We start from the raw sequence: 72,089 nt of genomic DNA, 5'->3' as shown, positions 1-72,089 counted from the left end.
TTCGGCTGGGGGTGCGGCGTGGGTGCCGGGCGCCGCGGCGCGACGTCGCCTGGCGCTGGGTGGTGGCCGCGTGGCCGGCGGCATGGCTGGTGGTAGGTCGCGCGGGCCCAGCCGTGGCGGCGGATCTGGCGCGATGGGGCTCGTGCGGAATAAATTGATCGACCGGAAAGGTGACATATATACTTGAAATTGTATATGAAGTCACATGCGATGCGAAATGTATGTGAAGTTCTCGTAGGTGCAATTAAAACATATCAGACGCAGTGTACGATAGAAAGACGATGAAAAAATGCTAGAGGATCACCGGAATGCTCCTTCGCAGATGAACTGCATGCAACTGAAATGAAACACACCTATCTCGCCCGAAGGTGGACTTGAACTAAGGGGAATGCTCTTGCACTCCCACTCTCACCGTAGGAGAATTTGCACATTTGAAATGCAACCATGCTAAGGCCGAGTTGATGGATTCTGTGAGAATTTGCACATTTGAAATGCAACCATCACTGGTCCTTTAGTCCCGGTTCGCAAAGGCCTTTAGTCCCGACTGTGCAACCAGGACTAAATATGCGCGACTAAACCCCCCCCCCCCTCCCCTTTAGTCGCGCCTCTTACGAACCGCGACTAAAGGCCCGTCCTTTAGTCCCGGTTCTTGTGGCTGACCGGGACTAAAGGCCCGTCCTTTAGTCCCGGTTCTTGTGGCTGACCGGGACTAAAGGCCCGTCCTTTAGTCCCGGTTCTCGTGGCTAACCGGGACTAAAGGCCTCCTCCGCAGGTTTAAACTTGGTTTTTTTGCGAATTTTTTTAATTTTTTTGATTTTTAAATTTCTGAATTATTTTAACCTCTAATCCCTAATCACCACCCCTCATCACTGCCACCCCTCATCACTGCTCAATTTATCCTCTAATCTCTAATCACCCCTCATCATTCCAAATCATCTAACTTCCCGGACGGTCACCCATCCTCTCACTACTCCAGCCTGAGCACGCTTAACTTCCGGGTTCTATTCTCCCTCGTTTCCAAGTCTGCACTTGTTGTTTTCCTGACAATAGTAGGATGTCAATTCTATTAACCCTCAGGAATTTAGCTTGAGCATGAAGTGACACATTTCACTGTTTGAGTTTGAAACTATTGTTTTAAAAAACAATAATTATTTAGTAACACTAATATTTCTGGAATAATTAGTTTGACCATTGTTTGACCACAGTTTGACCAGATTTGACCAAAATTTAAAAAAATGAAATAATTATTTAGTAACACTAATATTCTAGAATAATTAGTTTGACCACAGTTTGACCACAATTCGAAATTTTTTGAATTTTTTTGCCTCTCCAGATCTTAAAAGCCCCGTATCTTTTTTTCTGTTAGGTTTTTGAGGATTCTAAAAATGTTTAACGGGGTTCCCCGGTTAAATTCGGATGTAACTTTTCGAGTAGATGATTTTTCATATAAAAAACTTTTTCATCCGAGTTCGTATGCAAAAGTTATGCCCATTTTAAGAATTTTCAGAGAGATTTTACAAATAAAGTCGAAATTCATATTTGTTAATTTTCCCAACAACTAGACCACATATCACATGGGAAACTTATTTTATTTTATTTTTTTGACATTTCCATCATTTTCTTTTGTTTTTTCTAAAACTGAAAAGGCGATCGGGGGGTAGAGTTTGAAAATGAGGCCTCAAATCCCTTTAGTCGCGGTTGGCCAGACCAACCGGGACTAAAGGTTAGACCTTTAGTCCCGGTTGGTCTGGCCAACCGCGACTAAAGGTTCGGGCCATTAGTCGCGGTTGGCCAGACCAACCGGGACTAAAGGTTCGGGCCATTAGTCGCGGTTGGCCAGGCCAACCGGGACTAAAGGTCTAACCTTTAGTCCCGGTTAGCCTGGCCAACCGCGACTAAAGGCCTTCGGGCCAGCCTGAGGACCTTTAGTCCCGGTTGGCCAGGCCAACCGGGACTAAAGCCCCTCCCGTCCGCCAGCACGCGCTGGGCCCAGATAGTTGATCGCGGGTCTCCTCCCGAACCGCGACTAAAGACCCCTTTGATCGCGGTTCGATTATTTTGGGGACTAATGGGGGCGTATGGAAGCCTCTTTTTCTACTAGTGCATGCTAAGGCCGAGTTGATGGATTCTGTGGATGACGACATCGTTGTGTCCACTCATGTTTCTCTATTGGCGTCAATCTTTTCCGCGAACCATGCAGAAGGACTGCATGTGGTATATTAATAGGAGAAATGTGTGCCAAACAGGCTTAGTGCCCTGAACCGGGACACAAAACAGGACACTTTGTATTTTTTTGGAAACATGCCGGAGAGCGACATATGATATATTAATAGAGAATGAAAGGAATAAAGTACATAGCTTCACTATTTACAAACCTAGGCCAGCCAAATTACCCAAACTACATGCTAAAGCTCAAGCCAGTTGCGGTAAGAATCGTCGAGTTTGATTTGATCAATCACTCGAAGAGGTTAAACTGTTAATAGCGTTCCACCTGCTCCTGCTAACTAGTCATTATCTAAAGGCATCTCTAGATCGGTGTTAATCTTCTGTAGTTTAGATCTGGTGCCATCGTTGCAATTTGTTCGTCTCCAATATCTCACAGAAGAATAGTAACTAGAAAAACAGTAACTACTTTCAAGCTGTATATGTCTACCTTATCTCTACGATCTATCAGATGTGCATTGTCGGTCTCCATGTACAAAATATGTATAAATTCAAGCTGTCAAATAGGTATATGTGTCGGAAATTAGTAGAGTTTTTGCAGAGATACAAACGTATACACATGTGATGAGGTTGATATGTGTAGCTAGAGAGGGGCAATGAAGATGATAAGGTGCAGGAGGGTATTTATTTGCCTTATCTGCACAGGCAGAGTTTCCGTTAATCTGTTGTCGCCTCACACAACCTGGATGATCAGTTTTAGTCATTCCAAAGAGCTGAGATGGCAAAAAATCTCTAACTTCTACCTGATGCTCTTTGTCATATCTTATATCTTCTTACGCGGAAGGTTGGCTCGTAATGCACTTTGTTCTTTGTTTAGAGCCTTAGGTAAACAATGACCTAAAAAACAGGAAGAACTAGAGGTACATTCTCATTGTGGAAATCACTCCTTGGACTATTTTGTTGGGTCTACCTACGCCTTGGCCAGATCAAGATTTCTTGCCGATCATATTGCTGCGCCTAGATTCGTGCTTGTGCCTGGGGGATGGCCTTTGTCGGAGCAACGCCCGCCAATTCTTTTTTTTCGTCTGGTAGTTGTGTGTACCTGTTATGCCTTTTCGAGCAACTGTCTGGGCTCAAAGTCAACTTTAATAAGGGCGCATTGTTCTGCTTTGGAAGAGCTAAAGAAGAACAAGATGATTACAGAAACTTGTTCGGTTGTGAAATGGGATCTTTATCATTTAGTTATCTAGGGATCCCAATTCATCATCGTCGGCTAACGAACCAGGAATGGAAACGTATTGAAGATAGATTTGAAAAAAAAGCTAAGCTGCCGGAAGGGCAAGCTAATGTCTTATGGAGGTCGGCTGGTTTTAATAAATTCCGGTTTTGACAAGCCTGCCGGTGTTCCTCTTATCTTTCTTCGAAGTACCGGTAGGGGTACGGAAAAGACTCGACTTCTATAGATCCGATTCTTTTGGCAAAGTGATGAGGCCAAGAAGAAATACAGACTGGCTAGATGGGATATAGTGTGTAGACCAAAAGACCAGGGTGGGCTAGGGATCGAAATTTAGAGGTTAAGAATAGATGTCTGCTTAGCAAATGGTTATACAGACTATCTACCGAGACCGGGGGCATGTGGATACAGATCTTGCGAAATAAATACTTACACTCTAAGACCTTGGCCCAAGTTAGTGCAAGGCCAACGGACTCACCCTTTTGGAAGGGATTAATGAGGACAAATGTATCTTTTTTCCAACGGGTAAAGTTCTTAGTTGGTAATGGTACTACTACTAGATTTTGGGAGGACACTTGGCTAGGGGAGACGCCTTTGGCTCTACAATACCCTTACTTATATAATATTGTGCAACGTAAGGAGGATTATGTCGCCACAGTATTAAGCTCGGTACCACTTAATATCCAGTTTAGGAGATCCCTCGTAGGGGAACGCTGGAATGCTTGGCTTCACATGGTCCGTAGGTTGATGGATGTTCAACTTTCAGACCAGGTAGATACAATCAGGTGGAAGTTAACCTTGAATGGAATTTTCTCTGTGAAATCCATGTATTTGGACTTAATTGATTCCGGTCCATTGTCGAGGTCTTTACACATATGGAAGATTAAAGTTCCGCTCCGCATCAAAATCTTTATGTGCTTCGTGCACAAAGGAGTTATTTTGACCAAAGATAGTTTGCTAAAAAGAATTTGGGTTGGTAACTCCGGATGTTGTTTTTGTGACCAAAATGAATCGATTGAACACCTCTTTCTCCGATGTCCGCTTGCAAAATTGTTATGGCGATCAATTCATATAGCTTTTAACATTCATCCCCCAACGAGCATAAACACGTTATTTGGGACGTGGCTTAATGGAGTGGACAAATATATAGCTAAACGTATTCGGATAGGGATATGTGCACTCTTATGGGCTATATGGAACACGAGAAATGATATGATATTTAATGGGAGGACGTGGAGTTTCTATACCCAGGAGCAAATACTCCTGGTGTGAACAGTAACATCAAGTAAATTTAAAAATAATTCTAAAAATTCTAAAAAAATTGTGGCATACTTTCATAAATGTTTGTTGTGCATGCAAAAATTCCTCGCAAAATCACATTGGTGAAAGGTGTGGTTAAAAAAACAAAATCGATGCTCTGAAAATGTTACTTACAAAAGTATTTTGGAGCTTTGATTTTGGTTTTTTGGCACGCCTTCCACCAATGTGATTTCACGATGAAATTTTGCATGCATAACAAAACATTTGTGAAAGTATGTCTCAAAAAAATTTCAGAATTTTTTGAATATTTATTCTATTTGTTTTATTTTACTGTTCATACCAGGAGCAAATGCTCCTGGGTGTAGAAATGTACTTTCGAAACTTCACTAACTTTTTGCAGATCATCTACAGAGCTACAGCTTGGATCCGTATGTGGTTGTTACTCACTCATGCGGATTTCAGCGAGCCTTTGGATATTGGGTGCAACTGTTGGGAGACGGTAGCACGAGCTATCTTCAGCCGATTTGGATGGCGACTTAATAATAGGCTAAGTGTGTAGGCATCCTAGTCTATTCTTTGTTGCCGGATGTGCAGCGTTTTCGCCAAATGTGGCACGTTATAGATTTATTTGTTCTCTTTGCTCGGATTATGAGCAGCATTGGAACTTAAGACCTTCTTACGCTTTTTAATAATATGACCGTATGCATCGATCAGTGCAGAGGCCGGAGGTAAACCTCCTTTTCAAAAAAAAAAAAAAGTTGTGTGTACCTGTTGTGGCCATTTTCTTGGGCTTTCTTTTGCGAGTCGTTTTCTTGGGTTCATTTTGTGGGCCAAGATGTCCAGTTGACAAAAATTCTACACAATCTTTACTGAATTGCTAGTTGGTACTGCTATTAGTTATGCAAGTCCCCATTTCCAAAAAAAAAAAGTTATGCAAGTCCCATGCCATAGGTACTTGTTCTCTTCTATTTATTCTGCTGTCAAATAAATCTATTCTCTAAGCATGTGATTGGTTCTGATATATGTGGGATCGGTTCACACGAGAGGCTGTTAAGCAGCTCCAGGTATCTGTGAAGCAGACAATAAAATCAGTCAAAGCCGATTTTCATTACTCACCAGGGTACAGAGATTCAAAGCTTTAGATTCTCAGCTAGTTCCAAACGTAAGATCTGGCATCATAGCCACGAAGATTATTGGCTGCGTGCATCTCAAAATGCAGATGCTGGGGGAAACACTGCATTTATCAATAAAAGGAACAGTTACAGAGCCTGACCTTTTGTTGTTCACATACTCTTCAGTTTCTGACAGGTGACAACAGCTTGGCAAATTCCGCTACGAAGATGTCCGGGATAATTTGACTAGATACGAACATCAACAAGGGGAATCAAACTGATACCTGCATCTTCAGAGACAAACTTCCCAACTATGAAGATTCAGAAAAAAAAACAAGATCATAGTGATCTTCAGAAAAAAAAACAAGATCACATTGATCCTACCGAAGATCACTGTGATATGATATGAGGACATAGTTGTTCAAGTATATAGTTAAACATATGACTCAGTTGAGGATCTACGAACGTAAGAAAGGTCAAACTTTCAACAAAGAAATTGATAAGGAAGATTATTCATCTGTCCATTACTCAAAGCATGTTCTAATCTATTATCATGACCGAAAGGAAAAAACAGATCAAAAACTGTTATAATACCTTACTCAAAGTTTACCTGGAATTGTTGCACAAGGAAAGTGGATGGTGAACTGGTGACAGAACCAAGATCAAAGGGATAATGAACTTGCGCCATGTTAACAAAGGGATAATGAACTTGCGCCATGTTAGTTAGTCAAATGCACTAATGCAATATTCTTGACTCAACACATCTTGGGGGAAAACAATGATCGAAAGACAGAAGCCGATCTACATTAAGATAAGGAAAGAATTTTTTTACATCACGGCGAAGGCCGGAAAGAGTACAAGACCACAAAGCACCAGAAGCCAAATAGGCAAGGCGCCGGCCGAGCCAATGACAAGCCCAACACAAATAGGCGTCACCTGCAAGCAGGGGCGGAGCCAGGATTTAGACATAGGGGGGGCCAAGACGATGGTAAAGCCAAAAAAAATTGCTTCACAAACTAACTAATAGTTTTATATCCAAGTATCATTCACATTTTATTTTGCCTAGATAGACACAAATTTATTTATTTTCATCTCGAATCGTGTCTAGCTATAGCTAATATAGGTCAATAATTCCACATACGCACCAAGAAGTTGATATTCAAACTACTCCAAAATATGACATGACATGCCTTGCTACAAAACATTGTCATATAGAAATTTATGATATACAGAAAACAACAATTATTGTATACATGTCTGAATGAAAAACCATCACTAGTATTATAAAATTTGGTTGTTGTATTAGGAAAAATTGATCTGTGTTGTCAAAATACATACCCTAGAGAATAAAACCTAGACCCTCACCGTCCCCTCTGCCGCTAGGTCAAAGTAGATCGGCTGGTTGTCGTTGGCAGACGCGTAATAACCATCACTGCTTACCAATGCAGCCGTGCTCGAGGAAGCATTGATCGGTCCGAGCTTTCAAACGGTTTGTGGATGCCTATGACCTAGCGTGGCAACGCATCACAGATCACACAGCCAAAATAAATAAAATATGATTTATAACACTACAAGATGAGAACTGAGAGGGATTAGTAAAGGTATATTAACCTTGGTCAATTTGTTGGCTGCAGTCTTAAGATTTTTTTTTTTGAGGTAATGCAGTCTTAAGAATTGGCGAGAGGATCAGCCCGCGTTGCCATATGAACCGAATCGCGGGCAGGGATAGTAGAGGCGGCAGGCGGGTAGGCGGGACGAGCGGCAGCCGGGTAGGCGGGACGGCAGACGACGGCAGCGGCGTATCACTAATCCACCCACACACGCGCCAAGGCTAGTCATAGTGGGAGTAACTTAGGTAGTAATATAACACATCTCAAGATAAATTTGCTTATGTGGCATGGAATTAATGAGGAGAGAGATACTTGTGGTAACATAATATGTTACTGTAACATAATTCACCCCGAGATAAAATGAGTCTATATCTCAATTAATGAAGGTTTGCATGTTACCATCTATATGTTACTACCCATTATGAAGGTAGTAACATAGACTAATAACATATGCATGTTACTAGTCTAAGTTACTCCCCACTATGACCAACCTAATGACGGGAGGGAATTCCGAGCGCCCAGGGGACCTTAGCGGAGGCCAAACGCCAAATCAGGCCTTGCAATGGACTTGCACACACAACTTTTACGTGGGCTTTCACATAGGCCTGGTTTCCTTTTCTTTTCTCATAATTCACGTAAGATAGGGGGGGCAAGTACTTTTGTACGTGAAACATATCGCTAGTTAACTAGCGTATACTCGATGATTACTCGATCGATAGGGGGGCCAGGCCCCCCCCCCCCCCCCCCCCCCCCCCCCCCCCCCGTCCTCTCCGGCACTGCCTGCAAGCCAACTAAAAAGCCACACGGTGGTGGCGAAGCAGCCCACCTCCCGTCAGGCTCTCAGGTCCAATGACCATTTTAATTTATTTTTGCAATCAAGGAGCTTTGTATATTACTCAACCAACTGACAAGGGTGGTGTGCACAATATTGTTATTATATTATAATTGGACCAAGTGAAAGCGAGAGGAAAGCTCTACTGTCTCAAATCTTTTGATGTAGGCCTTTCTCCAAGATTGTGCACACCACCCTGGAAACAAACTAGTGCTACCGCCCTCCAAGATTGCCTAATTCATGCATACATTATAGAGTAGTTTGTTTCCAGTCAATTTGATTAACTTATGGGTCTACCGTGGCCGCCAGATTGTGCACACCACCTTCAGCACTGGAAACAAACTTGGTTAGGCAACATCTTGGAGGGCGATGTTGGAAACAAACTACTCTATAATGTATGCATGAATGGTTAGGCAACCCTTAAGCACAGCAATGGCATTACAGCAACCACACAGCAAACGATAATTGGATTTGTTACTCTTGCAATGTAAGAACCGGCTATTACCTGCGGCATAAAAACTTTTGTAGGGAATGTAGGTGGTGTTGATATCTTTTCTTTCTGGAGGTGTAGTGCCGTCGAGATTGGTCCGAAAACAGTTACCGGACTGTATTGAGTCAAGTTGGACCATTAAAGAACCATTAAGTGCGCAAAGAAATATCACATTGTCATCCTCATCGTACCCATGTATCCAACTCCATTTGAGCTCGACGGGCGAAAGGTGCTCAAGCAGATCAATGGTTTTCTGAAGGACCCATGTAGCAACATCATCATAATTGACCTTCCGCTCCCATAACTGCAGGCTCAGTCCTGTGTAACCGATGAGTCCAAGACCTCCCTCCTCCGTCCGCACGATTCGGAGGCGCGGACGGCCACGGTAGGCAATCTCGCAATCTAGTGGCTTCTCAATCACAACAAGCTTCTGCATTGCAAAATCAAACTCAAGGATGTCACCTTCAGTTTCCCCATAATAAAGCAACCAGCAAAGTGCATTCCCGAGAAGGACGCTCGCGGAAAAATCAACCCTTCCCGTGGTCCGTGTTGACATAACATTTCCCCACACACCAGACTTGGATTCGTTTTTTTTTTCGAAAAGGGGAATTGCCCCGGCCTCTGCATCAGAGTGATGCATACGGCCATCTTATCAACTAAATAAAAGGTTCCAACAAGGTTCCAAAATCTCCGACTGAAAAGTACTAAAAAGACAGCTCACACAGAGCTAAAGAGGCTAGAAACACAAACTAGCCAAGATAAGACGCCACAACCGGCTGGCTAAAGAAAGATAGATAGGTAAACTAATTGCCTATCCTATTACATGACCGCCATCCAAACCGGTTGAAGATATTTCGAGCTACCATCTTCCAGCGGATAGATCCAGTAACCAAATGCTCCCTGGCCTCCATCGGAGTGAGTAGCGACCATGAACGGATCACGGCCGTGGCTCGAAAAATAACGTGCAAAAAGTGAATACGTGATATTATGTTAAAAACCAAATCATTTCTGCAAATCCAGATAGTCCACAACAAAGCGCAAACTCCAACACGAATATGTCTCGCTAAGTCAGGCTCAATCCCAGTGAGCCATGTCCCAAATAACGTAGGGACAGAATTCGGTGGAGTAATATTAAAGGCAATGTGAACCGTCTGCCAAAGGACTCTGGCAAACGGGCAATCAAGAAAGAGATGTTTGATCGTCTCGTCCCGATCACAGAAGCTACACCCCGTAGGTCCTGTCCAATTACGCTTAATTAAGTTATCCTTGGTTAAAATAACTTGTTTATGGACAAACCACATAAACACTTTTATTTTCAAAGGAACTTTGACAGCCCAAACATGCTTGGAGGTAGGAATTGAGCTCGAATTAATTACATCAATATACATTGATTTAACCGTGAATACTCCAGACCTAGTCAGTTTCCAGCGTAATTCATCGGGTTGTTGAGAAAGCTGTACATCCATTAGTCTCCGAACTAGAAGGAGCCAATCTTCCCAACGATTGCCCACTAACGACCGTCTGAACTGAATATTAAGGGGGATAGATTGAAACACCGTAGCAACGAACACCTCACGTCGTTGAACAATGCGATATAAAGACGGATATTGAATGGCCAAGGGTGTCTCGCCGAGCCAAGTATCCTCCCAGAAGCGTGTACTAGCGCCGTTCCCAATAACAACCTTTGTCCTATTAAACAGAGATTGTTTGACTTTCATCAGTCCTTTCCAGAAAGGCGAGTCAGTTGGCCTGACTGTGACCTGGGACAAGGATTTTGTCTGTAGGTACTTGCTGCGAAGGATTTGGGCCCACATGGCATCAGTCTCAAAAGAAAGCTTCCACAGCCACTTGCTAAGAAGGCATCTGTTCTTAACTTCAAGATTTTCAATACCAAGACCCCCTTGGTCTTTCGGTCTACAGATGATATCCCATTTTGCAAGTCTGTATTTTCTTTTTAGATCATCACCCTGCCAAAAGAAACGCGATCGATAAAAGTCCAGTCTTTTCCTAACACCAACTGGGACTTGAAAGAACGATAAGAGAAACATAGGCATACTCGTGAGCACCGAATTAATCAGAATTAATCGGCCTCCGTATGACATGAGCTTGCCCTTGCAGCAACTCAGTTTCTTCTCAAACCGGTCTTCGATGCACTTCCATTCTCTGTTAGTCAGCTTTCGATGGTGGATTGGAATACCTAGGTAAGAGAAAGGTAAATCCCCCAAGTCGCACCCAAACAATTGCCTATAAGCCTCCTGTTCGTCTTTGGCTCTACCAAAGCAGAACAACTCGCTCTTATGAAAGTTAATCTTTAACCCGGTCAATTGTTCGAAAAGGCATAACACCAGCTTCATATTTCTCGCCTTGGCCAAGTCATGCTCCATAAAGATGATTGTATCATCAGCGTACTGAAGGATGGATACACCTCCATCAACCAGATGAGGTACCAAGCCACCTACCTGACCAATCTCCTTAGCCCTTCCTATCAAGATGGCTAACATATCAACCACAATGTTAAACAGGATAGGGGACATCGGATCTCCTTGTCTTAGGCCTTTATGTGTCTGGAAGTAATGACCAATATCGTCATTCACTTTAATTCCCACACTCCCTTTTTGCGTAAATGATTCAACCTGGCGGCGCCAGGCCTCATCAAAACCTTTCATACGCAATGCCTGTTGGAGAAATGGCCATTTGACCTTATCGTACGCTTTCTCGAAATCCACCTTAAAAATTACACCATCTAATTTCTTGGAATGGATTTCATGGAGCGTTTCTTGAAGGACGACCACCCCTTCAAGGATGTTTCTGTCCGGCATGAAGGCAGTTTGGGATTGATGCACCACAGAATGCGCAATCTGTGTGAGCCTATTAGTCCCAACCTTGGTGAAGATTTTAAAACTAACATTGAGAAGGCAGATCGGCCTGAACTGCTCAATTCTCACAGCATCCGTTTTCTTAGGAAGCAGTGTGATAGTTCCAAAATTCAAGTGAAATAATTGAAGCTGTCCAGAGAACAGATCATGAAACATAGGTAGCAAATCCCCCTTAATAATATGCCAGCACTTCTTGTAGAACTCAGCCGGGAATCCATCCGGTCCGGGAGCCTTATTATTTTTCAACTGTGCAATAGCATCAAACACCTCCTTCTCCGAGAACGGGGCAACCAGAATATCATTATCAGCAGCCGATAGTTGAGGCACATCCTCAGTCCTGGACTCATCGAGGGATACACAATTATCCTCCGGAGGTCCAAATAACTGCCTATAATACTCGGTTATATAGGTTTTTAGGTTATCCTGTCCTAAAATAGTGCCCTCATCTTGTTCAAGTTGGAATATTCTCTTCTTTCTGTGCTTACCATTAGCAATCAGATGAAAGAATTGAGTATTCGCGTCCCCTTGGACCACTTTGCGGACCTTAGCCCGCAAAGCCCACTTCAATTCTTCTTCGCGGAGAAGTTCTTTCAACCTCTTCTCTGCCTCAATTTTAACCTGGAGCTCAGCAGGCATCAAAATCGAGGATTCGGCCTTAATGTCCAGGGTCTGTATAAGAGAGAGGAGCCTGTCCTTCTCAATCTTATACACCCCACTAAGGTGCTTAGCCCAACCCCGTAGGAAGCTTCTCAAATTCCTAATCTTATTTTGCCAACGCTCGACCGCAGTCCTACCTCCTACACCCTTCGCCCATTCCCTAGCGATCAGGTCCAAGAACCCTTCGTGTTCGAACCAGGCCATCTCGAAAGAAAAGGTGTTTTTGTTTCCCACGTGGTTCGGCTCCCCTGAGTCGACGAACAAGGGTGTGTGATCGGAAAAGCCCCGCGAAAGGGCTTGAACCGTCACAAGCGGGAACTTCTGTTCCCACTCCACACTCGCGAGAACTCGATCAAGCTTTTCGTAAGTCGGGTTGGGCAAAGAATTAGCCCAGGTAAACTTTCTACCAGAAAGCTCTATCTCCCTCAGATCCAAGCTTTCAATAATCGTATTGAACATGAACGACCACCTGCCGTCAAAGTTATCATTATTCTTCTCCTCTCTCCTCCTAATGATATTGAAATCCCCCCCAACTAAGATTGGAAGCTGCTCGGACCCACAAATCCGAACAAGATCCGCCAGAAACTCCGGTTTAAGCTCGGGCTATTGGGGAACGTAGTAATTTCAAAAAAATTCCTATGCACACGCAAGATCATGGTGATGCATAGCAACGAGAGGGGAGAGTGTTGTCCACGTACCCTTGTAGACCGACAGCGGAAGCGTTATTACAACGCGGTTGATGTAGTCGTACGTCTTCACGATCCGACCGATCAAGTACCGAACGCACGGCACCTCCGAGTTCAGCACACGTTCAGCTCGATGACGTCCCTCGAACTCCGATCCAGCCGAGTGTTGAGGGAGAGTTTCGTCAGCACGACGGCGTGGTGACGATGATGATGTTCTACCGACGCAGGGCTTCGCCTAAGCTCCGCAACGGTATTATCGAGGTGTAATATGGTGGAGGGGGGCACCGCACACGGCTAAAATATCGTATATCAAGTTGTGTCTAGAGGTGCCCCCTGCCCCCGTATATAAAGGAGCAAGGGGGAGGCCGGCTGCCCTAGGCGCGCCAAGGAGAGGGGGGGAGTCCTCCTCCTAGTAGGAGTAGGACTCCCCTTTCCTAGTCCAACTAGGAAGAGAGGGAGGAAGGAAAGAGAGAGAGAGGGAGGGGGAAAAAGGGGGGCCGCGCCCCCCTCCCCTAGTCCAATTCGGACTCCTCATGGGAGGGGGTGCACCACCTCCTGGCTGCTGCCCTCTCTCTCTCCTCAAGGCCCACTAAGGGCCAATACTTCTTGGAAATATGCCCTAGAGGCAATAATAAATAGGTTATTATTATATTTCCTTGTTCATGATAATCGTTTATTATCCATGCTAGAATTGTATTGATAGGAAACTCAGATACATGTGTGGATACATAGACAACACCATGTCCCTAGTAAGCCTCTAGTTGACTAGCTCGTTGATCAATAGATGGTTACGGTTTCCTGACCATGGACATTGGATGTCGTTGATAACGGGATCACATCATTAGGAGAATGATGTGATGGACAAGACCCAATCCTAAGCCTAGCACAAGATCGTGTAGTTCGTTTGCTCAGAGCTTTTCTAATGTCAAGTATCATTTCCTTAGACCATGAGATTGTGCAACTCCCGGATACCGTAGGAATGCTTTGGGTGTACCAAACGTCACAACGTAACTGGGTGGCTATAAAGGTGCACTACAGGTATCTCCGAAAGTGTCTGTTGGGTTGGCACGAATCGAGACTGGGATTTGTCACTCCGTGTAAACGGAGAGGTATCTCTGGGCCCACTCGGTAGGACATCATCATAATGTGCACAATGTGACCAAGGAGTTGATCACGGGATGATGTGAGTTACGGAACGAGTAAAGAGACTTGCTGGTAACGAGATTGAACAAGGTATAGGGATACCGACGATCGAATCTCGGGCAAGTAACATATCGATTGACAAAGGGAATTGTATACGGGATTGATTGAATCCTCGACATCGTGGTTCATCCGATGTGATCATCGAGGAGCATGTGGGAGCCAACATGGGTATCCAGATCCCGCTGTTGGTTATTGACTGGAGAGTCGTCTCGGTCATGTCTGCGTGTCTCCCGAACCCGTAGGGTCTACACACTTAAGGTTCGGTGACGCTAGGGTTATAGAGATATTAGTATACGGTAACCCGAAAGTTGTTAGGAGTCCCGGATGAGATCCCGGACGTCACGAGGAGTTCCGAAATGGTCCGGAGGTAAAGATTTATATATGGGAAGTCTTATTTTGGTCGCCGGAAAAGTTTCGCGCATTATCGGTATTGTACCGGGAGTGCCGAAAGGGGTCCGGGGGTCCACCAGCCCCAGGGGGCCACATGGGCTGTAGGGGTGTGCGCCTTGGCCTATATGGGCCAAGGGCACCAGCCCCAAGAGGCCCATGCGCCAAGAGATAAGGGAAAGGAAGAGTCCTAAAAGGGGAAGGCACCTCCGAGGTGCCTTGGGGAGGATGGACTCCTCCCTGGCCGCACCCTTCCTTGGAGGAAGGGCCAAGGCTGCGCCCCCCCCTCTCCCTTGGCCCTATATATAGTGGGGGGAAGGGAGGGCAGCAACACCTAAGCCCTGGCGCCTCCCTCTCCCTCCCGTGACACATCTCCCTCCTCCCGCAGCGCTTGGCGAAGCCCTGTTGGAATCCCGCTACTTCCACCACCACGCCGTCGTGCTGCTGGATCTCCATCAACCTCTCCTCCCCCCTTGCTGGATCAAGAAGGAGGACATGTCGCTGCTCCGTACGTGTGTTGAACGCGGAGGTGCCGTCCGTTCGGCGCTAGGATCATCGGTGATTTGGATCACGACGAGTACGACTCCATCAACCCCGTTCTCTTGAACGCTTCCGCTCGCAATCTACAAGGGTATGTAGATGCACTCCTTCCCTCTCGTTGCTAGTAAACTCCATAGATTGATCTTGGTGATGCGTAGAAAATTTTGAATTTCTGCTACGTTCCCCAACAGTGGCATCATGAGCTAGGTCTACGCGTAGTTTCCATGCACGAGTAGAACACAAAGTAGTTGTGGGCGTCGATTTTGTCAATTTACTTGCCGTTACTAGTCTTATCTTCATTCGGCGGCATCGTGGGATGAAGCGGCCCAGACCGACCTTACACGTACTCTTACGTGAGACAGGTTCCACCGACTGACATGCACTAGTTGCATAAGGTGGCTAGCGGGTGTCTGTCTCTCCCACTTTAGTCGGATCGGATTCGATGAAAAGGGTCCTTATGAAGGGTAAATAGAAATTGGCATATCACGTTGTGGCTTTTGCGTAGGTAAGAAACGTTCTTGCTAGAATGCCATAGCACCCACGTAAAACATGCAACAACAATTAGAGGACGTCTAACTTGTTTTTGCAGGGTATGCTATGTGATGTGATATGGCCAAAAGGATGTGATGAATGATATATGTGATGTATGAGATTGATCATGTTCTTGTAATAGGGATCACGGCTTGCATGTCGATGAGTATGACAACCGGCAGGAGCCATAGGAGTTGTCTTAATTTATTGTATGACCTGCGTGTCAATGAAAACGTCATGTAATTACTTTACTTTATTGCTAACCGTTAGCCATAGTAGTAGAAGTAATAGTTGGCGAGACAACTTCATGAAGACACGATGATGGAGATCATGATGATGGAGATCATGGTGTCATGCCGGTGACGAAGGTGATCATGCCGCGCCTCGAAGATGGAGATCTAAGGCGCAAGATGATATTGGCCATATCACGTCACCTTATGATTTGCATGTGATGTTTGTCATGTTTACATCTTATTTGCTTAGAACGACGGTAGCATAAATAAGATGATCCCTCACTAAAATTTCAAGAGACGTGTTCCCCCTAACTGTGCACCGTTGCGAAGGTTCGTTGTTTTGAAGCACCACGTGATGATCGGGTGATAGATTCTAACGTTCGAACACAACGGGTGTTGACGAGCCTAGCATGTACAGACATGGCCTCGGAACACATGCAAAACACTTAGGTTGACTTGACGAGCCTAGCATGTACAGACATGGCCTCGGAACACAAGAGATCGAAAGGTCGAACATGAGTCGTATAGTAGATACGATCAACATGGAGATGTTCACCGATGATGACTAGTCCGTCTCACGTGATGATCGGACACGGCCTAGTTTGACTCGGATCATGTATCACTTAGATGACTAGAGGGATGTCTATCTGAGTGGGAGTTCATTAATCAGATGAACTTAATTATCATGAACATAGTCAAAAGGTCTTTGCAAATTATGTCATAGCTTACGCTGTAGTTCTACTGTTTAAGATATGTTCCTAGAGAAAATTTAGTTGAAAGTTCATAGTAGCAATTATGCGGACTGGGTCCGTGAACTGAGGATTGTCCTCATTGCTGCACAGAAGGCTTATGTCCTTAATGCACCGCTCGGTGTGCTGAACCTCAGCGTCGTCTGTAGATGTTGCGAAACATCTGACATACATGTTTTGATGACTACGTGATAGTTCAGTGTGTGATGCTAACGGTTTAAAATTGTGGCGTCAAGATGGTTTTGAAACGTCGCAGAACATATGAGATGTTCCGAAGACTGAAATTGGGATTTCAGACTAGTGCCCACGTTAAGAGGTATGAGACCTCTGACAAGTTTCTTAAGCCTGCAAACTGAGGGAGAAAAGCTCAATCGTTGAGCATGTGCTCAGATTGTCTGAGTACCACAATCGCTTGAATCGAGTGGGAGTTAATCTTCCAGATGAGATAGTGATGGTTCTCCATAGTCACTGCCACCAAGCTATTAGAGCTTCGTGATGAACTATAACATATCAGGGATAGATATGATGATCCTTGAGCAACTCACCATGTTTGACACCGCGAAAGTAGAGATCAAGTAGGAGCATCAATTGTTGATGGTTAGTAAAACCACTAGTTTCAAGAAGGGCAAGGGAAGAAGGGATACTTCATGAAACAGCAAGTCATTTGCTGCTCTAGTGAAGAATCCCAAGGTTGAACCCAAACCCGAGACTAAGTGCTTCTGTAATGACGGGAACGGTCACTGAAGCAGTACTGCCCTAGATACTTGGTAGATGAGAAGGCGGGCAAGGTCGACAGAAGTATATTGGATATACGTTATATGAATGTGTACTTTACTAGTACTCCTAGAAGCACCAGGGTATTAGATACCGGTTCGGTTGCTAAGTGTTAGTAACTCGAAATAAAAGCTGCGGAATAAACGGAGACTAGCTAAAGGTGAGATGACGATGTGTGTTGGAAGTGTTTCCAAGGTTGATGTGATCAAGCATCGCATGCTCCCTCTACCATCGAGATTGGTGTTTGCGTTGAGCATAAACATGATTGGATTATGTTTATCGCAATACGGTTATTCATTTAAGGAGAATAATGGTTACTCTATTTATTTGAATAATACCTTCAATGGTCTTGCACCTAAAATGAGTCTCGATCGCAGTGATACACATGCTCGTGCCAAAAGATATAAAATAGTAATGATAGTACCACATACTTGTGGCACTGCCATTTGAGTCATATTGGTATAGAACGCATGAAGAAGCTCCATGTAGATGGATCTTTGGACTCAGTCGTTTTTGAAAAGATTGAGACATGCGAACCATGTCTATTGGTATATATGCATGAAGAAACTCCATGCAGATGGATCGTTTGGACTCACTTGATTTTGAATCACCTGAGACATGCAAATCATACCACATGGGCAAGATGACTGAAAGGCCTCATTTTCAGTAAGATGGAACAAGAGAGCAACTTATTGGAAGTAATACATTTTGATGTATGCAGTCCAATGAGTGCTGAGGCATGCAGTGGATATCGTTATGTTCTTACTTCACAGATGATTTGAGTAGATGCTGAGTGTATTTACTTGATGAAACACAAGTCTGAATTATTGAAAGGTTCAAGTAATTTCAGAGTGAAGTTGAAGATCGTCGTGACAAGAGGATAAAATGTCTGTGATATGATCATAGAGATGAGTATCTGAGTTACGAGTTTGGCACACAATTAAGACATTGTGGAAGGTGTTTCACAAGTAATACCGCCTGGAACACCATAGTGTGATGGTGTGTCCGAACATCATAACTGCACCCTATTGGATATGGTGCATACCATGATGTCTCTTATCGAATTACCACTATCGTTTATGGGTTAGGCATTAGAGACAACCGCATTCACTTTAAATAGGGCACCACGCAATTCCGTTGAGACGACACCGTTTAGAGAAACCTAAGTTGTCGTTTCTTAAAAGTTTGGGGCTGCGATGCTTATGTGAAAAAGTTTCAGGCTGATAAGCTCGAACCTAAAGCGGATAAATGCATCTTCATAGAAAACCCAAAACAGTTGGGTATACCTCCTATTTCAGATATGGAAGCAAAAGTAATTGCTTCTAGAGACAGGTCCTTTCTCGAGGAAAAGTTTCTCTCGAAAGAATTGAGTGGGAGGATGGTGGAGACTTGATAAGGTTATTGAACCGTCACTTCGACTAGTGTATAGCAGGGCACAAGAAGTTGTTTCCTGTGGCACCTACACCAATTGAAGTGGAAGCTTATGATAGTGATCATGAAACTTCGGATCAAGTCACTACCAAACCTCGTAGGACGACGAGGATGCGTGCTACTTCAGAGTGGTACGTGATCCTGTCTTGAAAGTCATGTTGTTAGACAACAATGAACCTACGAGCTATGGAGAAGCGATGGTGGGCCCATATTCCGACAAATGGTTAGAAGCCATGAAATCCGAGATAAATGGATCTTTAAGAAGAAGACGGACGTGGACGGTAATGTTACCGTCTATGAAGCTCGACTTGTGGCAAAGAGTATTTCCACAAGTTCAAGGAGTTGACTACGATGAGATTTTCTCATCCGTAGCGATGCTTAAGTCCGTCGGAATCATGTTATCATTAGCTGCATTTATGAAATCTAGCAGATGGATGTCAAAACAAGTTTCCTTACCAGTTTTCGTAAGGAAAGGTTGTATGTGATACAATCAGAAAGGTTTTGTCGATCCTAAGGATGCTAAAAGGTATGCTAGCTCCAGCGATCCTTCCATGGACTAGAGCAAGCATCTCGGAGTCAGAATATACGCTTTGATGGAGTGATCAAAGTTTTTGGGTTTATACAAAGTTTGTTAGAAACTTGTATTTACAATAAAGTGAGTGGGAGCGCTACAACATTTCTGATAAGTATATGTGAATGACATATTGTTGATCCGAAATGATGTAAAATTTCTGGAAAGCATAAAGGGTTGTTTGAAAGGAGTTTTTCAAAGGAAGACCTGGATAAAGCTGCTTACATATTGGGCATCAAGATCTATAGAGATAGATCAAGACGCCTGATGATACTTTCAAAGAACGCACACCTTGACATGATTTTGAAAGAGTTCAAAATAGATCAGCAAAGAAGGAGTTCTTGGCTGTGTTACAAGGTGTGAGTATTGAGTAAGACTCAAGACCTGACCACAGCAGAAGAGAGAGAAAGGACGAAGGTCGTCCCCTATGCTTCAGACGTAGGCTCTACAGTATGCTATGCTGTGTAACGCACATGAAGGGTGCCTTGCCATGAGTTGGTCAAGGGGTACAATAGCGATCCGGGAAAGGATCACATGACAGCGGTCGAACTTATCCTTAGTATCTAGTGGACTAAGGAATTTTCTCGATTATGGAGGTGAAAAGGAGTTCGTCGTAAAGGGTTACATCGATGCGAACTTTGACACTAATCCGGATGACTCTGAGTAGTAAACCGGATTCGTATAGTACAGCAGTTATTTGAAATGGCTCCAAGTAGCGCGTGGTAGCATCCACAAGATGACATAGATATTCGTAAAGCACACACGGATCTGAAAGGTGCAGACCCGTTGATTAATAACCTCTCTCACAAGCATAACATGATCAAACCAGAACTCATTGAGTGTTAATCACATAGTGATGTGAACTAGATTGTTGACTCTAGTAAACTCTTTGGATGTTGGTCACATGGTGATGTGACCTGTGAGTGTTAATCACATGGTGATGTGAACTAGATTATTGACTCTAGTGCAAGTGGGAGACTGTTGGAAATATGCCCTAGAGGCAATAATAAATAGGTTATTATTATATTTCCTTGTTCATGATAATCGTTTATTATCCATGCTAGAATTGTATTGATAGGAAACTCAGATACATGTGTGGATACATAGACAACACCATGTCCCTAGTAAGCCTCTAGTTGACTAGCTCGTTGATCAATAGATGGTTACGGTTTCCTGACCATGGACATTGGATGTCGTTGATAACGGGATCACATCATTAGGAGAATGATGTGATGGACAAGACCCAATCCTAAGCCTAGCACAAGATCGTGTAGTTCGTTTGCTCAGAGCTTTTCTAATGTCAAGTATCATTTCCTTAGACCATGAGATTGTGCAACTCCCGGATACCGTAGGAATGCTTTGGGTGTACCAAACGTCACAACGTAACTGGGTGGCTATAAAGGTGCACTACAGGTATCTCCGAAAGTGTCTGTTGGGTTGGCACGAATCGAGACTGGGATTTGTCACTCCGTGTAAACGGAGAGGTATCTCTGGGCCCACTCGGTAGGACATCATCATAATGTGCACAATGTGACCAAGGAGTTGATCACGGGATGATGTGAGTTACGGAACGAGTAAAGAGACTTGCTGGTAACGAGATTGAACAAGGTATAGGGATACCGACGATCGAATCTCGGGCAAGTAACATATCGATTGACAAAGGGAATTGTATACGGGATTGATTGAATCCTCGACATCGTGGTTCATCCGATGTGATCATCGAGGAGCATGTGGGAGCCAACATGGGTATCCAGATCCCGCTGTTGGTTATTGACCGGAGAGTCGTCTCGGTCATGTCTGCGTGTCTCCCGAACCCGTAGGGTCTACACACTTAAGGTTCGGTGACGCTAGGGTTATAGAGATATTAGTATACGGTAACCCGAAAGTTGTTAGGAGTCCCGGATGAGATCCCGGACGTCACGAGGAGTTCCGAAATGGTCCGGAGGTAAAGATTTATATATGGGAAGTCTTATTTTGGTCGCCGGAAAAGTTTCGCGCATTATCGGTATTGTACCGGGAGTGCCGAAAGGGGTCCGGGGGTCCACCAGCCCCAGGGGGCCACATGGGCTGTAGGGGTGTGCGCCTTGGCCTATATGGGCCAAGGGCACCAGCCCCAAGAGGCCCATGCATCAAGAGATAAGGGAAAGGAAGAGTCCTAAAACGGGAAGGCACCTCCGAGGTGCCTTGGGGAGGATGGACTCCTCCCTGGCCGCACCCTTCCTTGGAGGAAGGGCCAAGGCTGCGCCCCCCCCTCTCCCTTGGCCCTATATATAGTGGGGGGAAGGGAGGGCAGCAACACCTAAGCCCTGGCGCCTCCCTCTCCCTCCCGTGACACATCTCCCTCCTCCCGCAGCGCTTGGCGAAGCCCTATTGGAATCCCGCTACTTCCACCACCACGCCGTCGTGCTGCTGGATCCCCATCAACCTCTCCTCCCCCCTTGCTGGATCAAGAAGGAGGATACGTCGCTGCTCCGTACGTGTGTTGAACGCGGAGGTGCCGTCCGTTCGGCGCTAGGATCATCGGTGATTTGGATCACGACGAGTACGACTCCATCAACCCCGTTCTCTTGAACGCTTCCGCTCGCGATCTACAAGGGTATGTAGATGCACTCCTTCCCTCTAGTTGCTAGTAAACTCCATAGATTGATCTTGGTGATGCGTAGAAAATTTTGAATTTCTGCTACGTTCCCCAACCATACTTCCCCGGGGGGTTCCGGTAACCCTCCGGCACTCCGGTTTAATCCGAAACTTCTCCGGAACACTTCCGGTGTCCGAATATAGTCGTCCAATATATCAATCTTTATGTCTCGACCATTTCGAGACTCCTCGTCATGTCCGTGATCACATCCGGGACTCCGAACAACCTTCGGTACATCAAAACATATAAACTCATAATATAACTGTCATCGTAACGTTAAGCGTGCGGACCCTACGGGTTCGAGAACTATGTAGACATGACGGAGACACGTCTCTGGTCAATAACCAATAGCGGGACCTGGATGCCCATATTGGCTCCCACATATTCTACGAAGATCTTTATCGGTCAGACCGCATAACAACATACGTTGTTCCCTTTGTCACCGGTATGTTACTTGCCTGAGATTCGATCGTCGGTATCTCGATACCTAGTTCAATCTCGTTACCGGCAAGTCTCTTTACTCGTTTCGTAACACATCATCCCGCAACTAACTCATTAGTCACAATGCTTGCAAGGCTTATAGTGATGTGCATTACCGAGTGGGCTCAGAGATACCTCTCCGACAATCGGAGTGACAAATCCTAATCTCGAAATACGCCAACCCAACAAGTACCTTTGGAGACACCTGTAGATCACCTTTATAATCACCCATTTACGTTGTGACGTTTGGTAGCACACAAAGTGTTCCTCCGGTAAACGGGAGTTGCATAATCTCATAGTCATAGGAACATGTATAAGTCATGAAGAAAGCAATAGCAACATACTAAACGATCGAGTGCTATGCTAACGGAATGGGTCAAGTCAATCACGTCATTCTCCTAATGAGGTGATCTCGTTAATCAAATGACAACTTATGTCTATGGCTAGGAAACATAACCATCTTTGATTAACGAGCTAGTCAAGTAGAGGCATACTAGTGACACTCTGTTTGTCTATATATTCACACATGTATTATGTTTCCGGTTAATACAATTCTAGCATGAATAATAAACATTTATCATGATATAAGGAAATAAATAATACTTTATTATTGCCTCTAGGGCATATTTCCTTCACGGGCTGTGCGGCACCATAAACCGCCACCAACGCCCAGTTGAAACCATCAACCTTAGTCCTGACTCGAAACTTAACCGCAAAGTCGCCCATCACTACACTACGGACTTCAAGCGAATCGCATCTCACACTCAGCAAGATACCACCCGATCTTCCTCGCGGAGGGAGGCAATGCCAATCAAAATCAACACCACCCGCAAGAGAGTTGGATTCGTAGAGGCAAGCGGATACATGCATGTGGTCTTCTACGCCCATGTGCACCAAGGCCAACTTAAAATAGTCCAGGTCGCAGTCGTCGTGAACATGGCCATGCTCGTCATCACCGGCAGCGCAGAGCACCGCCGCGTATAGGATCTCCATCCCTCTAGCGTTGCCAAATCCTGGTGGAACAGCTACTCGGTGCTGGTGGCCGGAGATGGGGTTCCACACGATGGCCTCGGGCTGTTTCTTGTTGAGGAAAAGGACGAGGCCGTGGCGGCATTCCACGAAGTCTAAGCTCTCGCCGCGGCGCTGCGGCAGGGAGAATCGCGCGGCGGGGATGCAGTCGAGCGGGTCCAGCGTGGGACTGAAGTAATAACCGGTACCAGCATTGACGCAGAAGAAGCCGAGGACCGGGGGCTTCCCGTGGTGCGCGCGGAAGCGGCGGAGAAAGCCGGGATCTGAAACGAGGCGGCGCCAGCGCTTGCACACGACAGAGACGCGGAGCAGGGAGGAAGGCCGCGGAGGCAGGAGGAGGAAGATCTCACGGAGGAGATCATCGTTGTCCAGCGGCGCCGCAAGCGCCAGGACCGGCATGACGGAGGACACGAGAGGGCGACGACGGCGGCGGCGGCGGTTTGGCGATAAGGGTTTAACTGAGCTGAGCTTTACCCCCTTGCAAACGTATTATTACCGAAAAAGGCTTTCGCCTCGCTTTATATATAAAGCACCAAACCACAAGCATCCAGTACAACCACACGCCACGCCACCGTAACACACGCACACACCCAAGACAGGATACAAAGGCGCTGAGCGCAGCAACACCACTCCTAGTACTACCGCCCCGAAGATATGAAGCTACATATGACGAACCATGTGCTGCAAGGCGGCGCCTTCAGGAAGGATACGACGCCGGAGCGCCGCCACCGCCCGATCCAAGGATCAGAGTTTCCCCCGGAGCCGCATGACGGGCAATGAAAGCCACGACGACGCCTTCAAGAAGGGAACGATCTTCGCCGCCGCCGGTCCGTCTGAAGATAGAGCAGGTTTTCTCCTCGGCCAACAATCACCGCCACCAAACGCCACACCCCGGCAACCACGCCGCCCACACGACCATGGTGACTGGGCAGCACCAAGGCACGGGCTTTGTCCAAGAGCACCGCGCAACCACCACCACCAGGGCCGCCGCCCCAGCATCCAAGACCTCGACACCACCTCACCCGTGACCCGCCGCACCCCAACGAAAGAGACGAGCGGAAAGGTCTCACCTTTCGTGCCCCTGGGCGACCCCCAGCATCGAGACCCAATAGGTCGGCCTGAACTGGCATCCACCAACCCATCCTGCTGCCCCAAGCGCAAGATGAGCTCGGTCCTGCAGCAACGAGAAGGGGACGAGGTCAGTCCTGCTGCATCGTGCGCGAGATGAGCTCGGTCCTGCTGCATCGTGCGTGAGACGAGCTCTGCCCTGCGGCATCGGGCGTGAGACGAGCGGTGGACCGCAGCTGGGAGAGGACCAGCCCTTTGATGGGAGGAGCGCCCGGGAGACGAGGAGATGGGGTGAAGGTCGAGAGGCCCGAACGCAGACAAACCGACGCCGGAGAAGCCGGCCGTTGCCGCGGACAGATCCATCGAGCAACCGTGAAGCCGCCACGACACCGGTAGGCCACCGAGACCTACCCATGCCGCCGCCCACGGCCGGAGCAGCAGCCATGCCCGGCCGCTGCCCATCCGCGTCGCCCGGCAAGCTCCAAGCGCCGGAGCCGCCGGGCACGCACCACCGGAGCCGTCGCCACTGCGCCGCCACCCCGACCAGCCGACGGGGCCTCGGTCAGGGCTGCCGCCCGCAGCCCTAGCCGTCGCGGCCCGCGCCGCCGAGAGGCCAGATCCGGAAGAGCCGCTGCGGCCACCGTCTCCAACCTCCAGCCCGCACCACCACCACCAACTGCCGCGGTGCCACCACCACCTGCCGCGGCCACGACAGAGGTGGCCACCGGCAGCCCGCGCCGCCCGCAGCCCACGCCGCCATGGGCCAGATCTGGCCGCGCAGGAGACGTCGCCGTCTCGCGTACACGCGTGCCACCCGCCTAGCCGCCCGCCACGGGGGGAGGAAGGGACGACAGGGAGCCGCCCCAGCCCGCCGCGCCGCCATGGAGCCCGGCCGCAGCGCCACGACCCGGCCCAGGGCGCCGGCCGGCGCCAGCACCGCCCAAGCGGGGAGACCAAGGGCCCCCCCGCCTCCAGCAGCAGCAGGGCTTCGCTCGGCCGCGCCCCTGGGCGCGGCGAGGGAGGAGGAGGGGGAGGAGGGAGCGGCGGCGAGGGTTGGGGATGGCCGCCGGGCCGCCTCGCGGGAGACGTCGCGGAGGGAGGGCAAACGTATTTTTACGTACGTGCCTCTTTTAATTCTTTCGGAATCGATAACTCCCGAACGCGCTGCGTTTTCGCATCTCGGCCCGAACGCGCTCAGCGCCGTTGGATTGTGTGCACGAATCATAAAGCAACCACGGCGCCACGTCACGCTTTGAGCCCGTTCGGAAAAACTCGCCTCGTCCCGGAACACACGCACGGCCGCACCTCTCTTATCCTTTTCTTCGTTCCCACTCTCTCGCCATTTCTTCATCGTGCATGGGACAGAGGAGCGAGAGAGAGAGCCCTTGCGCAGGCGGTGAGGCGGCCGGCGGCGAGCCAATCGGCAGTTATGCAGCCTGCGTCGTACCCGAAGCTGTGCGATGTCAGGAGAGGAGGCGTGCGGCGGCGAGGCGAGGAGCGGGAAGAGGCGTGTGAAGCTGCTGTGATTTGAATCCTCGATGGTGGTCGACGGAGGCAGCAGTCGGCCAATATGCCGGTGCGCGGCGCCGTGTTGACGGTGGAGGAGGGAGCCTCGCGCGCGTGGTGATTGCCGGTCACAGAGGCCGAGGTGCTAGGGGTGGAGATTGATGGGCTCGTCGTCCCCGCCGGCCGCCGCCGGCCCCGTCCTCACGCTCCAGCTGGATCGACCGATGGAGCTCTTCTGCGCCACCACCAGCCCCGCGGGCGCGCAACCCCGCCACATCGGTGCGGCCGGACCGACGCTGCCTATGCGACTACGTCGAGGACGGACTCGTGTGTCAAGGATGACGAGGAGGAGAACCACGCCGCGGCCCCGTGTTTGGTGCCTACCAAGGGATCTCCGCCCGCCCCACGTCCTAGCGCGCCTTCGCCCCGCGTGGTCCTGGGCTCCACCATCGCCTTGTGCAGATGGGGATCTGCCACGCGACGGCGCCGTCGGGGCAGGGGTAGCTTGATTACAAGCTCGAAAGTGTCGCACATGTTTGGTCCTCGAGCTGACTACGGCAACAACGTAGTGAGTTTCAATAGCTCCCACCATTTCTTTGTTTGCAAATTTTTGTAGATGTCGCCATTTAGCATTGTGTAGTTATTTGTGCAGTCACTTTTTGGCAGGTGATCAGATGCTAATGGACTAGATTTCCTTGGCAATTCTAGGAAACTATAGTTCATGGACACCCCCAAAATGTATAGTTCATGACAATCAAATTATGTTATTTTGCCATCAAAGGTCCAATTTTACATTTGTTAATATGTCCCCCATTGAAACTTAGTTGCCATGTTTGTGTCTTTTCTTCAGGGTACATTACAGATATATCACATTCTTTTTGCCATGGCAACTTTTGATTTTGGATATGTCCCCATCGGAACTTTAGTTGCCATGCTTGTGTCTTTTCTTTAGGGAAAATTACAGATTTATTGCATTCTTGCCATGGCAACTTTTTATTTTTGGATATGTCCCCATCGAAACTTAATTGCCATGCTTTCTTGCCATGGCAACTAATCTTATACTTTTTGCCATCTAAACTTTTAAAACTTTAGTTTATTGATCATGGCAAATTTAGTTCTCTGATCATGGCAAATTCATTGCTTTATTGCCATGGTAGCTTTTGATTATAACACAAAATGGCAAATATTGCCATGACAAGTTTTACTAATTATTTCACCTTTATTAACATGACGAATTTACCTAAATTCCCATGGCAATTTTTTAACTTTTATTGCCATGGCAAGTTTACTATTTATTTGACTTTTATTAACATGACAAATTTACCTAATTCCCCATGGCAATATCAAACATTTATTGCCATGGCAAGTTTTACTATTTATTTTCCATGGCTAATACACCTTCATTTTCATGGCAAATTTATCTAAATCCCCATGGCAATATTTAACTTTTATTGCCATGGCAAGTTTTACTTGTTATTTTTGCCATGGTTAATTTATCTTTATTAACATGGCAAATTTACCTAAATTCCCATGGCAATTTTTAACTTTTATTGCCATGGCAAGATTTACTATTCATTTGATCTTTATTAACATGGCAAATTTTACTTTTGTTTTTGAATGCCAATTATAAATTTTTCTACACCATGGCAAAATTAACGTTTTATTGCCGTGGCAAATTTTCCTTTTATTTCCTATGATTTTTTTATTTAATTTCCATTTCAATTTTAATTTTTGTCACTCATGGCAAACATACTTCTATGCAGCATGGCAAGTTTTACTTTTATTTTGCCATGGCAAAAATACATAGAAAACACGACAATTATTACTAAACAATAGATTGTGCATTTTTTGTTTTGTGCTTCGGCAAATTTATATAGTAAAAGTAGCATACAAATTTTTAATCCATATTTTTTTGCCATCATGGTACATATGCAAACTGCCATGATATTTTTTTCTTTTTTGAGCCATTGCATAAAAAATATTTTCTTGCCATCATGGTACAGATACAAAATTGTTTATAAAGTGATGGCAATTTTTGGTTTGAAACCATTGGGATTCTTTTAGTAGTATCTTGTTTTCCATTTTCTATCTATAATGACATTTTTTGGACTTTTTCTGTGATGGCAAGTTCATATGCATCCACACTGCACATTTTGCCATGTTTTTGATTGGTAAACAACAAAAATTGCCATGGCAAATTCATACATTTTGACATCTTTGCAGAGAAGTTCTTTCTGGTTCATTCATATTATAGGGGTAGAGATCTCATGGTTCATTCATAAATTTTTATTTTTGCAGCATTTTGTGACTTTTTTTCATTGCATGGCAAAATTGCCTTCATTAGTCACATCCAATAGTGGGCTTTTTTGGTCATAGTAAAAATCGGCACAATCTGGGCTTCTTCTTTTTTCCACAACAAAAAGGCCTCTAGGCTCCCGAGGTAGGGTGTTCGGGCTGGGCGACTCTCGTCCCGAACGCATGCGTTCAATCGATGCCTCAATATGACCGAACGAATCGTTCGATCTGGGGCTCTCCCAGACCGAACCTTCGGCAGTTATCGCGGTCCAAACGGAATCGATAACTCCCGAATGCGCTGCGTTTTCGCATCTCAGCCCGAACGCGCTCAGCGTCGTTGGATTGTCTGCACGAATCATAAAGCAACCACGGCGCCACGTCATGCTTTGAGCCCGTTCGGAAAAACTCGCCTCGTCCCCGAACGCACGCACGGCCGCACCTCTCTTATCCTTTTCTTCGTTCCCCACTCTCTCGCCATTTCTTCATCGCACATGGGACAGAGGAGCGAGAGAGAGCCCTTGCGCAGGCGGCGAGGCGGCCGGCGGCGAGCCAATCGGCAGTTATGCAGCCTGCGCCGTACCCGAAGCTGTGCGATGTCAGGAGAGGAGGCGTGTGGCGGCGAGGCGAGGAGCGGGAAGAGGCGGGTGAAGCTGCTGTGATTCGAATCCTCGATGGTGGTCGGCGGAGGCAGCAGTCGGCCAAGATGCCGGCGCGCGGCGCCGTGTTGACGGTGGAGGAGGGAGCCTCGCGCGCGTGGTGATTGCCGGTCACAGAGGCCGAGGTGCTAGGGGTGGAGATTGATGGGCTCGTCGTCCCCGCCGGCCGCCGCCGGCCCCGTCCTCACGCTCCAGCTGGATCGACCGATGGAGCTCTTCTGCGCCACCACCAGCCCCGCGGGCGCGCAACCCCGCCACATCGGTGCGGCCGGACCGACGCTGCCTATGCGACTACGTCGAGGACGGACTCGTGTGTCAAGGATGACGAGGAGGAGAACCACGCCGCGGCCCCGTGTTTGGTGCCTACCAAGGGATCTCCGCCCGCCCCACGTCCTAGCGCGCCTTCGCCCCGCGTGGTCCTGGGCTCCACCATCGCCTTGTGCAGATGGGGATCTGCCACGCGACGGTGCCGTCGGGGCAGGGGTAGCTTGATTACAAGCTCGACGGTGACGCACATATTTGGTCCTCGAGCTGACTACGGCAACAACGTAGTGAGTTTCAATAGCTCCCACAATTTCTTTGTTTGCAAATTTTTGTAGATGTCGCCATTTAGCATTGTGTAGTTATTTGTGCAGTCACTTTTTTGCAGGTGATGAGATGCTAATGGACTAGATTTCCTTGGCAATTCTAGGAAACTATAGTTCATGGACACCCCCAAAATGTATAGTTCATGACAATCAAATTATGTTATTTTGCCATCAAAGGTCCAATTTTACATTTGTTAATATGTCCCCCATTGAAACTTAGTTGCCATGTTTGTGTCTTTTCTTCAGGGTACATTACAGATATATCACATTCTTTTTGCCATGGCAACTTTTGATTTTGGATATGTCCCCATCGAAACTTTAGTTGCCATGCTTGTGTCATTTCTTTAGGGAAAATTACAGATTTATTGCATTCTTGCCATGGCAACTTTTTATTTTTGGATATGTCCCCATCGAAACTTAATTGCCATGCTTTCTTGCCATGGCAACTAATCTTATAATTTTTGCCATCTAAACTTTTAAAACTTTAGTTTATTGATCATGGCAAATTTAGTTCTCTGATCATGGCAAATTCATTGCTTTATTGCCATGGAAACTTTTGATTATAACACAAAATGGCAAATATTGCCATTACAAGTTTTACTAATTATTTCACCTTTATTAACATGACGAATTTACCTAAATTCCCATGGCAATTTTTTAACTTTTATTGCCATGGCAAGTTTACTATTTATTTGACTTTTATTAACATGACAAATTTACCTAATTCCCCATGGCAATATCAAACATTTATTGCCATGGCAAGTTTTACTATTTATTTTCCATGGCTAATATATCTTCATTTTCATGGCAAATTTATCTAAATCCCCATGGCAATATTTAACTTTTATTGCCATGGCAAGTTTTACTTGTTATTTTTGCCATGGTTAATTTATCTTTATTAACATGGCAAATTTACCTAAATTCCCATGGCAATTTTTAACTTTTATTGCCATGGCAAGATTTACTATTCATTTGATCTTTATTAACATGGCAAATTTTACTTTTATTTTTGCATGCCAATTATAAATTTTTCTACACCAATGCAAAATTAACGTTTTATTGCCATGGCAAATTTTCCTTTTATTTCCTATGATTTTTTATTTAATTTCCATGGCAATTTTAATTTTTGTCACTCATGGCAAACATACTTCTATGCAGCATGGCAAGTTTTACTTTTATTTTGCCATGGCAAAAATACATGGAAAACACGACAATTATTACTAAACAATAGATTGTGCATTTTCTGTTTTGTGCTTCGGCAAATTTATATAGTAAAAGTAGCATACAAATTTTTAATCCATATTATTTTGCCATCATGGTACAGATGCAAACTGCCATGATATTTTTTCTTTTTTGAGCCATTGCATAAAAAATATTTTCTTGCCATCATGGTACAGATGCAAAATTGTTTATAAAGTGATGGCAATTTCTGGTTTGAAACCATTGGGATTCTTTTAGTAGTATCTTGTTTTCCATTTTCTATCTATAATGACATTTTTTTTGGACTTTTTCTGTGATGGCAAGTTCATATGCATCCACACTGCACATTTTGCCATGTTTTTGATTGGTAAACAACAAAAATTGCCATGGCAAATTCATACATTTTGACATCTTTGCAGAGAAGTTCTTTCTGGTTCATTCATATTATAGGGGTAGAGATCTCATGGTTCATTCATAAATTTTTATTTTTGCAGCATTTTGTGACTTTTTTTCATTGCATGGCAAAATTGCCTTCATTAGTCACATCCAATAGTGGGCTTTTTTGGTCACAGTAAAAATCGGCACAATCTGGGCTTCTTCTTTTTTCCACAACAAAAAGGCCTCTAGGCTCCCGAGGTAGGGTGTTCGGGCTGGGCGACTCTCGTCCCGAACGCATATAAACTAGAAGCATACTTATAGCATGGTGAAGCGGGTATTCGTAGACCGACAACATACTCTTTTGTTGACCTATACAAGTTATATACTCTTTTTTCTTCTTCGTATAGGCAGTGGTTGGAGCCTTCCACCTTCTTTCACCAGTGAGAACACGATTGCTCCTTGCCTTCGTCGGTCGTTCGGTGGAGTGAGGGGAGGATCCTAGTTCTCGGCCATCTATGTGGTTTAAGTCATTCATATCTCTAGCGTTGCTTCCACATTGGAGGTACTTTGCCTCTCTCTCTCTCTCTCCCTCCCTCCCTCCCCTCCCTCTCTCTCTGACTGGCATCACGGGGGCATTTACCTTCTTTGGCAGGGGTGGCCTATGCGGTGTTCAAAGCTTCATCTGTTGGAAACTTGGTTGTCTTAGTGTGGAGTGCGGGTATGTTGTATGTATCCTTCTGCAGATTTGCCTTGGAGGCCCGCGAGAAGTTCCGGCAGGCAGCGAGGAATGGTAGCAGAATGTGAGTCACGCATGACCTTTGTTATTTCCACATTTTACGATGGCCCTTCTGCGATGAGTGGGCTTCGTTTGAATCATTTTCACTTGGTAGGTTTCAGTCACATCGAAACCTAGTTTTGGGGGGTCTGTATCTCAAAAGGTATAGCCTAATGTTGAGAAGAAGCAGCGGGCCTCCTACCTTCGCATCTCTTCTTAGCGTAGTTAAGCATGCTAACTTTAGCTCAAAAAAGAAAACATGTTCATTTCAGAAATAGTGATGATAACATGTTGTCTTGGCTAGATAACTTGCTCGATTTAGACGCGTGGCAATTATATTGCACGCGGATTCTTTTTGGAAAGCACAAACTCAATGCTCAACAATACTCCCTCCGTTCCTTTACAAGGTGTATTTGTTTTTTCAAAAGTCAAACAAGGGCGTGTTTGATCAAGTTTTTGGAAAAACATATCGACATCTACAATACAAAATTTATATCATTTGATCCATCATGAAAAGTAGTTTCATATTTTATTTATTATGTATTGCAGATGTTGTTATTTTATTATATAATCTTGGTCAAACATTTAAAATGGTTGATTTGCATGGAAACTAATATACCTTATATTCTGGAATGGAGGGGAATCGGACAATCACATAAGCATATGCTCATCTTTTTTTTTTTGGTCGGGAAGCACATGAGCACTCGGCAATTACTAGCAGGGGGCATCGGTGGCAAGCTAGGTGTTTTTTTAAGTACAGTTCTTTCTTTCTTTTTGCTTTTGCCAAGTTTGAGTTGTTTACCACGCGCGTGTGTTAAAAAAAGAGGGTTGTTTACCACGTGTGCCACGTGGTAAGCACAGCTTTATTCCATGATTAAAATCCAAGTACACGCATGTTCACATACATATGGTTGTCCCTTACACAAAGAGTGAAGTTCAATGGAGCTTGCTGGCGCCGCGTGCTGCCTTGGAAGAAGCTGGATTGAAAGGAGGAAGCGACGTTGGTCCGGTCACGGTGGCGACCCCTTCCGATTGGGCGAAGCCGCCATGGCCAGCATCCTCCACTGCATGCACGATTAACCAAATAAGCAGATTAACCGATCGATTTACGATTAACCAGATAAGCGCGAGACTGTAATTAATGAGTTTATTGATTGTATGCATACGGCACACAGGATGGTAGCACGTACATGTGGAGGAGAGGCCGATCATGTCATGGTCTTTCAGAGTGTTGTGGACTGGAGCACCTTTGCCGGCAGCGGAAGAGATCATCAGCAGCGAGAGCAGCGCGGCCAAGAGCAAGGCCGCCTTGTTGTTCTTCATCGCCGCGTCTGCGAGCGTGGCGCGTGATCAGTGCGTGCGTGTTTATGTGTGGATCACCAGATGGGTGGGAACAGAAGGGAGCTGCATCGTCTTCTGCCCGGCCGGTCTATATATACGCCAGCTCTGTCCATGTATGTATGGAGCGGTTTGGGGCTCCTTAAAGCGGCCTTGTTAGTAGCACGTGGTGTGGCATGTGAGGAGCGACCGAGCGAGAATCAAAATCTCCACCTAGTTAGGGCCGGCCAATTAATCCATCCCCTGATTATTATTATAGGTGTGCTGGAGCAAGAAAAAAAATACTAATGGACTTGTTGCTAAAGCCACTGGAGTAGAACGGTGATGGATCCCTATTTTTGCGTGTGGAGGAGTATGTTCCATTAACTAAATCTCGATCAACACGATCCAATTCACAAAGGTTTACAACCTGTTGAGGGCCGGACCCTATCCAGACTGCGGCCTTTAACATTATCTCGACCGATCCTAGCAAGTACACACCGTCACCATAGCATGTGAACGGTCACGGCTCCCTCATCTCATGCATCAACCCACGCCGTCACTGTAGCATTTGAACGGTGTCCCTTCTACCATCTGCCATCCTATCTACCATCACCATCCATAACTCTTTACTTTGTTCTCTAAAAAAACATCTTTAGTTTGTGGACAATGCGCTAATTATTGTCGAAACATCTTCCGGCGTCGCGGCCATGCATTTAAAAAACATTTTACTCTCTTCGGATGGGAATGTAAGTAGGGCATGGGTTTCTAGGTCCTGGATTTGAGTAGCAAAACATGTATTGTGTATGTTATAAAAATTATATATCTAGACTCATTATCGAATGATATTTCTACACATATTCTTTGTGGCATACAAGTTTCATCAATTAAATTAATGACCTAAATTCTTGTGCCCGATTTATTTCCATCTAAAGGGTGCAAACTACTCGTGGCAACAATACCTCTCTTCATGTTCGTATGTAAATATGTAATTGTAGTTTGTAATTTGTACACATATTCCATTGTACAACATACTTTTTTGTCTTCTGTAGCTGGCTTGCATTACTAGCACTATTGTCAAGTAGAGTATGCCCTTAATTTAAAAAATGGCCGGATGAAAATAGTATGCTCATCACGAGTAGAGCACAATTAAATAGAAATATGTTGTCACTGTGGTGCAATGTAACTGAATGTGTTCGTATGGAAGAGCAAAAACATGGCATATTTAGTATCACAGCCTAATCTAAAACTCTTATAGTCTTATTGACATAGCACTATAGGAGATGCCCTTAGAAGATTGCCTGAATGCAACTAATATGCTCTTCGAAAGTGGAGGAACTAAATATCAATCCTCTTTCTGTGTGGTAAGCAAAACATATTTTCACAAGTCCTAGCTAGGGATCGAGCCTTCTTCTCAATGTTATAAATTAACTTATCGTTGACCATTTCCTCGACATTCTTTATTATATAACAATAGCTACAACTTCCCCAACTGTTATCCCAAGGAAAAGAAAGAGAGCAACACATTCTATGATTAAACCATCTCTCTCCACAATAATTAATGGTGTCAACACTTTACGCTCTATCTGTTCGGCAGCCCGAGCACACGGTGTTGATATCTCACTTGGACCAAGACCCCCTCCTGTACGTCAATGCCATGTCACCACGACGAGCCAATTTCCATTTCGAGAATTTATGGCCAAGGTTCCTGAGTCTTATATGGACCATGATTGTTCCATCGTAGTATTTCAAAACCTAGACAAGCCCCGCGTCTAGGCTTGCGGTCTTGACAACCCTTTCTCAACTAAGAAAGTCTGAGTCGCAATTTCTGGGCGAAGAAAGCGCCCCAGCCCGTTAGTTTTACGGGGGACCTGCAGGAGCATCATAGGCAAGGACATCATGGATGCCTTTTGCAAGATTTATGGGAAATTCCAACCTCCCCCTTTCGGCCATGATTGCTGCCAAGAGAAGGGGAACCTGGGTGACGTTACTGATTATTTCCCAATCAACCTTATTCACTCTTCCGCGAAGCTGCTGCCCAAAGTTCTCGTGACTTGTCTTGCAGGGCAAATTGGCTAGCCTTTTTGTAGACTTCGTGCATACATGACACTTTCGTGCAATGCATGTTGATATGGAGAGCGGAAACTATGCTTCGTTTATTGTGAGACATATCACCGGCTCGCATTTAGCGCGACACTAGTGGGCTGGTCCAGTACAGTAGTTGCCACACGAATTTGTCTTTTGTCTCTGGTTTTCTTAACGAAACTTACGAACTGACGCTACTATGCCGACCCACCTAGCGTTCTCCCTAAGAGTGAGGCATATCTTTGTCTAAGTGACGCAAAGACGGGCCCTACATGGAGCCATCTTACACAGCCAAGGCAATCGAAGGGGGAGGGTCTCACAACGAAATTCATGGTGCATTAGTAGAAGTCTATGCACTCTTCTTGGCGGGAGACATTGGACCTGATCCCACGGCCGAAACGGTTCACCCTTTCGTGGATCTTTGGCCGAGTAGCGATTGTGCATCTGGACACAGGTACACTAGACTCGATTTCCTGGTCCTTGGAAAAGGATGGTACGTTCTCGGCGAGATCTGCGTACGCGGCCAAGTTTGCAGGCCTCGTGGTCTCACACACGACCACCTTCAAGTGGAAATCCAACGCACCGCCCCAATGCCATCTCTTTGCGTGGTTGGATCTCAAGGATCGGTGTTGGACGTTAGAGAGATTGGCCAGGCTATGCCTCCCGTACCATGTTTCATGCCCATTCTGTGATCAACACGACGAGACCATAAACCACATTCTGGTGAGCTGCGTCTTTGCGAGAGAAGTCTGGAACCAGGTCTACAGTGTGTTCGGCAAGCCAGAGAACCTTTTGCGAACGAGACTTTGGGAGCATGGTGCAACGGGCAGGAGCAATAAGTAGAGCACCAGAGAATGACTCAGGCGATCTACCTCTTGGGCCTATGGAAGCTGTGCAAAAACCGAAATGCCATTGTGTTTGACGGAGTGGTACCATCTCAAAAGTAGGTTCTCTAGCGGATTGAGAGTGAAGGTAGGATTTGAAGACAAGCATGACTCCTAGGAGGGGAGCTAGATGGTTTCTTTGCAGTCACTAGTAGAAAACTGGGCTTTGGTCACAGGGCAATATTCACATTAGTCCCGGTTCAGTCACGAACCGGGACTAATGTGAGCATTGGTCCCGGTTCGTGCGGCCAGGGGCCTGCCGGGCCTCGTGGGGGCATTGGTCCCGGTTCGTCCGGCCCCTTTGGTCCCGGTTGGTGGGACAAACCGGGACCAATGGGCCACGCTCCTGGCCCACCACCCTTTAGTCCCGGTTCATACCACAAACCGGGACTAAAGGGCTGGTCCTAGTTGCGGACAGTGTTTAGTCCCACCCCGCCAACCGAAGGGCGCTCACACCAGTTTATAAGCCCGTCCCTCTCTGCCTTGTTGAGCTCCTCTCAAAGTGAAAATAGATGCCCTTATACAGGGAATTTGACCTAAATTCACAGTAAATTTCTTTGAATTTCATAGAAATTTATTATGAATTTAGGTTGAATTTTCTCTATAGGCGCATCTGTGTTCATTTTTTTATAGTAAATAAAATAAATAAACCTTAATAAAATAAATAAAAATAAATAAACCTTAATAAAATAAAATAAAATAAACTATAGTAACTAAAATAAATAAACCTTAATAAATTAAATAAAAATAGCAGCAGTAAAATAAATAAAAATAGCAGCAGTAAAATAAATAAAAATAAAATAATTAAAGTAAAATACATAAGTAATTAGAAATAAAATAAATAAGTTTTTTGTTGTAAGTAGAAACAAAACAAAACAAATAAAGCAAAAGAGAAAACAAAAAACAGAGAAAAACAATTATGCCACCTACTGGGCCACCACGGCCTGAATACGACTTGAAACCCATCCATGTGCCAGGATTCAGGCCCGCAGAAGGCCCAGTAGGCCCCATAGGCAAAGAGAACGGTTAGGCCTGAAAGCCTGCAGTTGAGAGGAGCTCGAGAGGGTGGGCGCAGCAGTGCTTATAAACCACTCTCGAGCCCTCTCAACTAGTGAGGTGGGACTAAACTTTTGACGCGGGGCAGCACAAGGCCTTTGGTCCCGGTTGGTGCCACCAACCAGGACTAAAGGGGGTCATTGGTCCCGGTTCGTGGCACCAACCGGGACCAAAGGCCTTTAGTCCCGGTTGGTGCCACGAACCGGGACCAATGAGTTCCCTATATATACCCCATCGCCACAGCAGAGCACTCCACAGTGCTCTGTTTTTTCTGGCCGGCGAGGGGAGGGCATTTGGGTGCTCTAGCTCACCTCCTATGCACATGAGGTGTTCGATGAAATGTCTGAGCCACACTAGTTAATCTTTCTCCTCTCGAAACTCGACCTCCGAGCTCCATTTCCCCCGAGATTTGTCTAGGTTTAACGGTCCGTCACGTCCCGTCCCCGTCTTCACCGCTGCGCCGATCTCGTCGCCAGCACCACCATGGTGAGCCTCTTGTTCTTATCTTCTTTCTGAAAGGAAAAAATTCTTACTTTAGATAGATACTTGTCTAATTTTGTTACTTTTATTATTCCTTCTTATTACATAGTGCGATGGTTTTGGTATCCGCCCCCGTCGGCCCTCGTCCTGTCTATGATTCGGATGTGGTATATATTATCTTTTTATAACTATTTCGTTCATTTATTGTTTATGACAAATATACCGACAAACGTGACATAGATTTTATTTATCTAGGAGGTGTTTGAACCGGAAATTCTAACCGACCCTATTGTTGAGAGGTTAAATTTAGTTGAAGAAGAAAACAATTACTTGAAGGAAAAAATAAAAAAATTGAGGAGGAGAAGATGATATTGGAGTTGCATGTTGCGGATGTCGTCGATGATCACAAGATCAAGATGGATGCAATGCGCTTGAAGATTAGAAAGATTAGAAACTATGCCATTCATACCGAGGCTTGGTATCATTATGCCGTTGGATCAATTGTTACCTTGGTTGCGATTATGATCGCATTTGTTTTCGCATTGAAATGTTTTACATAGTTTCAATGTATGGTTTAATTAATTAGATGCTCTGGAGAGCTATATATATGTTGTTAGATGAGAACTATGTATGTACTTTGGTTTTAATGTGATGATGAACTTCTATTAATTTGGTCACTTAATTATCTATTCATGATGTTCTGTAATGATTTTTGACACACTTAATTATATATAATGCACCCAGATGAACCGGCAATGGATGTACGGTGATAGACACACCTCCGAGTACATTAAGGGCGTGCATGATTTTCTCGAAGTGGCTGAGGCAAACAAGCAGAATGGTTTTATGTGTTGTCCATGCCCTATACGTGGGAATACGAAGTCTTACTCTGACCGGAAAATCCTTCACACCCACCTGCTTTACAAGGGTTTCATGCCACACTATAATGTTTGGACGAGGCACGGAGAAATAGGGGTTATGATGGAAGACGGCGAAGAAGAAGAGGACGATGACAACTATGTGCCCCCTGAATACGGTGATGCTGCAACGGGGGAAGCTGCTGAAGATCAAGAGGAACCAGACGATGTGCCCAATGATGCTGCAAGGGGGGAAGCTGCTGAAGATCAAGAGGAACCAGTGCCCGATGATGATGATCTCCACCGGGTCATTGTCGATGCAAGGACGCAATGCGAAAGTCAAAAGGAGAAGCTGAAGTTCGATCGCATGTTAGAGGATCACAAAAAAGGGTTGTACCCCAATTGCGAAGATGGCAACACAAAGCTCGGTACCGTACTGGAATTGCTGCAGTGGAAGGCAGAGAATGCTGTGCCTGACAAAGGATTTGAGAAGCTATTGAAAATATTGAAGAAGAAGCTTCCAAAGGATAACGAATTGCCCGACAGTACATACGCAGCAAAGAAGGTCGTATGCCCTCTAGGATTGGAGGTGCAGAAGATACATGCATGCCCTAATGACTGCATCCTCTACCGCGGTGCGTACAAGGATCTGAACGCATGCCCGGTATGTGGTGCATTGCGGTATAAGATCAGACGAGATGACTCTGGTGATGTTGACGGCCAGCCCCCCAGGAAGAGGGTTCCTGCGAAGGTGATGTGGTATGCTCCTATAATACCACGGTTGAAACGTCTGTTCAGAAACGAAGAGCATGCCAAGTTGATGCGATGGCACAGTGAGGACCGTAAGAAAGACGGGAAGTTGAGAGCACCCGCTGACGGGTCGCAGTAGAGAAAAATCGAGAGAAAGTACTGGGCTGAGTTTGCAGCTGACCCAAGGAACGTATGGTTTGGTTTAAGCGCGGATGGCATTAATCCTTTCGGGGAGCAGAGCAGCAATCACAGCACCTGGCCCGTGAATCTATGTATGTATAACCTTCCTCCTTGGATGTGCATGAAGCGGAAGTTCATTATGATGCCAGTTCTCATCCAAGGCCCTAAGCAACCCGGCAACGACATTGATGTGTACCTAAGGCCATTAGTTGAAGAACTTTTACAGGTGTGGAATGGAAACGGTGTACGTACGTTGATGAGCACAAACAGGAGGAATTTAACCTGCACGTGTTGCTGTTTGTAACCATCAACGATTGGCCCGCTTTCAATAACCTTTCAGGACAGATAAACAAGGGATACCACGCATTGCACGCACTGTTTAGATGACACTGAAAGTATATACCTGGACAAATGCAGGAAGATGTGTACCTGGGCCATCGTCGATTTATTCCGACCAACCATCAATGTCGAAAGAAAGGCAAGCATTTCAAAGGCGAGGCAGATCATCGGAAGAAGCCCGCCATGCGTACCGGTGATCACGTACTTGCTATGGTCAATGATTTACACATAATCTTTGGAAAGGGTCCCGGCGGACTAGCTGTTCCGAATGACGCTGAGGGACACGCACCCATGTGGAAGAAGAAATCTATATTCTGGGACCTACCCTACTGGAAAGAGCTAGAGGTCCGCTCTTCAATCGACGTGATGCACGTGACGAAGAACCTTTGCGTGAACCTGCTAGGCTTCTTGGGCGTGTATGGGAAGACAAAAGATACACCTGAGGCACGGGAGGACCTGCAACGTTTGCACGAAAAAGACGGCATGCCTCTGAAGCAGTATGAAGGTCCTGCCAGCTACGCTCTTACGAAAGAAGAGAAAGAAATCTTCTTTGAATGCCTGCTCAGTATGAAGGTCCCGACTGGCTTCTCGTCGAATATAAAGGGAATAATAAATATGCCAGAGAAAAAGTTCGAGAACCTAAAGTCTCATGACTGCCACGTGATTATGACGCAACTGCTTCCGGTTGCATTGAGGGGGCTTCTACTGGAAAACGTCCGATTAGCCATTGTGAAGCTATGTGCATTCCTCAATGCAATCTCTCAGAATGTGATCGATCCAGAAATCATACCAAGGCTAAGGAGTGATGTGGCGCAATGTCTTGTCAGTTTCGAGCTGGTGTTCCCACCATCCTTCTTCAATATCATGACGCACGTCCTAGTTCATCTAGTCGACGAGATTGTCATTCCGGGGCCCGTATTTCTACACAATATGTGCCCCTTTGAGAGGTTCATGGGAGTCCTAAAGAAATATGTCTGTAACCGGGCTAGGCCAGAAGGAAGCATCTCCATGGGCCATCAAACAGAGGATGTCATTGGGTTTTGTGTTGACTTCATTCCTGGCCTTAAGAAGATAGGTCTCCCTAAATCGCGGTATGAGGGGAGACTGACTGGAAAAGGCACGCTTGGAGGGGACTCAATAATATGCAGGGACAGATATTCTTGGTCTCAAGCACACTACACAGTTCTACAAAACTCTACCTTGGTGACCCCGTATGTCGATGAACACAAGAACAGTCTGCGCTCCAAACACCCGGAGCAGTGTGACGACTGGATTACATGTGAACACATCAGGACTTTCAGCAGTTGGTTGGAAACACGTCTCAGAGGTGACACCACAGTTTGTGATGAGTTGTACTCGTTGTCCAGGGGACCATCTTCGACTGTATTGACTTACAAAGGATACGAGATAAATGGGAATACATTTTACACGATCGCCCAAGATCAAAAGAGCACCAACCAAAACAGCGGTGTCCGCTTTGATGCAGCAACCGAGAGGGGAAAGGACACATATTATGGTTACATAATGGACATATGGGAACTTGACTATGGACATGATTTTAAGGTCCCTTTGTTTAAGTGCAAATGGGTCAATCTGTCAGGAGGCGGGGTACGGGTAGACCCACAGTACGGAATGACAACAGTGGATCTGAACAATCTTGGGTACACTGACGAACCGTTCGTCCTAGCCAATTATGTGGCACAGGTTATCTATGTGAAGGACATGTCTACCAGACCGAGAAAAAGATGTTGGAAATATGCCCTAGAGGCAATAATAAATAGGTTATTATTATATTTCCTTGTTCATGATAATCGTTTATTATCCATGCTAGAATTGTATTGATAGGAAACTCAGATACATGTGTGGATACATAGACAACACCATGTCCCTGGTAAGCCTCTAGTTGACTAGCTCGTTGATCAATAGATGGTTACGGTTTCCTGACCATGGACATTGGATGTCGTTGATAACGGGATCACATCATTAGGAGAATGATGTGATGGACAAGACCCAATCCTAAGCCTAGCACAAGATCGTGTAGTTCGTTTGCTCAGAGCTTTTCTAATGTCAAGTATCACTTCCTTAGACCATGAGATTGTGCAACTCCCGGATACCGTAGGAATGCTTTGGGTGTGCCAAACGTCACAACGTAACTGGGTGGCTATAAAGGTGCACTACGGGTATCTCCGAAAGTGTCTGTTGGGTTGGCACGAATCGAGACTGGGATTTGTCACTCCGTGTAAACGGAGAGGTATCTCTGGGCCCACTCGGTAGGACATCATCATAATGTGCACAGTGTGACCAAGGAGTTGATCACGGGATGATGTGAGTTACGGAACGAGTAAAGAGACTTGCCGGTAACGAGATTGAACAAGGTATCGGGATACCGACGATCGAATCTCGGGCAAGTAACATACCGATGGACAAAGGGAATTGCATACGGGATTGATTGAATCCCCGACATCGTGGTTCATCCGATGAGATCATCGTGGAACATGTGGGAGCCAACATGGGTATCCAGATCCCGCTGTTGGTTATTGACCGGAGAACGTCTCGGTCATGTCTGCATGGTTCCCGAACCCGTAGGGTCTACACGCTTAAGGTTCGATGACGCTAGGGTTATAGGGAAAGTATGTATGTGGTTACCGAATGTTGTTCGGAGTCCCGGATGAGATCCCGGACGTCACGAGGAGTTCCGGAATGGTCCGGAGGTAAAGATTTATATATGGGAAGTCCTGTTTTGGTCACCGGAAAAGTTTCGGGTGAAATCGGTAATGTACCGGGACCACCGGGAGGGTCCCGGGGGTCCACCAAGTGGGGCCACCAGCCCCAGAAGGCTGCGTGGGCCAAGTGTGGGAGGGGACCAGCCCCAGGTGGGCTGGTGCGCCCCCCCACCAAGGCCCAAGGCGCATGGGAGAGTGGGAGGGGGCAAACCCTAGGTCCAGATGGGCCTTAGGGCCCATCTAGTGGGGCGCCCCCCCCTCTCCTCCCCTTGGCCGCCCCCCTTGATGGGATCTAGGGCTGGCCGCCTCCTCTTGGGGGTGGAAACCCTAAGGGGGGCGCAGCCCCCTTCCCCCCTATATATACTTGAGGTTTGGGCTGCCATACAGACATGAGAACGTCTCCTTTTGGCGCAGCCCTACCCCTCTTCCTCCTCCTCCTCTCCCGCGGTGCTTGGCGAAGCCCTGCGGGATTGCCACGCTCCTCCACCACCACCATGCCGTCGTGTTGCTGCTGGATGGAGTCTTCCCAAACCTCTCCCTCTCTCCTTGCTGGATCAAGGCGTGGGAGACGTCACCGGGCTGCACGTGTGTTGAACGCGGAGGCACTGTTCTTTCGGTGCTTAGATCGGAATCAACCGCGATCTGAATCGCTACGAGTACGACTCCCTCATCCGCGTTCTTGCAACGCTTCCGCATCGCGATCTACAAGGGTATGTAGATTCACTCCCCTTCCCCTCGTTGCTAGATTACTCCATAGATTGATCTTGGTGATGCGTAGAAAATTTTGAATTTCTGCTACGTTCCCCAACAGTGGCATCATGAGCTAGGTCTATGCGTAGTTTCTATGCACGAGTAGAACACAAAGTAGTTGTGGGAGTTGATGTTGCCAATTCTTCTTGCCGCTACTAGTCTTATCTTGTTTCGGCGGCATTGTGGGATGAAGCGGCCCGGACCGACCTTACACGTACACTTACGTGAGACAGGTTCCACCGACTGACATGCACAAGTTGCATAAGGTGGCTAGCGGGTGTCTGTCTCTCCTACTTTAGTCGGAACGGATTCGATGAAAAGGGTCCTTATGAAGGGTAAATAGAAATTGGCAAATCACGTTGTGGTCATACGTAGGTAAGAAACGTTCTTGCTAGAAACCTACAAACCACGTAAAAACTTGCAACAACAATTAGAGGACGTCTAACTTGTTTTTGCAGCAAGTGCTATGTGATGTGATATGGCCAGAAGATGTGATGAATGATATATATGATGTATGAGATTGATCATATTCTTGTAATAGGAATCACGACTTGCATGTCGATGAATATGACAACCGGCAGGAGCCATAGGAGTTGTCTTTATTTTTTGTATGACCTGCGTGTCATTGAATAACACCATGTAAATTACTTTACTTTATTGCTAAGCGCGTTAGCCATAGAAGTAGAAGTAATCGTTGGCGTGACGACTTCATGAAGACACAATGATGGAGATCATGATGATGGAGATCATGGTGTCATGCCGGTGACAAGGATGATCATGGTGCCCCGAAGATGGAGATCAAAGGAGCATGATGATATTGGCCATATCATGTCACTATTTGATTGCATGTGATGTTTATCATGTTTTTGCATCTTATTTGCTTAGAACGACGGTAGCAAGTAGGATGATCCCTTATAATAATTTCAAGAAAGTGTTCACCCTAACTGTGCACCGTTGCGAAGGTTCGTCGTTTCGAAGCACCACGTGATGATCGGGTGTGATAGATTCTTACGTTCGAATACAACGGGTGTTGACGAGCCTAGCATGTACAGACATGGCCTCGGCACACACGCAATACACTTAGGTTGACTTGACGAGCCTAGCATGTACAGACATGGCCTCGGAACACGGAGGACCGAAAGGTCGAGCATGAGTCGTATAGAAGATACGATCAACATGGAGATGTTCACCGATCTTGACTAGTCCGTCTCACGTGATGATCGGACACGGCCTAGTTGAACTCGGATCATGTTTCACTTAGATGACTAGAGGGATGTCTATCTGAGTGGGAGTTCATAATCAGATGAACTTCATTATCATGAACATAGTCAAATAGGTATTTGCAAATTATGTCATAGCTTGCGCTTTAGTTCTACTGGTTAAGATATGTTCCTAGAGAAAATTTAGTTGAAAATTGGTAGTAGCAATTATGCGGACTGGGTCCGTAAACTGAGGATTGTCCTCATTGCTGCACAGAAGGCTTATGTCCTTAATGCACCGCTCGGTGTGCTGAACCTCAGCGTCGTCTGTAGATGTTACGAAACATCTGACATACACGTTTTGATGACTACGTGATAGTTCAATGCGTAATGCTAACGGTTTAGAATTGTGGCACAAGAGACGTTTTTGAAACGTCGCAGAACATATGAGATGTTCCGAAGACTGAAATTGGGATTTCGGACTAGTGCCCACGTCAAGAGGTATGAGACCTCTGACAAGTTTCTTAAGCCTGCAAACTAAGGGAGAAAAGCTCAATCGTTGAGCGTGTGCTCAGATTGTCTGAGTGCCACAATCGCTTGAATCGAGTGGGAGTTAATCTCCCAGATGAGATAGTGATAGTTCTCCATAGTCACTGCCACCAAGCTAGTAGAGCTTCGTGATGAACTATAACATATCAAGGATAGTTATGATGATCCTTGAGCTATTCGCGATGTTTGACACCGCGAGAGTAGAAATCAAGAAGGAGCATCAATTGTTGATGGTTAGTAAAACCACTAGTTTAAGAAGGGCAAGGGCAAAAGGGATACTTCATGAAACAACAAGTCGTTTGCTGCTCTAGTGAAGAATCCCAAGGTTGAACCCAAACCCGAGACTAAGTGCTTCTGTAATGAGAGGAACGGTCACTGAAGCAGTACTACCCTAGATACTTGGTAGATGAGAAGGCAGGCAAGGTCGACAGAAGTATATTGGATATACATTATATGAATGTGTACTTTACTAGTACTCCTAGCAGCACCAGGGTATTAGATACCGGTTCGGTTGCTAAGTGTTAGTAACTCGAAATAAAAGCTGCGGAATAAATGGAGACTAGCTAAAGGTGAGATGACGATATGTGTTGGAAGTGTTTCCAAGGTTGATGTGATCAAGCATCGCATGCTCCCTCTACTATCGAGATTTGGTGTTTGCGTTGAGCATGATTGGATTATGTTTATCGTAATACGGTTATTCATTTAAGGAGAATAATGGTTACTCTGTTTATTTGAATAATACCTTCAATGGTCTTGCACCTAAAATGAATCTCGATCGTAGTGATACACATGTTCGTGCCAAAAGATATAAAATAGTAATGATAGTTCCACATACTTGTGGCACTGCCATTTGAGTCATATTGGTATAGAACGCATGAAGAAGCTCCATGTGGATGGATCTTTGGACTCACTCATTTTTGAAAAGATTGAGACATGCGAACCATGTCTATTGGTATATATGCATGAAGAAACTCCATACAGATGGATCGTTTAGACTCACTTGATTATGAATCACTTGAGACATGCAAATCATACCACATGGGCAAGATGACTGAAAGTCCTCGTTTTCAATAAGATGGAACAAGAGAGCAACTTATTGGAAGTAATACATTTTGATGTATGCAGTCCAATGAGTGCTGAGGCATGCAGTGGATATCGTTATGTTCTTACTTCACAGATGATTTGAGTAGATGCTGAGTGTATTTACTTGATGAAACACTAGTCTGAATTATTGAAAGGTTCAAGTAATTTCAGAGTGAAGTTGAAGATCGTCGTAACAAGAGGATAAAATGTCTGTGATATGATCATAGAGATGAGTATCTGAGATACGAGTTTGGCACACAATTGAGACATTGTGGAAAGTGTTTCACAATTAATACCGCCTGGAACACCATAGTGTGATGGTGTGTCCGAACATCATAACTGCACCCTATTGGATATGGTGCATACCATGATGTTTCTTATCAAATTACCACTATCGTTTATGGGTTAGGCATTAGAGACAACCGCATTCACTTTAAAAGGGGCACCACGCAATTCCGTTGAGACGACACCGTTTATAGAAACCTAAGTTGTCGTTTCTTAAAAGTTTGGGGCTGCGAAGCTTATGTGGAAAAGTTTCAGGCTGATAAGCTCGAACCCAAAGCGGATAAATGCATCTTCATAGAAAACCCAAAACAGTTGGGTATACCTCCTGTTTCAGATCTGGAAGCAAAAGTAATTGCTTCTAGAAACGAGTCCTTTCTCGAGGAAAAGTTTCTCTCGAAAGAATTGAGTGGGAGGATGGTGGAGACTTGATAAGGTTATAGAACCGTCACTTCAACTAGTGTGTAGCAGGGCATAGGAAGTTGTTCCTGTGGCACCTACACCAATTGAAGTGGAAGCTTATGATAGTGATCATGAAACTTCGGATCAAGTCACTACCAAACCTCGTAGGACGACGAGGATGCGTGCTACTTCAGAGTGGTACGTGATCCTGTCTGAGATATCATGTTGTTGGACAATACTGAACCTACGAGCTATGGAGAAGCGATGGTGGGCCCATATTCCGACAAATGGTTAGAAGCCATGAAATCCGAGATAAATGGATCTTTGAGAAGAAGACGGACGTGGACGGTAATGTTACCGTCTATGAAGCTCGACTTGTGGCAAAGAGTATTTCCACAGGTTCAAGGAGTTGACTACGATGAGATTTTCTCATCCGTAGCGGTGCTTAAGTCCGTCGGAATCATGTTAGCATTAGCTGCATTTGTGAAATCTGGCAGATGGATGTCAAAACAAGTTTCCTTACCAGTTTTCGTAAGGAAAGGTTGTATGTGATACAATCAGAAAGTTTTGTCGATCCTAAGGATGCTAAAAGGTATGCTAGCTCCAGCGATCCTTCCATGGATTAGAGCAAGCATCTCGGAGTCAGAATATACACTTTGATGGAGTGATCAAAGTTTTTGGGTTTATACAAAGTTTGTTAGAAACTTGTATTTACAATAAAGTGAGTGGGAGCGCTACAACATTTCTGATAAGTATATGTGAATGACATATTGTTGATCCGAAATGATGTAAAATTTCTGGAAAGCATAAAGGGTTGTTTGAAAGGAGTTTTTCAAAGGAAGACCTGGATAAAAGCTGCTTACATATTGGGCATCAAGATCTATAGAGATAGATCAAGACGCCCGATGATACTTTCAAAAGAACGCACACCTTGACATGATTTTGAAAGAGTTCAAAATAGATCAGCAAAGAATGAGTTTTTGGCTGTGTTACAAGGTGTGAGTATTGAGTAAGACTCAAGACCTGACCACAGCAGAAGAGAGAGAAAGGACAAAGGTCGTCCCCTATGCTTTAGACGTAGGCTCTACAGTATGCTATGCTGTGTACCGCACATGAAGTGTGCCTTGCCATGAGTTGGTCAAGGGGTACAATAGTGATCCGGGAATGGATCACATGACAGCGGTCGAACTTATCCTTAGTACCTAGTGGACTAGGGAATTTTCTCGATTATGGAGGTGAAAAGGAGTTCGTCGTAAAGGGTTACGTCGATGCGAACTTTGACACTAATCCGGATGACTCTGAGTAGTAAACCGGATTCGTATAGTAGGGCAATTACTTGAAATGGCTCCAAGTAGCGCGTGGTAGCATCCACAAAGATGACATAGATATTCGTAAAGCACACACGAATCTGAAAGGTTCAGACCCGTTGACTAATAACCTCTCTCACAAGCATAACATGATCAAACCAGAACTCATTGAGTGTTAATCACATAGAGATGTGAGCTAGATTGTTGACTCTAGTAAACTCTTGGGTGTTGGTCACATGGTGATGTGACCTGTCAGTGTTAATCACATGATGATGTGAACTAGATTATTGACTCTAGTGCAAGTGGGAGACTGTTGGAAATATGCCCTAGAGGCAATAATAAATAGGTTATTATTATATTTCCTTGTTCATGATAATCGTTTATTATCCATGCTAGAATTGTATTGATAGGAAACTCAGATACATGTGTGGATACATAGACAACACCATGTCCCTGGTAAGCCTCTAGTTGACTAGCTCGTTGATCAATAGATGGTTACGGTTTCCTGACCATGGACATTGGATGTCGTTGATAACGGGATCACATCATTAGGAGAATGATGTGATGGACAAGACCCAATCCTAAGCATAGCATAAAAGATCGTGTAGTTTCGTTTGCTAGAGCTTTTCCAATGTCAAGTATCTTTTCCTTAGACCATGAGATCGTGCAACTCCCGGATACCGTTGGAGTGCTTTGGGTGTGCCAAACGTCACAACGTAACTGGGTGACTATAAAGGTGCACTACGGGTATCTCCGAAAGTGTCTGTTGGGTTGGCACGGATCGAGACTGGGATTTGTCACTCCGTGTGACGGAGAGGTATCTCTGGGCCCACTCGGTAATGCATCATCATAATGAGCTCAATGTGACTAAGGCGTTAGTCACGGGATCATGCATTGTGGTATGAGTAAAGAGACTTGCCTGTAACGAGATTGAACAAGGTATTGGGATACCGACGATCGAATCTCGGGCAAGTAACATACCGTTTGACAAAGGGAATTGTATACCGGATTGATTGAATCCTCGACACCGTGGTTCATCCGATGAGATCATCGTGGAACATGTGGGAGCCAACATGGGTATCCAGATCCCGCTGTTGGTTATTGACCGGAGAGGCGTCTCGGTCATGTCTGCATGTCTCCCGAACCCGTAGGGTCTACACACTTAAGGTTCGGTGACGCTAGGGTTGTAGAGATATATGTATGCGGAAACCCGAAAGTTGTTTGGAGTCCCGGATGAGATCCCGGACGTCACGAGAGGTTCCGGAATGGTCCGGAGGTGAAGAATTATATATAGGAAGTCAAGTTTCGGCCACCGGGAAAGTTTCGGGGGTTACCGGTATTGTACCGGGACCACCGGAAGGGTCCCGGGGGTCCACCGGGTGGGGCCACCTATCCCGGAGGGCCCCATGGGCTGAAAGTGGAAGGGAACCAGCCCCTAGTGGGCTGGGCGCCCCCCCTTGGGCCTCCCCCCCATGCGCCTAGGGTTGGGAACCCTAGGGTGGGGGGACTTCCCCCTTGGCTTGGGGGGCAAGGCAACCCTTTCCACCCCTTGGCCGCCGCCCCCCCAACCCTAGATGGGTTTTGGCCGGCCCCCCTCCCAAGGGGGCCTATATAAAGGGGGGGAGGGAGGGCAGCAACCCACAGCCTTGGGCGCCTCCCTCCTCCCCCGCAACACCTCTCTCTCTCTCGCAGAAGCTTGGCGAAGCCCTGCCGGAGACCCGCTACATCCACCACCACGCCGTCGTGCTGCTGGATCTCCATCAACCTCTCCTTCCCCCTTGCTGGATCAAGAAGGAGGAGACGTCGCTGCACCGTACGTGTGTTGAACGCGGAGGTGCCGTCCGTTCGGCACTCGGTCATCGGTGATTTGGATCACGGCGAGTACGACTCCGTCATCCACGTTCATTGGAACGCTTCCGCTCGCGATCTACAAGGGTATGTAGATGCACTCCTTTCCCCTCGTTGCTAGTAGACTCCATAGATGCATCTTGGTGAGCGTAGGAAAATTTTAAATTATGCTACGATTCCCAACAGCCCCTGCCCCGACGCGCGCCACCCCGGCCCGTCCCCGTCGTCGCCGTTGCCCTGCCCCGCCCTTCGCCGCCGTCGCCCCCTACCCCGAGCGCGCGCCCCCTGCCCCGTCGCCATCCTCACCGCCGACCCCGCAGTCCTCCTCACCTTGGTCCGGCCGGCGCCCTCCCTAGCATTTTTTCTTGTTTTTTTTCATATATATATGCTTGTTTTTATATATATATGATGATGTTTTTTTATAGAATATGATGTTTTTTCATAGATGATCACATATATGATGTATGCATGGATGTGGATGAAATATGATGTTTTTTTGTTCATAGAACATGATGAAATATGAACAATGCATTAGGCAAAACCTTTACTTTTTTCGAAATATGAACATGATGAAATATGAACAATGATGAAATAGGAAGAAAGGAGAACAAGAGGAGAGGAAGAAGAGGAGAAATAAATAAGAAGAGGAAAAAGGAAGAAAAAGAAGAGGAGAAGAAGAAAGGAATAGAAGAGAAGAAGAAGAAATAGAAAAAATTCTATTTTTTCTTCTTCTCTCCTCTATTCCTTTCTTCTTCTCCTCTTTTTTTTCTTCTTATTTTTCTTCGATCTTCTCCTCTATTCCTTTTCTTCTTCTCCTCTTTTTATTTCTTCTTCATTTTCTTATGTTTTATCTGGTCTGTCGTCGTCGATATACCCCTCTCCCGATAACTTCAACACGAGGGGGGGTCGATATACCCCCTCCCCGATAATATTATTTTCCCATGTACGTATGTCGTCCTTGTCGATATAACCCCCTCCCGATAACTTCAACACGTGGGGGGGGGGTCGATATACCCCCTCCCCGATAACATTATTTTCCCATGTATGTATGTCGTCGTTGTCGATATATATAACTCCCTCCCAGATAACTACGACATGATGGACGGTCGATATTTATACCCCCTCTCGACCGTGATAACTTATACCACGGGAGCACCCCCCGGCCCTCTCGCTCGACCAAACCTCTCGAGGACACCCAAACCCTAGAAAAAAACGATGTCGGTCTCCTACCCCCTCCTGACACGCCGCTACCCTTGAAGCGTTGCCGAGGTGTAACACCCCAAAAATTTAACCATGATTTATCAATTAAAATTTTGCCAGGATATTAAATTTTTATTTTCTGGATTTATTTTTCCGATTTCAGAACCTCTCTTTTCTTTGATATTGTGGAGTTTTTACCCCAAGTGAAAACTTTCCAAAAATATTATTGGACTTGTATACCCTCTCAAGAAAACATTTCTTTTATCAGTGGATTTATTTGCATAATTGTTTTTCCTGAGCTTTATTCTTTTAAAAATGATTTTTATAAGCTTTAGAGCCTCTTTTGCACTACAACCATTTGATAAATGCATTTAAAATTTTCACCAAAATTTGGGGATGTCATGTGATGTTTCCACATCACTTTTGTGCAAAAATGTCTTTTAGTCATTTGGAGATTTTGAGCTCTACCCCAAGTTTTCAAATCTGGTCCAGTTTGCACTTTTGCGCTACAACCTATTTAAATATTCCTTTAAAACTTCCACCAAAATTAGGGGATGTTAATAGGAGTATAATATTCAACTTTATGCAAAAACCCATTGATGTTCTTTGAAAAATTTGAGCAAAACATCCTCTTTTACTCTCTGGTCCAGTGAGGTGTTTTCTACTACAACCATATTTTAACTTGCCCTAATACCCCTGATTCTTTTTCCTGCTCATAAAGCACCCTACAAAACCCTTAAGTCCGGGAGAGTGGACCCATTGGAGTATTTTTGGTTCATGCAATTACAGCCTTTAGTTTCTATCCAGATTTGGTTTTCTCAAAAACTTGCACTAACAAGTTTTTTTTTTGAAAAACTAACCTTGCCACCCTCTTTATCATCCAAAGAGACTATGATCTGGAGTTTTTGGCCACCCCAAGAGTTGCCTAGATGCACCTGGCATTCTGTCAAACACCTTGAGTGCATGCACAGATTTGGCATGATCTTTTGTTTGCATTGTAAACTTGATCTTCTGACCCAACAAGCTTGTCCACTGAGCTCGTAGCTAACCCTAACCCAGGCCTGCTAATCCCCAGCCTCATCCTAATCCTCTAGCACGCCCTGGCATTGCGTCGAGCACGTAGCGTGCGTGCGCTGGGCGTGCCCAGAGCACGCGTTTTGCACGTGCGTGCGCACGAGTCGCCGCGTGCCACTGCCGCCCCTCCGCGCTTGTTCTGGCCCTTCCCCACTCGCAGCCGACACGCCTCGACTCCTCCTCGCCGCAGAGCCGCTCCTGGAGCTCCACAGCGCCGCCATCAGGTCGGCCGTGGCCGCTAGCGGCCGGCCACAGCAGCCCCTGCCATGGACGGCGCCGCCCGAGCCACACGCGTGCGCCAGCTGCCCTCTGGAGCAGTCCGAACTCATCCACAAGCTCGTCTGCAAGCGCTCGTCGCCGCCACGTCCCCCTGCTGCAACAGAACGGCGGTTCGCCGGCGTTCTTATCCTCGACCGCGGAACCGACCTAGCTACACTATAAATGGAGCCCCCCCCCCCCCCCCGAGCTCGTCCAACGCTCAAGCAACCTCGTGCCATTCCCCTAGGGCCCCACAGCCAGCAATCGACGGCGGGAGGCCATCTCCCCCATCTCCGGCCAGTACAGCGACCGCCGTCCTCTGGTCCATTCAGTCGCAACCAGAACCCCTCCCGTCCATCAAGTGCTCCCATTCTCTTCCCCTCGGTCTCGCGGAGCCACCCAGCACCTCAAACTCGACGGGGAGCCACCGTAGCCCAAAGCCCCAAATCTCCCGAAGCCACCGTCCGCCGCCAAGCTCGCCGCCGGCGACTCCCTCCATCCCCGCCACCTCCTCGACCACCGGGAGGACCGCCCTAGACTAGCGAATCCATCCCCGCCCTCAGAACCCCGCGAGGAGCCGCCAATCGCCAGCGACGATCACCGGAGCCCCGCCTCTGTTCAGCCAGAGGAGGAAGGAGGCGCGGGCGACCGGTCAAACCTGACCAGTGGGCCCCCTGGACCCACTGTCAGTGACCACGGTCCGGTCCACGCTGGCGGAAGTGGAGGCGTAAACGCAAAGTATGCCTTCGACGTGTACTCATTTCGAAACGTTTTTCTTTTTCTGTTTTATTTTTAAAACAAAAATTTGACTAAACTTTGACTGGCTATAACTTTTTAAATATAACTCCAAATGAGTTGATTCTTTTTCCTACCTCTCTCAAATTTCATCTAGTTTATTTTCATATTTATTTGAAAAAAAATTCAGACAACGTTTTGTACTGTTTTGAAACTATGTGTTAATTTGAATATTTTCAAAAATAGGATTTTTGGAGAGAGGAGAAAACTTTCAAAAGTTCTCGAATGCACCCTGCCTCTCCACAACTTGAAGGCAAGCATTCTAAACCCTGGCATAATATTTTTGTGTGTTGTTTGATATGTTTACAACACCCCTCGTCTCGGAGTTTTCGTTATTTTATGCGATGATATGATCATACGCATGAGTGCATAATGAAGATTCTTTGCTGTTGGAAATGGATGCGTTGTGATAGTAATCACCATTGCATGCCTTTCATGCATACCAAAAGGACTCCGGGAAAGCCTCTGTCTTGGGTAGACACGACCTTGTCTCTAGTTCCTCGTCGAGACGGTTCTGTCCGGTATGGCATGATGAGGTATGCTGAGTGGTGATTCTGTCTGTCGGTTGAAATATATTTGTTATGCTAATCATGCAGGAAATACTTAAACCTCCTGAGTCGACCATAGATCGAGTCTTGTTCCAGTAACCCCCATACTTGTTTCGTACTACCACTTGTCCCTGCCATATGTAGGGTACGGTTCAGTAAGTTGTCAACCCCTTTCTAGCACACACCGTACAGAGAGGCCATGGTGGAAGATACCGGCTGCAGCCGGTAGGCATGCCACCTGGTCCGGGGGCATGGGTGTTTTCGGTTGGAGACGAAAGGGGTAGCTCCCCTAGTTTGCGCGCGGTATAAATTTTGTGATCCCATGCTAATCGAGGTTGTAGCCTCCCCACTTAGAGTTTCGCTTAACGGGTGTCGTGGGTGATTCCAGACACCGGTAAGTTAGGCTGGTGTGTGCGGTTAGGTGTGTTTTCAATTAAAAGACCGTAGACGGAATTAGTCCCGATGGACTAAAGAAATCCGTTACTCGTGGGTAAAGAGTACACCCTCTGCAGAGATTATATCTATTCGAATAGCCGTGTCCATGGTTAAGGACTACAGTCTGGGATGGGTCAAGTGTCGGTCTTAGTGTCGGTCTTCGGAGGAGAAACTGGTAAACCAGAACATGGATTATGACTTGTGATTTGTGATGATTATGATTATTATTATTATGGACCAACTCTTTATATTATTTGAATTATTGAGTATCCCTGGGATGGTTCTACCTCCTGGATATTCATGGTGGTTACTTTCTTTATAAGCCCTTTATGTGGTGTCGCTCAGACGCCCGACCGTGGCATGCTTGTTGATTGTTTACTTTATAAGCCCTTTGTGTGGTGTCGCTCAGACGCCCGACTGTGGCATGCTTGTTGATTATTTACTTTATAAGCCCTTTATGTGGTGTCGCTCAGACGCACGACTGTGGCATGCTTGTTGATTATTTACTTTATAAGCCCTTTATGTGGTGTCGCTCAGACGCCCAACTGTGGCATGCTATTTATCTGTTTACTTTATAAGCCCTTTATGTGGTGTCGCACAGACGCCCGACTGTGGCATGTTTGTTACTTATTTTACCTATAAGCCCTTTATGTGGTGTCGCTCAGACGCCCGACTGAGGCATGCTTTATACTATTATCCTTTCGAGGCGTCGCTTCAGACACCCGATTGGTGCATTCTATTTCTATTCTCTGATTGCATAGGCCTGGTTTATATGAACAACCTGCACGCGTGCATCATGGATTTTGTTTATTTCGTGACTGACATTGTGATCATAGAATATTTCAGAGCATGATTATCATTCGTTGTATTATACCCGTGTTCATAATGTTTGCGGGTACATTCAAAAGTACTCACTGGCTTGTCCCTGGCTATTGTCTTGGCCAGATTTCTTGCTTGGAGAGGAGTGTTGCGATGACAGCCCCGGAACCTAAGCAACGGTGATAGCAGCCTCGCGAAGATAGGAGTTATCCAGGTCAGCTGTTCCTGTGGGAAATTGAGTCCCATGGGCGCTGATGTTTTGCAAACCGCTTCCGCCATCAACCACTAGAAACCATTTGTTGTACTCATTGGACACAACGGTCTTGTACTACATATTTTGTACTTTGCTTGGAATTTCTGTATCAAGTTGGTGCCTCATCAGCTAACAGTAATCCTGGGGCTGGTGAGCACAAGGGCCATTTTCTGGGAAATTAATGTCCCGAAAACCGGTCCTGACACGAGGCCACCCCAAACCCGGAATAAGCTAGGTCTACGTTTGCACTAACCACCTGCTGTCATGTTTGTGTAATAATTGCCATGTTGTAATATTTGCAGAAACAATGGAGCACGGACGAGACGAGCAAGCAGAAGAGGTGTTGGGGGACATAATCTTAGCCGGAAGTGATATCTTATCGTATCTTAACGACAATGATGGTCTGGAAGAACAGGGTGAAGAAGCAGGCTACGGTGATTGAAGAGTGGAGGGGGAAAGACATGATTATGATGGCTCCGGTGACCCAATGCTGGTGCAAGAAGGAGCCCGTGGTGACGGCTCCGGTGACCGAACAGAGTCCGGCCAGGTAAATATATTAGTTAAGCCTGTGCTGACTAGCTAATTGATGCATTCATTGTTTTGGTATGTACACATATTAATTAACACTCGTCTTTCTTCTTTTTCTAGCTCTCCGGATCGAGCACAACTGCGGTAAAGAGACGAGGCCCGAAGAGAAAGTTGCGCTCGGATGAAAGGTTTGAGATCACAGCAATCGCGCGCGACGGCCAACCGATTGAACCCATCCGGACAAAGGATGCATTTGCTGCTCAGTGCGGGGTTCTAGTTAGGGACAAGATCCCGATCAGCATCCAGCAATGGTATAAGCCTAAGAAGGAAGACCCTAAGGTGTCTTATGTCAATGATATGCAGAAAGATGATCTTTGGACTGAGCTGAAGGCAAATTTCACCCTACCGCCAGAGGAGGATCCGGAGAAGCCAGTTAAAGAGCAATTAATCAAGTCTCATGCTCTTAAGAAGATGGCAGACCTATTCAGGAGGTGAAAGAATGAGCTGAAAATGTTTGTCGACAAAGAAGAGACACCAGAATTCATCGGCCGGTATGAGAAGATCAGAGATCACTGGCCCGCATTTGTGGCCCACAAGACATCGGAAAAGAGTAAGAAGATGTCAGCGACAAACAAGAAGAATGCTGCGAAGAAGAAGCTTCACCATCGCACGGGGTCAGGTGGCTACCTCAAAGCCCGACCTAAGTGGGCCAAGGCTGAGAATGATCTGCTTGAAAAAGGGATCGAACCACAGACAATGAACTGGACAGACCGTTGCCGGACTTGGTTCTTCGGGGCTGGCGGAATCTTGGACCCTGTATCAGGGAGGTGCGTTTGGACGAACGAGCTTTTGAGAATACCAGTCAAGAAGATTCATCAATATATCGATGCAGCGCAGGAAGGGACGTTCGTTCCAGACAAAGAGAACGACGAGCTCACAATGGCCCTCGGGAATCCTGAGCACCCTGAACGGACACGAGGCACGCCAGGCTCCGTTCCGTGGAAGGTTGGTTTGGACGCAGGCGGCTACAAAAGCCAGGAGAGGAGGAAAAAAATGGAGCAGACCCAAATTCAGAAGCTGCACGAAAGGGTTCAAGCGCTAGAGGAACGAGACGGCAATCGACATGCCGAAACTACCCCCGAAGCTATCCCGCCATCTCAGCGGAGAAGCTGCGTGGCTTCCACCGAGCTGCTTCAGCTGGAGCATGTCTTGACGGCTCCTGCTAGCTACCCCGTGGATGCTATCACGGAGTCTCAACATTGCCACCTTATGGCGCAATGGCAGAACTTCAAAGTCAAGGCGGCTGTTGGCTCTGTTTTACCTCCTGAACCCGGCGCAACCTACCACTGCCGGCCGATTCTGGAAGGATATGCTAGGGTGATGGTGGATGAAATAACGGAGGGATTTGAGGACCTCCAGCTTGACCACCCTACCGATGAAGGGGAGACTCGGCTGGGTTTAGATCTGAAGACTCCGTGCCTATGGCGGAAGGAGCTCATTAACCTTTCGAACTGGACGCCTCCGGCAAGTAAGGGCACTCCGCCGCCGCCTCCTCCTCCGGCGAGTGATCAGGGCACTAAGCCTCCTTCTCCGGCGCATGGCGGCACTCCACCTCCTCCTCCGCCTCCTCGTCCGGCGAGTGATCAGGGCACTCATCAGCCTCCTTCTCCGGCGCGTGGCGGCACTCCGCCTCCTTCTCCGCCCGCGCCGGCGTGCCAGAGCAGCTAGCCTCCTCCTTCTCCGCCTCGTCAGCAAGGGCGGAAGAGACCCGCCGCCGCTCCGGCTGCTCCGGCGCGTCGTAGTCCTTCTCCTCCGCCTCGTAAGCAATGAAAGAAGACAGCCGCAGCCACTCCGTCTGCTCTACTGGCGTCTAGCAGTACAGCTGCCAGAGGCGGGAGGCAATACAGATTCGGTCCTTCTCTGAAGACTCCAGAGAAGTTACCATACGAGAGGACCGAGGAGGAGAACGCGAAGATCGTGCGAGCCGAAGTGAAGAACTTCTTTGAAGGGGTGAAAGCAAAGAAACATCCACCTCCGGAGGAGAAGGTAGATCCGGTGAAAGCGAAGCGCACTCTGGATGCCCTGATAAAACCACCAAAGTCTCCGCCGAAAGGCAACTACGAGCGCATTATTGCAAAGACATTTGTCGAAGCGGAGCGGTCGAGAAGTACTGTCAGTGATCAAAGGTTAAAAGAACAACGAGCTGGGAAAAAAATTGCCCAGCTCGGCGAACAAGCGAACCAATCGTGCCCCCCGCTCAAGGTGTCTAAAGACATCGTCGCTAATGATCCGAGGATGGTGGCCGGTTATAGCAATCTTGGAGATTACCTACCCGACGATGTACATTATGAAATCATGGAGGTGGACGAACACAAATACCATTACGGGAAGCCTCTCGTCAAAGATGAAAGATCTCTAACAACGATGATGCGAAGATTACATGATTGGTACATGAAAACCTGCAGAGAGTCTGATGGGATGAATACTTTGACGCTGAGAGTTAAACCGGAGCATGACCTCGTTGGAATTGAACTGCTGAATGTTCCATTTGAGGAGTTCTTCCAGTTTTTCAATCAAAAGGCCCTTGATAAATCAACGATCACTTGCTACTGCCTGTAAGTAGTACTACTTCTGTCATTAAGTCTCTCTATATAGGTCAGCGCTTTCATTGCATGTATTTATAATTACCCTCACTATATTATGCAGATTGAAGATCGCCGAATTGAAGAAAAGACAAATCGGTGATATTGGGTTCATTAACACAAATCTCATAGATGCATATACGGTTGAAAAGCATCCCAAAGAAGCCGAGGCCAACTTGCTACGATCGTTGGTATTAAATCGAAACAAAGATATAATACTCTTTTCTTACAACTTCAAGTGAGTGTTACTGTCTTGTGCATATTCGGTTTCCCTTATTAGTCCAGGTTATGGTAATGTAATTGATGACTTATGCATGCATGCGCAGCTTCCACTATATTCTCCTAGAGATTAAGCTTGAGCAGGGAGTAGTAACCGTCTTAGACTCGAGACGAGAAGATCCCCAGGACTATGCGGACATGACTCAAATGCTCGAGAAGTAAGCTAAATCGATCATTATTCATCATATCTGCAACTTTGTTCATTTCCTGATATCAAGTAATTGTTTTCTTTGTCTGGCAGGGTTTGGAGAAAATTCACCACAAAAGCTCCGGGACTGCCGAAGAAGCTGCAATTTAGACACCCGAAAGTAAGTACTATAGTAGCATGTTCCGCACATCTCCTAGTGATTCAAGCGCTAGTTTCATCAATACCATTTAGCATGCTTACTTATCAGTTAGATTGACCTCTATTTCTTGTAAAGTGGTTGTGGCAGGAACAAGGGAATGATTTCTGTGGATACTACGTTTGCGAGTCTATCCGCCACACGACCTGTGAGCGGGGCTACTCTGACGAACAATATGAAGTGCGTAAGCAATAATATTCACAATTTATTTTATTACCATCATTTGTGTCGAGTTTCATGTATTCATATATACATGTATTGACCCCCTTCTTCAAATTAGATGTTTCGGGTGCGGGATGAACTCCTAGCAGAAGATCGTATGCGAGCAATTCAAGAGGAATTAGCGGCATTCTTCCTTGACCACGTGATTGCTGAAAACGGAGAATACTATGTGGACCCTGTGTTCTTACAATTTAATTAGGAGATTATATTGTAAGAGATAATTATTGTATATATGTAGCCGGTAGTGTCAGATAGATATACAAGAACTTGTTGTTCGACCAATCTCTCGGAGAAGGAGAGGTGGTCGATATCACTTCTCTCTGCATGCATATGTTAATGACGATCTTCTGTTTCCTTCATTTGCTTACTAGCTAGCGTGTCTAGTCCTCTCCATACGTATATAGTACGTAGCGTCGACCAAGCACGGAGATAAGAGAGGACAGTTCTCTCTATTAATTAGCTAGTTAACACAATATATGAAACACCTAAATTAACCCCCCAAAACCCCCCAACCCCCCCCCCCTCCAAAAAAACAAAAACCCCAGCCCCTGAAATGCTGACGCGTGGATGCCTATTGGTCCCAGTTGGTGACACCAACCGGGAGAAAAGGCCCTGCCTATTGGTCCCGGTTGGTGACACCAACCGGGACAAAAGGCCCTGCCTATTAGTCCCGGTTGTTGGCACCAACCGGGACCAAAGGCCCCCCTGCCTGGGCTGGTAGCAGCGGCCACGTGGAGGACCTTCTGTCCCGGTTCGTGTAAGAACCGGGACTAAAGGGTTAGGGCTTTAGTAACGACCCTTTAGTCCCGGTTCGAAAACCGGGACAAAAGGCCCTTACAAACCGGGGTAAAAGCCCCTTTTCCTACTAGTGAGTGTTGGCAACGTGGACAATACGTGAGTAGTTGCACATACAAAGTAGGGTGTGGACGTGGGTAGATTGGATCACGTTATCTACTCTGTAATATTGTGGTGTGGAGGGGTCTTTCATTTCTCTTTTATAATACGGTATATAGTATGATACACACATTCGTGCATATTCGATAAAAAAATGCACGCTTCTTCATCTCAACAGTGGCATGATGCGTCATATAGTACAAATATATATCAATTCTTACTTTTTACAATAGTTAAGCCACATGTAGAGATAGTTGTTGACTTGAAAGAGAAGGAACATGAAAACAACAATGTTGACTTCTCTTACAAGCTAAGAGCTGATATTTTGTGTACACACATGGGAAAATAACTTTTTTTCTGGTTTTGCTCTAACACGACCTCGTACAATGTGAGCTTCTCAACTAATGCAGTGAACATGTCTTTCTCTAAACCAATGCTAGCTACTCCCAAGTACCAACTAAAACCACGACCCTTATTTTGAATCGGAGGGAGTAGTATTTACTAGCCCAGACATCTTTCTCTTCCCCAGCTCAGTGAAGAAATTGTAGCGGTCCGCCTCGCCGCAGAGCCGGTGCAGCCTCTCCATGGGGTCGTCGTCTTCCCTGTGGTACCGGTACTTCTTTGCCTTCTTGTCCTGGTTCTTGTCCTGGTTCTGGTCATAGTGGGCCTTGACGTTGATGGCATGTCTTTTGCTTGGCCGGTGCTCCCCTACGGTCGTCGGCGGTGGCTTGAGCATGGCCAGGTTCATGAGGGCATCCTGCTTTATCTTATCGATTAAGTCATCCTTCTTGTTGCCGTTCTTCTTCGGCACCGTGAAATGTAGCTTGTAGCCCTGGTCCTTGTAGTAGTGCTCGTAGCCATGGAAGGGTATCTCGTCGGAGATCTCCTTCTCCTTGCCCACGGCGACCGCCGTCTCGTAGCACCAGCAGGAGGCGACATGGTTGACGGTGTACCCGCCCCCGCCGAGGAGGAGCAGCGGCACGTTGAAGCTACGGAGGTAGCTGACGCAGCCGGCGTGGCCTTTCACGGACAGTCTGAACTCGCCCAGCCTGTCGCCGTAGAGCGAGTCGGCGCCGCACTGCAGCACCACGGCGTCCGGGGCGAACTTCTCCATGACCTCGTCCATGATCGGCCTGAACAGCTGCTGGTACCTCTCGTCGTCCATGCCCGCCTTCATGGGCACGTTCAGGGTGTAGTACTTGCCGTCGCCCTCGCCGACGTCCTCGGCCTTGCCGGTGCCCGGGAAGAATTTATCGCCCCTGCGGTCGATGTCGTAAAGGTGGAACGAAACCGTCATCACGCGGCTCTCCCTCTTGAAGTGCGCCTCCACGCCGTCGCCGTGGTGCACGTCGATGTCCACGTAGAGCACGCGCTCGAAGTGCTTCAGGAGCTCCTGGATGGCTAGCACGATGTCGTTGACGTAGCAGAAGCCGCTGGCCTTGCCCCGGCACGCGTGGTGCATCCCGCCGGACCAGTTGATAGCAATGTCGGAGGAGCCGTCGACGAGCGCACGCGCGGCCGCGAGCGACCCGCCGGCGTAGCGGAGGCAGTAATCCCAGAGGCCGTCGATGACGGGGTTGTCGTATATATATGCGCCGGCGCCACCGGCCTCGGGCTCGTTGGGGTCCGGCACACCAACGCGGCACGCCCTGGCCCTATCCCGGAGGTCGCCGTCGTGGTAGGCGTCCGGGGTGATGTCGCGGAGGAGGCGGACGTAGGCGTCGTCGTGGAAGGCGCGCAGTTCGGCCTCGGTGGCGGGCCTGACGCGGAGGCGCTCCATGTCGGCGAGCAGGCCGTATTTTTCGACGAGGGCGTGCGCCATGGCGACGCGGCGGGGCACCATGTTGTGGTCGGCACCGTAGTCGACGTTGGCGATGCCCGGGTCGTAGTAGTAACAGACTCTCCTCTTCCGGCCGTCACCGCACGACGCCGACGGCAGCGAGTGCCCTTCCGTGTCCATCTTCTTGATCGTATTCTCCCTCTGATTCCTACCGCCGGTGAACTATGTGATGTGAATATGTGATGATTCCGTGTAGTTCATCTTTGATATAGAAGCTAGATCAATCGTGTCCGAGTTGGCCTCGCATAGCGATCGTGTCTCGGACTCCAATAGGTATATCGCCCTAACAGACTTGTGCCGGGCAGCCTCAAACGGACGACACAATCTGTTTCCCACACGACTCAATTTTTTTTTTAATTAACTCATTTTTTTCTGATTAGATTATTTTTTAATCTAATCGATGTTATCTTTTTCAGTCACGTCCGAGTCGACCTCTTGGTCTCCGCCCGAAAAGTCAGTAGGCCGACACAGGCCTTAGCTGGGCTCATTACAACATCGGTGCACCGTCTCAATAATGTCCCCTTTTTCGATCTCAGTTTTTGTTATACATGGTCTTTCGGATCCATCTTCCCTTGAAGCAGTGACACATGACCTTTCCTCCTCTTAAATGGAAAAGCGCGCAATGCTCTTACGTGTGCTTCAAAAAAAAAGCAATGGCTTGTCGAGAAGCTCTTTCTCTAGCAGAATATCTTGGACTACAGCAGCTTCATATCGCATCGGATTGCAAGAATGTTATTAAACACATACATGAATCTCAGGTGGTGTCTATGGTGGAGTACTGGTGTGATTAGGGATATAAAATCATGATGAACTACATTTATTTCGTGTGTTTTTACTCATGAGTTGAGGACGTCGAACTATGAACCTCATGTACTAGCTAGGTATGCACTTTCCTTAGATCAGGGGCGACATGTGTGGTTGGGGTCCTGGTCCGGTTGTTTGTGATGAACCAGAGAGAAAGGGGATCGAGAGTTGGTAGATGAGAAGAGGGAGCAGGTGACATGAGAGAGACGAAGGTGGTGAGGTTGGATCGATCAACTTTCTAATCAAGTCATGCCCCTCTCACGGTGGCTACAGGAGTTTAAGTACACACCCCAGGTACACGCCCGATTGGGCCTGGTGATTACAAGGCCGATGGCCCAATTCAGCTCAACAATTGGCCCATCACTCCCGTGCATCCCTGTCACCCTGTATCCGTTTCAGAGGACTGAACATGAGGATCAGGTGTGACATTCGCCCCCTCTTGAGCGGCGGCGTCGTCCCAGATAGCGGCGTCAGGGAAACGGCGGCGCAGAACATCGTGGTCTTCCCAGGTGGTGGCGTCGGCTGGTAGAGTGGACCACTGGACTCGGAGCTGCACCATGGAAGTAGCCCCTTTCCTCACCACCCGTCGCTCCAGGATGCCGATGGGACTAAGCGGAAGAGTGGTGAGGTATGGAATCTTGGGCAGCTCGGCGAAGTCCGGCGAATGGTTGGGGGTGAACGGCTTCAGCTGCGACACGTGGAAGACCGGATGGATGCGGCTGTCCGGTGGTAGCTCCAGGCGGTAGGCGAGGACGCCGATGCGCTCGAGGACGGTGAAGGGGCCGAAGTACTTGTACGCCAGCTTGCGGCAGGGGCGGCTGGCGATGGAGACTTGAACGTATGGCCGGAGCTTGAGGAGTACTTGATCCCCGACGGTGAAGGCGCGCTCCGAGCGGTGCTTGTCGGCTTGCCTCTTGAAGCGGTGTTGAGCTCCGGCGAGCCGGGCGCGAAGTAGCTCGGTGTGGGTCGCCCAGTCGAGGTCGCCGGTGGTGGCGTCGGGCGACAATTTGTCGAAGAAGGTTGGAAGCTCTCCCAGATTGGCTTCTCTGCCATAGAGAGCCTTGAAAGGCGAACAATTTAAAGATGAGTGGTGGGACGAATTGTACCAGAACTCCGCGGCGGCGAGCCACTTGCGCCATTGCTTGGGCCGGTCGTGGATGGCGCACCTAAGGTACATCTCGAGGCATTGGTTGACCCGCTCGCTCTGGCCGTCGGTTTGGGGGTGGTACGCCATAGTGTAGAGGAGCTTGGTGCCGGCGGCGGCGAGGAGTTCCCGCCACATGGCGCTTCGTCCCCAGAGATGGCATGTTGGGACAGGGAGCAGCATTCTGGTTCCTGAGCCGCTGGGGCGTCAAGCAGCTGCAGAGCATGAACTGTATCATCAGATAGAATTTCCCCATAGTCGCCCACTTCAATCATCAGAATTTGCCCTGTCCGTTTGCATTGATGTTCCCTTGAATATTTGTTACCGCAACGAAAACAGAGACCGTTTGCTCGCCGGAAGTCGCGAAGCTGCCACTCATGGGCAAAATCATCTATGCCCGCACGCAGAGGAGCAGCTGCTCGGGCTGGAGCCGGTGCGGCCACTGTTGTTGGTGGTGGTCGTCCTACTGGTGTGACCCGAGTGAAGGAAATATTCCCTAGAGGCAATAATAAAGTTATTATTTATTTCCTTATATCATGATAAATGTTTATTATTCATGCTAGAATTGTATTAACCGGAAACGTAATACTTGTGTGAATACATAGACAAACAGAGTGTCACTAGTATGCCTCTACTTGACTAGCTCGTTGATCAAAGATGGTTATGTTTCCTATCCATAGACATGAGTTGTCATTTGATTAACGGGATCACATCATTAGGAGAATGATGTGATTGACTTGACCCATTCCGTTAGCTTAGCACTCGATCGTTTAGTATGTTGCTATTGCTTTCTTCATGACTTATACATGTTCCTATGACTATGAGATTATGCAACTCCCGTTAACCGGAGGAACACTTTGTATGCTACCAAACGTCACAACGTAACTGGGTGATTATAAAGGTGCTCTACAGGTGTCTCCGAAGGTACTTGTTGGGTTGGCGTATTTCGAGATTAGGATTTGTCACTCCAATTGTCGGAGAGGTATCTCTGGGCCCACTCGGTAATGCACATCACTTAAGCCTTGCAAGCATTGCAACTGATGAGTTAGTTGCGGGATGATGTATTACGGAACGAGTAAAGAGACTTGCCGGTAACGAGATTGAACTAGGTATTGAGATACCGATGATCGAATCTCGGGCAAGTAACATACCGATGACAAAGGGAACAACGTATGTTGTTATGCGGTCTGGCCGATAAAGATCTTCGTAGAATATGTGGGAGTCAATATGAGCATCCAGGTTCCGCTATTGGTTATTGACCAGAGACGTGTCTCGGTCATGTCTACATAGTTCTCGAACCCGTAGGGTCCGCACGCTTAAAGTTTCGATGACAGTTATATTATGAGTTTATATGTTTTGATGTACCGAAGGTTTCTCGGAGTCCCGGATGTGATCACGGACATGACGAGGAGTCTCGAAATGGTCGAGACATGAAGATTGATATATTGGAAGCCTATATTTGGATATCGGAAGTGTTCCGGGTGAAATCGGGATTTTACCGGAGTACCAGGGGTTACCGGACCCTCCCGAGGGTTTAATGGGCCATAGTGGGCCTTAGTGGAGAAGAGGAGAGGCGGCCAGGGCAGGGTTGCGCGCCCCTCCCCCTCTAGTCCGAATAGGACAAGGAGAGGGGGGCGGCGCCCCCCCTTTCCTTCCTCTCTCCCTCCTCTTTCCCCCTTCTCCTAATCCAACAAGGAAAGGGAGGGAGTCCTACTCCCGGTGGGAGTAGGACTCCTCCTGGCGCGCCCCTCCTTGCCGGCCGCACCTCCCCCCTTGCTCCTTTATATACGGGGGCAGGGGGCACCCCAAAGACACAACAATTGATTTGATCTTTTAGCCGTGTGCGGTGCCCCCCTCCACCATAGTCCACCTCGATAATACTGTAGCGGTGCTTAGGCGAAGCCCTGCGTCGGTAGAACATCATCATCGTCACCACGCCGTCGTGCTGATGAAACTCTCCCTCAACACTCGGCTGGATCGGAGTTCGAGGGACGTCATCGGGCTGAACGTGTGCTGGACTCGGAGGTGCCGTGCGTTCGGTACTTGATCGGTCGGATCGTGAAGACGTACGACTATATCAACCACGTTGTGCTAACGCTTCCGCTTTCGGTCTATGAGGGTACGTGGACAACACTCTCCCCTCTCCTTGCTATGCATCACCATGATCTTGCGTGTGCGTAGGAAAATTTCAAAATTACTACGTTCCCCAACACCGAGCGCGTGGCGCGCGTTGTTTCTCAAGCTCCTCCTCCTAAATGCGAGCGAATACCGCTGCACACGTGATGCTTGTTGGTGCCTGAAGGCGAACACCTAAACGCAGCTCGTCCTTGAGGCCCAACAGAAACTAAGAGATGAAAAATTTCGGGCTCAATGTGGGATCTAGCGAGAGCAAGTGGTACATGGCAGTTTCGAATTCCTGACGGTACTCCTGCACTGTTCCTGTCTGCCGTAACTGAACTAGATTGTGCATCTGGACTTAGAATTCTTCAGGCCCAAATTCCTCTTCCACGGTTGCTCTGAATGTTGCCCAGGAAACGCCCGGATGCTTCTTCCTGTACGCCTGCAGCCACATCGCGGCCAAACCTTCCAAGTATAGCGCGGCGGCGGTCACCCAACTGTGGAGCGGTACCCGATAGAGCTCGAAGTAGGACACACAACGCTCGAGCCAAATGCACGGCGTGGTGCCGTCAAACCGAGGAAAATCATGCTTGAGTGGCTTTGTGTAGTGGTCGTTGACGCGCTCTGTAGGTGACGGGGCCTCGGCGAGCAGCAGCGCGGGGCCGTGATTGACCAGCCGCACGAACGGAAGCTGCGCCGCGCCATCTGTGTACAAGGGCGGTGGCATGGAGTGGTTCGGCGGCGGCGGTGCCCGCGTAGAGGAGTCCGCGGCCAACGAAGGAGACATGGCGCCCGTGCTTGCTGACGCTGCTGGATCAGGCGTAGGTGTGGCCTTGCGGGCCTCGTCCACATCCTCCTGGGTGAGATCTATCTGCTTGGACAGCAGCTTGAGCTCCTCCGAGACCTGACTGTTGTAGGAGAGTTGCGCCTGGTGGTGCTCGTCGGCCGTCTTCTGGTTCACGTCGAGCCGGCGGATGACCGACTCGAGCAAATTCTGCAGTTTATCCGTGGTCTCCGACATGGCGTCGAGCACACGGCGGGTCTGGGTTGAGGTTTTGGACGGAGGCGCCGTGGTCTCGCTCCAAATCGAACCGAATCCCGAGCAGGATTTCGGGCGAGCTCACCGGAGCGGCTCGCACCTGACCCGGTGGAATTTTACCGATCGATCGAGAGGGTGTGAGATCAACAGTGGCAACGATTTGTGAGAAAAAATTGGCTTTGAATAACAGATTGTGATGAACCAGAGAGAAAGGGGATCAAGAGTTGGTAGGTGAGAAGAGGGAGCAGGTGAAATGAGAGAGACGAAGGAGGTGAGGTTGGATCGATCAACTTTCTAATCAAGTCATGCCCCTCTCACGGTGGCTACAGGAGTTTAAGTACACACACGAGGTACATGCCCGATTGGGCCTGGTGATTACAAGGCCGATGGCCCAATTGAGCTCAACAATTGGCCCAACACTCCCGTGCATCCCTGTCATCCTGTGTCCGTTTCAGAGGACTGAGCGGAAGGATCAGGTGTGACATTGTTTTACCTGTTTTTGTGAACTTTTGATCAACCAATAAAGTAAAGTAGGTTTTGCTAAAAAAAACAAATACGACGAGAAAGGCATGAGGTGGAATGTATTTATGTTGTCATCGGTTGTTGTCAAATTCATTTTCACATAGTTTGCATTTTTTAGCACGCAGACACTTGTACATATACACATATACTCATCTATATAAACACATGCACGCACATCTTACCTCTAGAACACCTTCAATAGACTGAGTCAATACATTATTTTGCTATTGACGACATCATCACAAATGTCTTCGCAGTCAACAGGACGTCTCCTCCTCCTGAAAGCATATCGTCGAAAGGCCTAAAATAAATTCAAAAAATGCGATCACCAATGTCAAGTCTATTAATTGAGCTCTGATAGGCTGAGAATACCACTGTCCTCATAGCCATTCAACCATAATCTGCATGCAAAATAGGGACTGCTGCCTGCATGACTGGCACATGTTCGAACTATAGCAGCACAACTCGCTTTTTTGATAAAGTTGAATTTTGTTGACTCGGAACAAAGCATCCAAAGAATACAAAATACAACGGGCACACACTCGGTCTCTGCGTATTTAGTATGCACACAGTCAACATGAACTCACAAACACATGAAAACACGCTGACAACTAGCAAAGCCAAATAAGACCGAAAATATGCGTAGGCGAGGGAAAAAAACCACAAAGCGACCAGATATGCAATCGGCAAACTATAACAATGACCATACCTGCACCAACCATCTCATAGCTGTAGCACAACTCGTTACCTTCTTCATCTAAAGCACGCCCAGGCTCTTTTTTGTTTGGTTATTATTTTCTGGAAGCACATAATCTTGCATGAGGTCCATATATATACTGCATTTTTTATTTTCGGTTTATCTCAATGTCAGAACATTTTAAAACAGCCTAACCAACTAGAATTACAATAGTCGACATTTACTGTGTCCACTCTGCACGCATTTTGCATGTGTAGAAACTTTTAGCCACTGAACCATACACACACAGCCGACCCGCAAAAAAAAAAGAAGGAAAAAAGGACCACACACACAGCCATTTGCCTTGTTTTAGATTTTTCTTCTAGATGGTTTGATTGATTGGTTTTACACTTTAAGCTAGCTCCCTCCCAGGCTCCCACAGGCATAGGTCGTATACTCAGAAGGTAACGTCACTCGTTTACATAGCTTTATACTGAGTAAATTTCATAAAAGTACCATAATTGGGGCATTGGAAGTAGATTGGTACCAAGATTGGTAATTTTTACGTGTCAGTATCAACTTTGGGACGAGGCGTTGCAAAAAAGGCTAAAACAGCTGTTTTTACGTATTGACACGGAAACTGACCGGTTGGGCCCGCCTGTCAGGTGCTGACGTGGCATGTTTTTTGCAGAAAACTCCCTTGCTTTGTGCGTAATCCCATAAATGCTCAATTATTTTGGAAAAAAAGGCTCAAATGAGAGGGTTTTTTTTCGTTCGTAATTTCCACCACCGATTCGGACTCGTTTGAAAATTTGAGTCGGTTTGAATAAATAAATAAAACAAACCAAAATTGAATCCCGCCCACGATTCGAACCGCCGACCTGCGCTCAACTGCGCTGCGCGCTAGCCACTTCGCCACGGCAGCGCTCGCGATGTACAGGAGGCGTTGACTTTTTATACTAGCTAAAGAACGCTGGGCCGGCCCACGGAGGCCTGCAATTTTTTTTCGTTTCGCACTTACCTGGCGCGTGTTGGGGCTCATTCGTTGCCCAGATTTCTTTATGTTTCATTTTTCTTACTTATTATGCTTTATATTTTTGTTTCTAGTTTTGGCTTATTTTTAGGTTTTCCTTCCTTGCTTTTTCTTTCTTATTTTTTCATTCACTAGTTGGTTTTTCTCCTGGATCTTTAACATATTTACTGAATACAGTATTTTTTATGGCGAGCATTTTCTTAATACATGATGAATTTCAAGAGCATTATGGTGAACATTTTCTTAATACATGGTGAATTATTTGTATTTCAAGAAATGTTAAGCATGTGGTAAAAACTTATTATGTAAATCATTCTTGCATTTCAAGAGACACGTTGATTTTTTTAATAAAAGTTGAACGGTTTTAATGCATTTCTAAAATTTATTATGATTACACATTTATTTTTAATACATGTTGTCAACTTTTTAAGTAACAGTGCATTTAAAAAAAATACAATCAATATGGCGTGGTGGCTATACATCGCTGCTGTGGCGTGGTGGCTAGCGCGCGGCGCTGCAGAGCCGCAGGTCGGCGGTTCGAATCCTGGGTGGGATTCAATTTTGGTTTGTTTTATTTATTTGTTCAAACCGACTCAAATTTTCAAACGAGTCCGAATCGGTGGTGGAAATTACGAACGAAAAAAAACCCTCTCATTTGAGCCTTTTTTCCCGAAATAATTGAGCATTTATGGGATTACGCACAAAGCAAGGGAGTTTTCTGCAAAAAACATGCCACGTCAGCACCTGACAGGCGGGCCCAACCGGTCAGTTTCCGTGTCAATACGTATAAACAGCTGTTTTAGCCTTTTTTGCAACGCCTCGCCTTAAAGTTGGTACTGACACGTAAAAATTACCAATCTTGGTACCAATCTGCTTCCAATGCCTCAATTATGGTACTTCTATGCAATTTACTCCTTTATACTCGTACGGGAGTGGTACAAGTTACAACAGGTATTGATTGGTGGGAGAGACATATGAAACTGTACGTTTTCATATGCAATAAGAAAACGACGACATATAACATACATGATGTCAAAGAAGAGGAGAAAGAAAACAAAGTTTGACAGAAACTACAAGATGCTTCTTTAGAAGCGCACACAATTGAAATGAAACACACCCGATCCACCTTCCAAGTGCCGGACCAATGTGTCTGCGCTCTCACTATATGAGAAGCGCACATTTTGAATCGAACTCCAGTTGGAACGCACCCACGCCGCGAACATGTTGAATACTCCAACGGATGAAGGAGAACGTCTGTTTGCCAACGACCGACTCCGACGAGGAATCGATTTCCTCGAGTACAAGTCCGGTGCCATCGTTGCGATTTGTTCATCCCCAATATCTCACAGAATGACCAAGTACTTCAGGCTGTGCATGCATTTCTACGGTTATGTATACGTTTATCAGCCATACATCCTAGATCTTCATGTATAAAAGGATCTATGTCCAAGCTGTCAAAACAGGATAGAATTCAGCAGAGTGTTTTGTAGAGGAAACACGTATGGACGTACACACGTAGGGCTAGTGGTCTAGGAGGCAAGGAAGATGATACAGTGCGGGGAGCTATTTATAGCCTTTTCTCTAGTGAAACGGAGTTTCCATCAATCCGGCCGGTCTCGCCTCACACAACGTGAATGATCAGTTTAGTCATCCCAAAAAACTGATGACAAAATATCTCTTCTAGTACTAGGGGTGTGTGTTATGCTGGCACCAGTTGTTGCCAAGTTGTTAAAACGGCTCTCACCGGCTCTACTTTCACTAGGAACACGCTGAATGCACGACACTTTTACCATCTTCATCTCAATCACACACTCGTTTCTTCTGTTATTTCTACAAGCAGCACACAATCTTGGTACGAGGTCTGATTTCTTTTATAAAGGTCATTTCCTTTTTGAATAATTTAGATTGCTTACCATATGTGTCACGTGGTTATAAAGATCATTTCCATTCAATCGTTATAACACCGCACTAAGCGAATGTCTGACCTCTGCGTAACAAGACGCGCACAGTCAGCACGTCCAGATAAAATAAAATAAAAATAGTCTTACAGAAAAAGTAAAAAGGAACAACCTAAGATGGAGGGCGTCCTATCCGAAGACTACACGGTCATCCATAGTTGAAGAAAACCTCTCGAGCTGTCAGCTCCAGCAAGTAGACACCACCGACAAAGGTAATTAATTTTCATCCGGTCTCTGCCAGCCCCTTCCCCCTTCCCCCTCCCCCCACCCCCCGAATGATTTTTTTACCAATACCCCTCAACCAATTACCAAGCATATTATGCGGTGCTACTAGGCTGGTAGATGTTTAAAGTTACCTGAACTATAGACAGTTGAATAGGCTCCAAACATGTAAGCAAGTCATTACATGCTGCAAGGCGATGGGGTGCCCTATGTCTCGCATTCAGCCAGATGGTCATGTATACAAAAAATGTTGATCAAGCATTTGAAAAATGTTAAATGTGTATAGAGAAAATGTTTATCACATATACAAAAGTTGTATATAAAAGAATAAAATGTGTATGAAACAGTTTGATCATGTATTCAAAAACAATTAATCAAGCATTTTAAAAAATATTGAACA

General features: G+C 46.7%; 1 protein-coding gene and 1 long non-coding RNA gene across 5 annotated transcripts; one reads left to right on the top strand and one right to left on the bottom strand.

Annotated features, from left to right (window-relative positions):
• Positions 1-28,752: 28,752 nt before the first annotated feature.
• LOC123122131 (uncharacterized) lies at positions 28,753-34,211 on the top strand. 4 transcript variants are annotated; one of them, XR_006460078.1, is made up of 4 exons: positions 28,753-29,732; positions 31,584-31,738; positions 31,829-31,976; positions 33,127-34,211. It is a non-coding gene; the product is annotated as an uncharacterized lncRNA (long non-coding RNA). The 4 variants fall into 4 exon arrangements; XR_006460076.1 differs by having other exon boundaries at positions 28,758-29,562; positions 29,647-29,732; positions 31,829-34,211; XR_006460077.1 differs by having other exon boundaries at positions 28,759-29,562; positions 29,661-29,732; positions 31,829-34,211.
• Positions 34,212-60,528: 26,317 nt separating this feature from the next.
• On the bottom strand, positions 60,529-62,331 carry LOC123125147 (histone deacetylase 19). The gene has a single exon (XM_044545676.1). The coding sequence runs from the start codon at positions 62,291-62,293 to the stop codon at positions 60,806-60,808; it is 1,488 nt and encodes a 495-aa protein (XP_044401611.1). The 5' UTR covers positions 62,294-62,331; the 3' UTR covers positions 60,529-60,805.
• Between the last annotated feature and the right edge of the window lie 9,758 nt (positions 62,332-72,089).

Source organism: Triticum aestivum, chromosome 5D (assembly GCF_018294505.1).
Source record: "Triticum aestivum cultivar Chinese Spring chromosome 5D, IWGSC CS RefSeq v2.1, whole genome shotgun sequence".
Lineage (NCBI taxonomy): Eukaryota > Viridiplantae > Streptophyta > Magnoliopsida > Poales > Poaceae > Triticum > Triticum aestivum.
The sequence above is the reverse complement of the archived record's forward strand: the minus strand, read 5'-3'. Positions and strand labels throughout refer to the sequence as shown.

What these genes read in the sequence shown, in the direction of transcription:
- LOC123125147 (XM_044545676.1), bottom strand. Translation starts at nt 62,293, where the DNA reads ATGGACACGGAAGGGCACTCGCTGCCGTCGGCGTCGTGCGGTGACGGC.